Genomic DNA, 72,089 nt, shown 5'->3' on the forward strand with positions numbered 1-72,089 from the left:
TAATATCACAGGAGTTGCTTGGTAAGGTAGGGGTTGGCGTAACATTATACCAGCACCAGCACTAAGATCAGGGGCCAAACCCTACCACTGTCTGTACGGAATTTACACGTTCTCCCTATGACCCCATGAGCTTCCTCCAGATGCTCCAGATTCTTCCTGCATCTCCAAGTCGTGCAGTTTAGGGTTAGAAAGTTGTGTGCCTGCTATGTTGGTGTCGGAGCTTTCGGGCTGACTCCAGCACATCTCAGACTGCGTTGCTCATTAACACAAACAACTCATTCCACTGTCTGTTTCAATGAATATGTGACAAATAACGCCAATCTTTTTCTTTAATCTTCATTTTCTGTTTGAGGTCTAATGGCAGTCAAATATTCTTTGTTTCTTAATTTTCAGTTTACTTAATATGCCATCCATGTATAAAACAGATTGTCACTGGCAAGGATATATGCTTTGGATTTGTTTTGAATCCTGATCGATCTAAAACGTAGTTAGAAGTCAACCAAAACACCACGTTGAAGATTCAAGATTGTTTAATGTCATTTCCAGTGCACAAGTGTAAAGGAGAACAAGCTAGTTGTTACTCCAGATCCAATGCAGCACAAGAAAAAACACGGTAAGATCAAGAATACAATAATTTAAAAAAAAACACAATAAATATAAATACACAAGGTAGCTTATATATAGATAGGTTTATTATATGTCTATAAAGTGATGCTAGGCACAGGAGAGTCTGCACATAAGGTGGCTCTGACAGGAAATAATAAATTCATGGCAGTAGTTACTACTCCACGTACCCAAAGTGCACCAGGGGCTCAACCCAATGCAAGAGACATCTGGCCACATGCACATCATCACTATTGATCTCCTGCTGGTGATACGTTAAACAACACCCCCCCCACCCACCCTGACTCAGATCCTAAACCAACAAAGTTATCAGCAGGATGAGAATGCACTTCCTTTAAATTACTGACTCTGGGTGAAACTGATTGGTAGATACGGAGGGTTACAAAGGAAATGCAGTGACCTGCCCACACTTTCCCCGTCATCTTTTGATATATTGGGCCATCTGCATTGTTATCATTGGAGCAAGGCACGCAGTATTGTCTGACCCTGACCCTGACCCCCAACCAACTCTACTTCCTGTTACTGAAATAGAACACAACTCTCAGATTGTTTTGAAGCCACAAATAGTGACGCCTGGTGTTGGAAGGGACAATCAAGACGGCACCACCAGTACTATCTGGGAGGATTCCATTTCCTGATATTTTTGAAGGTCTGCAAGCTATTTTAACTCTAAATGAAATTCCACCTTTTTCCTCTAAAGATCAATTTGTTCACTGTGTATTTGTTAATGCTGGGTTTATCTCTCTTGCTCTCTCCTTTTACATCATAAGACCATAAAACATGGGAACAGAATTAGTCCATTCAGTCCATTGAGTCTCATCCACTATTTCATCATGGCTGATTGACTTCCCTCTCAACTCCATTTTCCTGCATTCTCCCCATAATCTTTGATGCTGTTACTAATATAGAAGCTACGAACCTCTACTTTAAGTATACCCAATGACTTGGCGTTCACAGCCATCTGTGTCTAGGAATTTCACAGGTTCACCACCTTCTGGTTAAAGAAACTCGTTCTCACTTCTGTTCTAAAGGATTGTCCTTCTACTCTGTGCCCCCTGGTTCTAGACTCCCCCACGATAGGAAACATGCTCTTTACATCCACTCTATCTAAGCCTTGTAATAATCAAAAAGTTTCATTGAGATCCCCTTTCATTTTTCTAAACTCCAGTGAGTACATCTTAAGCAGAACCTCATGCACCAGGGAGTCTTGCTTCTACTCCAGTTTTCTGTGTTCTAGGGTAGAAGATTTTAGACAGCTCTATGTTCACCCCTCAGTCTCCTATGTTTCGAGGAATAAAGTCCATCCCTAAGCTCTCCCAGTCTTAGGGCCTCGAGTCCTTACAGCAGAGTTTGATGGACCAGACAGGTAGGTTGTTTGGACTATTGTGCTCTCCTTCTATTCCTCCTACCATTTCTGCATCCTCCTATCTTAAACACTTTCCTTCCCAGATTCAGTTCCTCCACTTTAAGAAGTGATGAGCCAGGTATGACCCAAAATCATACTTTCTCAAGAAGACTTTGATACCACCCTCGAAGCATCTTTTATGGCCATCTCCATACCATCAGCAATGATATCACGAACTTGCTACATGAATGATTCAACATGCACATCAGAGCTGGCTGATTGTGAACAGTGCCTCGATTTTGGGAATATTGGTCTGGGAGATGGCCCTGACAGTGGTTCACACATCCTCCCAGTGGATTTGAAGGACTTTATGGAGAGTGGTCTATTGGTCGCTTCCAGTACTTTATGGGTTCAAACGTAGAACAGCCTGTCTCAACCTTTTTGCCCAGGAGGAACCCTTGAAATAATTTTCAGGTCTCAGGGAACCCCTGTGCTAAAAATGATTATATCTACAGCTCACGGTACATTAGTGTGATCGGTATGTTGTAAATATAATAATCCAAAAATAACTGTCAATGTTCTTTTGAGTAGAGAATGAATTTTTATCCCACCTTTCTTGAAATTAATCTCTTTCTTTCCCTTTCATAAATTTTAAAAACGCATAAGGCAAACATAATAAATTTCTGTTAAATAACTGGCTTAAGCCAAAATGGGATTTAATTTTTCTAAAGGTGGGCTCAGTAGATTTAATTTAAATAACGGTTGTAAATTGCTATTTACAACATGAAAATTTATTGACAATGTTGAATATTAAAATTACTAAAAGCCATAAGCCAAAGCAATATGAATAAAAAATAGCCGAAGACACAATTTTATACAAGACTGAAAAAAGTATTTTCTTACTAAGTGACGTGATCAGGCTCAAATATAGACCAAGCACGTGAAATCTGCGTCTGTTTTTTTGCTGCACAAATACTCAGTTCTGGGTTGACCTTCAGATAAGTGGCAGACCAGCAGCTGAGTTGCGGCGCATAAAAATCCGTTCTTTAGAATGAAAATTTCCCTCCAATTTTCTACTACTCCAGTAGAGTTTGTTTGCTCCCATTAGCCAGACAGCAGCGCATAAGGGGAAGTTGAGGAAGGTGACATAGGAGGGAGAGGTTGGCATCACAGCCCAAGTTGGACGAGTCCATTCAATACTCGGAAAACGCACTTCATGCTCCTGATCATCCTACCATCCTCCCTTCTGTGCGATACTGCGATCACCAATTATCAACGGCCTCCCGTATCTTGCATCGAAAACTGAGAATGGACTCAATCAGATAAGCATGGTCCTACTGTGCACTGTCATACTGGGCTGCGTGATCTCTAGCAAGATTGCTAATGGCTGCTCGCTCACTGCCCACCACTGCAAGTGCGAGCATTGCACGCTCTGCCAAGTTTAAAAAAAAACAATGATTTTTTTTAATCACGATCACTCGCGGAGCACCTAGCGACCTTTCACAAAACCATAGGGTTCTGTGGAACCCCAGTTGAGAAAACCTGACATAGAACATAGAACAGTATAGCATATCCCTGGCTCTTTGGCCCACGATGTTGTGCTGACCTTTTAACCAACTCCAAGATAAGTCTAACCCTTCCCTCCTATATTGCCCATATGCCTCCATTTTACTTACATCCATGTGCCTATCTAAGAGTCTCTTAAATGTCCCTCTTCCACCACCTCTGGTAGTGCATTACAGGCACCTACCACTCTGTGTAAGAAACCTACCTCTGACATCCCCCTAAACTTCTTCCCCTCACCTTAAAAAGCATGTCCTCTGGTATTTGCCATTACCACCCTGGGAAAAAGGCTCTGGCCTTCTTTCACCTTCTTCATTTCTATCATGTTGTCTCTCATTCTTGTTCACTCCAAACCAAAAAGCCCTACCTCACTCATCCTTCCCTCATAAGATATGCCCTCTCATCCAAGGTAGTCCACATCTCCAAAATATACAGTGGAGGAAGGACCTCTGTTACCCAGTTGACCACAACAGCGGTGTCAGGTTTGAGGTCCTTGTCTTTCTTTTCCTCTGATATCTGAAGGCTTTGCTGATACACTAGAAGCAGTCACTATTGATCACCATCCTCACTGGTTCCATTGACTTTTCTACTGCTAAAGAAAACAGCAACAATGAGTAAAAATTAGCCTTTGGTGAGAGGAGCATAAATCTGGCAGTTGGATCAGGAGTCATCAAATTTAAGAGAAAACAGATCACAATTTCCTGTTTTCTAGCAGCGGCCAATCAGTTTGAGAAGCTTGAGTTAGGGGTCTTTGAGGAAAAGGCCCCAGCCAATGAGAAGAGAGAAGGGAAGGAAAAGAAAGACCAGAGAGGTAAGAGGTGTCGATTAGAGGCCAGAGAGAAGATTAAAAGGCAGGACAAAGAGGAAGATAAGGAGAGGAGGCAGAGGGCAGATCAGAGAATGTAAATGTAGGAAAATAAGGGGTTTGACCTAAGGGTATACCAGAGGCTGAATTTGAGGAATCTTGGGACCTCAAGCTAAGGAGCCAAACTCAGGGGATTGAAGGGATAGCAGAGGATTAAAGAGAGTCCAAACTAGAGAGCAGATGGTAGGATTCTGCGAAAGGGTGGTGATTTGGGAGCTGACAAGAGTGAGAGAGTTAAACTGTATCCAGACGGTGAGCGGAGAAGCACCCTATCCTGGTTCCATTTTCAACAGTGGGATTCTCAAGACGAGAAAAGCTGAGCTGGCAGAACTAGACTTAAAATGGAGTCTGATTCTGAACACACAGCTTATTATAACATCTAAGTAGCCAACTCATCTCCTTGGAGCAGATCAGTTGACCAGCACCACAACCCACCTCCATTAATCATGGAAGTGGGGGTGGAGAATGTTGGTCAGAGCCAGGTTTCAGATTTTTAACATTGTTGCATCCCACCAACCCTAACCCACTCGCTTTTTGTGTGTGTTAAATCTCCTTGGAACGGGGATCTGATCGAAGGCTGGAATCATCAACAAAGGAGCTCAGAAGTTGGTAAAACGAACTGCCGGTTTGACCAGTCTCCACATGTTAGCAATAAAGTGAAAGGTCTGACTGCAGCTTGAATGTGCAATGAGGTATGTATGAGATGGAAACTCAAACATTCCATTAACCAACATTCCCAGCTCACTAAAGGCATAATCCAAGAAGCAAGAATATCTCCTGGGGCACACTGGTTCACAGAGTTTATATATTTATAAAAGAGGCTACCTAGAAATTCATCCCTAGAATGAAGCATTAAATGTGCCACATAATAGTGCTGGTAAATTTTATCATAACTATTGGCACTGTACTTAATGGAATTGAATTTCAAAGACAAAGAGCAATGTGATGATGCTACTATGTGGTTTATTTAGCAATACCCACCTAGAATAAATTTATTCTCTTTAAAATCCTCAGTTAATTTTCACATCTAGTAGAACTGTAATTAGTGCTCATTGCAATGTTGTGTTCTGGTGTTCCCCATCATCAGTTGCGTTTCCAAGTCCAATGTCACAAAATGGTAGGGAGGGAGATGAAGTGTTCCTGTTAACGGAAAGGGTGCTGTCTAACAAGAATAGGTCCTTTAATGTAACCAAACATTACAAAAAAAAAATTCCTTGTCCCACATCCAAATTTCCACTTTTCCTCTGACAACATATTTTGCTGATTATGCAAATAAAAATTCCATCCAGCTAACCGTCATGAATTCAAAGAACACTGTGCTTTCACACATGAAGCAATAATGTACAGAGATATTAATGTGAGTTCACATTTTAGAAGCAGTGACTTCTTGTGGCTGTAAAGAACATAATGACTGAAGGGCACAGTTTCTTTCTCTCCATAGTTGCTGCCTGACCTGCTGAGTTCCTTCAACACTTTGCGTGTATGTTAAGACTTAAAGATAAGGGCAGACACATATAATTGAAGGATGCACACTAGAACACAGAATATAGAACTCTACAGCACAGTACAGGCCCTTCGGCCACAATGTTGTTCCAACCTATTCCAAGTTCAACCTAACCTTTCCCTCATATGTAGCCCTCTATTTTTCTATCATCTATGTATCTATCTAAGAATTTCTTAAATGCCCCTAATTTATCTGTCTCTACCACCACCCCGGCAGCGCATTTCACACTCGCACCTCTCTGTGTAAAAAAAACTAACCGATATCTTACACTATACTTTCATCCAATCATCTTAAAATTATGCCCATATTAGCATTTTCGCCCTGGGTAAAAGTAGTTTCGCTGGCTATCCACTCAACCTATGCTGCTTATCATCATGTACATCTCTATCAATCACCTCTCATCCTCCTCCACCCCAGAAAGAAAAGTCCTAACTCGCTCAACCTCTCCTCATAATACAAACATTTGTACATGCTCCCTGGTCCCTGGTAAATCTCTGCTGCATGTTCTCTAAGTGTTTCAAATATTGGCATATATGAAGTAGCTCTCAGTTTCAGACTCGCAGGACACTGGAAGAGTAGTGCACAAAATAGTATTATCACCTGCGTTGGTTTCTCTGTCAGAAGGGAAAACCATGGGTGATGCACTGGGTGTGGATAAACTGAGCCCTCTAAGCTGGATAGTGCCTGCAGTCTACCAAGCAAGATGCTGGAGGAACTCAGTGGGTCGGGCAGCATCTCTGGAGAGATATCGATGATCAACATTTTAGGGTCAAGACCTTCCATCTGGACTGTAAGATAGCGGGGAGATAGACAGTATAAAGATGTGCTTAAGTTTTGATGCCTGGATTCCTGTCCAAGGAATACAGTGCCATTTGCTGTACCATTGCATAGCCTTGATGTCAGCTTGTCGAGGCACGAGTGTGCAGGCAGGGTCTGCCAGAGAAGGTGAAGCAGTGAATGGTGTGCTGTGCCTCAGCCAATCGCATCCCCTCGCCTTGCACCATTTCTCACCAGCAACATTAAGCCCATAAGACCATAAATAGCATAGAAGCAGAACTAGTCTATTCGGCCCATCAAGTCTCTCTATCATTTCATCATAGCTGATTTACCATCCCTCTCAATCCCGTGCTCCTGCCCTTACTAAGCAAGAACCAGTCAACCTCTGCTTTAAATATACCCAATGACTTGGCCTCCGTAGCCGATTGTGGAAATGAATTCCACAGATTCACCACCCTCCTACTAAAAGAATTCCTCCTCACCTCTGTTCAAAGAGACTTCCTTCTATTCTGATGCTGTGCCCCCCTGATCCTAGACACCTCCATTATTGGAAACATCCTCTCCATGTCAACTCCTTCAATATTCAATATTCGATAGGTTTCAATAAGATTCACCTTCATTCTTTTAAACTCCAGCGAGTACAGGCCCGGTGCTACTAACCGCTCCGCAAATGTTAACTTTTAGAAAGGTGCCCAAAACTGCTCACAAAACTCCAAGTGCATTCTGACCAAGGCCTCAGAAAGACTCAACCTTACATCCTTGCTTTTCAAGATTCAAGTTGGCTTAATGTTATCTCCAGTATGCAAGTGTAAAGGAGAATGAAATAATTCTTACACTAGTTCTGATGCAGCATGAAAACACAATAAGATAATACAATAATTAAAAAATACAAGAAATATAAATGTGTAAGGTAGTTTATATACATAGACTGATTGTATGTCCATAGACACAGAAGAGTCTGTACTTAGGGTGCCTCTGACTGGACTGGAAATGAAAACGTAATGGTGGTGGGTTAGTGAGTGGAGGTGTTGATCAGCCTTACTGCTTGGGGAAAAGTAACTGTTTTTAAGTCTAGTGGTCTTGGTGCAGATGCTACATAACCTCCTTCCAGATGGGAGTGGGACAAACAGCAGAGTCGGTTTGATCCTTCATGATGTTACTGGTCCTTTTCCAGCACCTTTTGAAACATAAATCCTTGGTGATGGAATAGGCTGCTGCCGGTGATGCATCGGGCTGCTTTGACTACCTGCTGTAGAGCCTTCCTGTCCACTGTGGTGCAGATCCCATACCCTGCAGTGATGCAGTATGTAGGGATGCTCTCTACTGCACATCTCTGGAAGGACATGAGTATAGATGTGCATAGTCCCGCTCCCTTCAGCCTCCTCAGAAATTAAGGGCATTGGTGAGCTTTCTTGATTGTGTAGGATGTATTCTGGGACCATCAGAATTGTGCAAGATGCACACTCCCAGGTGTTTGAAACTGCTGTGCCACCGATGTAAAGAGTGGTTTCAACTGAAATCAATAACCATCCTTTTTGCCTTGTTGACATTGTGGAAGAGGTTATTTGCCTGACACCAGGCCTCGAGCTCTTCCACCTCCTCTCTGTAAAGAAATGGATGACTGGCATTTCAGGGTCAAAGCCTTTCACCTGGACTGAAAGATAGTATAAAGAGGTGCTTTTGTTTTGGAGTCCTGTACAAGGAACATGGTTCAAAGTTCAAAGTAAATTTATTATTCAAGTCCATATATGTCACCATATACAACCCTGAGATTCATTTTCTTGTGGGCAACCATTCGCGTAGGTTTGCCGTTAACTTGTCAAGGCACAAGTGTGCAGGGATTGTCTGACAGAGAACGTGAAGCAGGCATTTTAACACTAAATGGGCTGTAGTTTAGGAGCACTGTGCTTCAGCCAATAACCTCTCCTCAGCTTGTTCCATCTCTCACCAGCAATATTAAAGGAACCATTAACTAATTTCAGGTTAGTTACTGGTTATAATGTGGCAAGAGCTTGGGGCTTTCCCTTGTGGTTTTAAGTTGCAAAACTCTGCAGGGAGTGGTTTGGCAGTTGTGAATGGATTCTTTGCTGAACTCACAGCCTCTGTACAAACCAGCTGCTGCCAGATGGGGGTACTTTCTCTTTGAAAACAGGGAGAATGCGCGGAGGATATTCCGAACGTGATAAGCTGCTGGGAAAGTGAATGCAAGTGTGAAGAGGAAGAGCTCTGCAAGAAACCCAAACTATCAAGGTGTTCGTCAATGCTCAAGGTGCTAACAGCTTCAAATTCCTGGATGTCAACATCTCTGAAGATCTATCCTGAGCCCAACATTTTGATGCATTTATGAAGAAGGCACATGAGGCCCTCCACTGGTTGAGGTTGACCATGGATGCTGCATCCAGACTACCCACGTGATACGAAAGGCAGGGCAGTACAACATGGAGAGCAATCTGTTACCCACGTAGCAGGCATGTACCTAATAAAGAGGCCAGTGAGTGTATGTCAAGACATGTGTTGCTTTGTGGCATCAGTGCAGGGTAATACATAAAATATGCTATATATTACAATGTATTAAAAATGCAAAAAGTGCAAAAAGAGAGCAATAATAGTGAGGTTTTGTTCCTGTGTTCATGGACCATTCATGGCAGAGAGGAAAAAGTTGTTCCTAAAGTATTGACTGTGTTTTCAGGCTCCTGTACCTCCTCCCTGATGGTAGGAATGAGAAATTTCAGTGTAGGCAGAATAGCTAAGATGGTGGAGTACTCCTCCTGTGAGATGTGGAATCTCTGGGTACCTTGAGTCTCCGTGATGACTAACTACATCTGCCAGAAGTCAGCTCCTGACTGACAAGATCAAGCAAACGGAGCAGGAGGTAATGTACTCGGGACCATCGGAATTCTGGAAACCTTATAGATGAAGCTTTTAATGAAGTGGTCGCACCCAGAATGCAGGTTTTAGATAGTAGATGGGTGACCACCAAGTGAAGTAAGAGGAGCCATTTCCCTCAACAGCAAGTATACCCCTTTGGATACAACTGGAAGGTGACGTCGTGGGGCACAGCAGCTGCAGCCACCCAGGTGCTAGGGATCAGGATGCATGGGAGTGACTACAGAATATTCTCAAGGGGGAGCTTGACACCAGTGACATAGCTAGAAAGGGAAAGAGGTCATGTACAGAAAGTATAGGAAGATACTATAAGATAATAGTACAGATGAATGTGTCACGGAGGAACTGGTGCAGGGGGCAATGTTATTGGATCATTGTTCTTGGGTCATTGGAAGCTCTTCTGGGGCAAGGGTAGCCTGCACGGGGGTTGCATCTATACTGGAGGGGAACCAATATCCCAGCCGAGAGGTTTGCTGGTGTTACTTGGGAGGATTTGAACCAGTTTGGCAGGAGGATGGGAACCAGAGCACCAAGTCAGAAAGTGGAAGGCTGGAGAGGAAGGTAGATGCTAGGGCCAGTAAAACAGGCAGGAGCTAAGTAATTGATATGATAGGATGGATCATTCAAAGCATGTGTACTTTAACGCTAGAAGAATTATAGGTAAAAGTGATCAACTTAGAACACGGATCTGTACATGGAACTATGATGTGGCCAATACAGAGACTCAGTTAAGAGAATCAACAGGACTGTTGCCACTCATGTGGTGGTACACTACTACAACAAATGAGGGGCTTCCTCACCCAACCCTGTCCCTCTCTGTCCAGTAGCGGAAGAACCCTAAAATAAGGTCCTTCCCCAGCACAGTAGCCACACCAAGCTTCAGTGCATCCCTCAGCACATCTCTCCAGCAGCCTGGGATGAGCGTTCCTCCACAGTCATCTCTTTGACCAAAAATGTGGAGTACCTCATGAACCTGCATCTCATCCTCATTGCTCATACTGCCTTAGGTTTATCCTGCATAATAGCGGTCATAAGTGTTTAGGTGATGTCCCTATCCCTGTTGAATAGAAATAGTGTGAAGTTTGCAGTCGTATTAAGTATGTGTAAAGGAGGTGATTCAAGGCTATTACTTTTTAATTAAGATAATACTTTATATAAAAATCTATTGAACCAAATTGTCTGATCTATTTCCCTCCTTGAAAACTGGCTGAAGTTCAAAAATTAATTTCCTTTCTGTGAAGATTTTGAATTGCCCTTAAGAAACAAAAATGTGAGTTTTTTTTTTCATTTTCATGGTTAACGTATGCACTGCACTTTTAGAAGTGATTAGAATCCCTGGCATTTATCCGAGTCTCTTCCACGCTTCCATTTTTACCAAGTGTTACAGCCCAGTATTCTGATCCATCCAGAATATTTTAAAGGATGTGTTTGCTTTTATATTCACACTTAGGCTGATGTAATACTAACTGAATTGCAAAAATAACATCATTCCTAATTGAATGTGTTGATTTAACTTTGTTACATCGAAACATACAGTGAAATGCATCACTTGTGTCAAATTAAATCAATGATGGTCGTGCTCGGCAGCCCGCAATTGTCGCCATACTTCCAGCAGCAACGTAGCATGCCTGCAATTTACTAAATCTAATCTGTACATCTTTGGTATGTGAGAGGAAACTGGAGCTCTGGGGAGAATATTCAAACTCCTTACAGACAGTGGCGGAATTGCACCCTGATCTTGCAGTTTACTTTGTAAAGCTTTGCCCTAACCACTACACTACTACGTTGCAAGTTGAGAGTTTTAACATAGAACATAGAATAGTACAGCACAGTACAGGCCCTTCGGCCCACAATGTTGTGCCGACCCTCAAACCCTGCCTCCTATATAAGCCCCCACCTTAAATTCCTCCATATACCTGTCTAGTAGTCTCTTAAATTTCACTAGTGTATCTGCCTCCACCACTGACTCAGGCAGCGCAATCCACGCACCAACCACTCTCTGAGTAAAAAACCTTCCTTTAATATCCCCCTTGAACTTCCCACCCCTTACCTTAAAGCCATGTCCTCTTGTATTGAGAAGTGGTGCCCTGGGGAAGAGACGCTGGCTATCCACTCTATCTATTCCTCTTATTATCTTGTACACCTCTATCATGTCTCCTCTCATCCTCCTTCTCTCCAAAGAGTAAAACCCTAGCTTGTCTTGCTTACTCAGTCTAAGACCGTAAGATATAGGAACAGAATGAGGCCATTTGGCCCATTGAATCTGCTCCACCATTTCATCATGGCTGATCCATTTCCCTCTCAGCCCCAAACTCCTGCCTTCTCCCTGAAACCCTTCATGCCCTGACTAATCAAGAATCTCTCAACGGCTGCCTGTGGCGACATATTCCACAGATTCACCACCCTCTGGTTAAAACAATTCCTCCTCACCTCCATTCTAAATGGACGTCCCTCTATTCTGAGGTTGTGTCCCTAACTGTACATCTTTGGAATGTGCTAGAAAACCGGAGAACCTGGAGAAAACCCATACTGAGGGCTATATGGAAGCTCGGTGTAACTGCTACAAATGTTTGGGGTGTGAGAAGAGACCAAGCGTGGAACCCTGGTGACTGAGCCCTGTGAATTGTATCACTAATGGAATGCTTGGGAATGAAAACTTGATGCTATGTTGACATAGTGTAAATATGGTAAGTGAGTGTACTGATTAGTTTCATGTTGTCAATGAAGAAAAAAAATTCCTGTATGAGAATCAGAATCAGAATTAATATCACTGCCTGTTCTTTTGTCTCTGCCACATCTGTTCCCAGGATAAGGCTTTGAGTTCTGGCTAAAGAAATTCCTCCTCAACTCCATTCTAAATGGACATCCCTCTATTCTGAGGCTGTGAATTCTGGTCTTAGGCTCCTCCATCATAGAAAGCAGCCTCTCCAAATATACTCTGTCGAGGCCTTTCAAAATTTGATGGGTTTCGATGAGATCCCCCCACGTTCTTCTGAATTCCAGTAAGTACAGGCCCAGAGCCATCAAATGCTCCTTGTATGATAAGCCTTTCAATCCTGGAATCAATTTTGTGAATTTCTTTTGAACCCTCTCCAATGTAAGCACATCTTTTCTCAGATAAGGGTCCCAAAACTGCTCACAATACTCCAAGTGAGGTTTCACTAGCTCCTTATAAAGCCTAAACACTTAAATTTTGCTTTTATATTCTAATCTTTTGAAATGAATGCTAACATTGCATTTGCCTTCCTCACCACTGACTCAACCTGAAAATTAAGCTTTGGGGAATCCTACACAAGGACTTCTTTCGCCTTTCGCCCTTCTGCTGACTATAGGCTGTGAACAGTAATATATTAGGGCCATAGCGTTACATGGTTATAGGACCTCGGCCCTTCAGCCCACCAAGGCTCCACTGCCCAATAATTAATCAGTTACTAGCCATTAACTCGGACTTGCAAGCCATCCATACAGATCATTTTGAGGCGGCTTATCCTGGGGTTGTCTGGGTGGGTGGGATGAGAAAGGGATTTGTTTTGCTATTGTTGTTTAGTTGGTTGTTGCCGTTCCTCCTTGAGTTGAACTTCGTAGGCATGCTATATTGGCACTGGAAAGTGTGGCAACACTTGTGGGCTGCCCCCAGCACATTCTTGGGTGTGCTGGTTGTTTACGCAAGTGGGAGCATTTCGACGTATATATGATAAGTAAGTCTGAATCTAACATAAGGGCAAGCAATAACAGAATGCAGGATAGAGTGTGGCAGTAACAGAGAAAGTGCAATGCAGGCAGACAGTAAAAGTACAAAGCCATGCATGACAAGGATGATTGTTTGATTATTTACACTAATCCTACACTACATATTATTCTCCCCCTATTTTCATCACCTATCCTCCAACACCACCCTCCACCCTACAATTCTAACACTCACCTACACATTCAGGCGTGTTTACAGTGGCCAGTTAGCCTCCCAACTATCACCTCTTTGAGATGTGGGAGGAAACCAGAGCACCCAGAGAAAACCCTAGCAGCCACGGGGAGAATATGCAAACACCACACAGATAGCACCGCGATCAGGACTCTGCCCTTTGGTCTGCCTGAAGCCTGTTGGTCTTCCATCACTGCAAGAGGAATGCTGCTGACTGACACTCTCCAGGCTGCAAGAGAACATGCTGAGGGATGCAGCCAACGCCAATGCTCCATAGGGAAGGTCCGCAGTCTAGGCTCCTTCTACTACCACACATGGAGGAGCGGAGCCGGGTGGGGAAGCCCCTCGAACAATGAAAAGAATGTATCGCCCCAGGGGACCACACAAGTGGCAATGGAGCTCTGTTTCTTTGTCTGTTTTATTTTATAAAAGAAAGGTTACTGTACTGAATGCAATGGCCACAAATGTAAAGACTGCTTTGCACCATTTCTCCTTTTGTATATATATTTTTGTCTATTTCTTGAAATAAAAAAGTAGCACTGAGCTATGAGGCAAAATCTTTACCAAACGTGCTACTGTGCTACCCTAGATATTCTCAATGCTACTTCTGATTTGTTAAATCAGCGCATCCAATTTATCTGTTTCAAAATTGTAATCAGAATCGGGGCTAATTTGCAGGAGTTTTGCATGCTTAACTAGGGCAGTAATGGTGATAGTTGATTTAGGTCAGTATCACAGATAAAGCATCATCAGTTGTGCTTGCAATCACTAAAGTGAACACAAAATACTCTGCAGATGCTGGGGTCAAAGCAACACCCACAACACGCTGGAGGAACTCAGCAGGTCGGGCAGCATCCATGGAAATGATCAGTCAATGTTTCGGGCTGGAACCCTTCGTCAGGACTGAAGAGGGAAGGGGCAGAGGCCCTATAAGAAGGGGGAGGGTGGGAAGGGGAAATGAACATTTAAATGAGGTCGCCCCTCAACAATCAAATTGTTCTGTAAATTGCCATGATTCTACATTTAATGCATTGTTGCCCAATTTCACAGCTTTTGAGAGAATTCACACTCCTACTAAGAGTTGTGGGTTGGTAGACTAAACTGGTCATTGCAAAATTGTCCATAGTATGCAATAAAGGAGTTAATTTCTGGTTTCTGGTTTATAAAGATTTAAGATAATGTACTAATATTGCTAAATTCTTTGCTTTCCCACCCTCCCCCACCTTCTTTATAGGGCCTCTGTCCCTTCCCTCTTCAGTCCTGACGAAGGGTTCCGGCTCGAAACATTGACTGATCGTTTCCACGGATTCTGCCCGAATCACTAAAGTAAGTTGGTGATTAAGGTGCAATCTATGAACTTTGTTTCTAGAAAAACGGCAGAGCCCTTGGTTGCAGTGGCCTCTCCAGGTCTAACAGGTGGTGCAATTGTTTGTCTTAAGCATTTTTGTCGTGATCACAAGGCCCCGTTGGACATTGGTAATACAAAATATTGCAAGGCCAGTTCACTACTTCAGTGGTAGGAACCAGGCCCTCTTGCTGCAGTGTTGCCTGTGGGAGGAAGAGCCCCTGAAACATGTTGGGGGGGGGGGAACAGTGGCGTTGAGGGCTGCCCAAAGGGTTTCAGGCCAAAACGTCGACTGCACTCTTTTCCAAAGATGCCGCCTGGCCTGAGTTCCTCCATCATCTTGAACAAGAGAAAATCTGCAGATGCTGGAAATCCGAGCGCTACACAGAAAATGCTGGAGGAACGCATCACTATGCTTTGCACCTTAGAACTGGGGGAGCATTGTTTCGTTTAGACTATAAGATATAGGAGCAGATTTAGGCCATTTGGCCCATTGAGTCTGCTCCACCATTTTGTCATGGCTGATCCATTTTCCCTCACAGCCCCCAATCTCCTGCCTTCTCCCTGTATCCCTTCATAACCTGACTAATCAAGAATCTGTCAACCTCTGCCTTAACTATACCCGACCTGGCCTCTGCAGCTACCTGTGGCAATAAATTCCACAGATCTACCACTCTCTGGCTAAAAGAAATTTCTCCTTATCTCTGTTCTAAAAGGATACCCCTCTGTTCTGAGAATATTCCGAGTCTTAGACTCACCCACAACTGGAAACTCAATCAAGGCCTTTCAACATTCAGTACGTTTAAATGAGGTCGCCCCTCAACAATCAAATTGTTCTGTAAATTGCCATGATTCTACATTTAATGCATTGTTGCCCAATTTCACAGTTTTTGAGAAAATTCATGCTCCTACACTTCAAAGACTTGTGGGTTGGCAGACTAAAATGGTTATCGCAAAATTGCCCATAGCATGCAATAAAGGAGTTAATTTCTGGTTTCTAAGAAATTTTATAAAGACTTAAGATAATGTACTAATATTGTTAAATTCTTTGCAAACTCAGTAATGCACATCAAGTCTCACTTCATGGTCAACAGGATCTAAAAGCCACCATCAAAATAATGTAACAGTTCTCACAAAAGCGTCCGCTATCTCAAAGGCAAGAACAGAAAGGGAGTTACAGATTCTGCACCAGCACTGCCTCAAAGCCGAGGGAGATGCTTCAGATTCCTTGCATTTATGGCTTATCCAAACATGTCCACCCTTGCTGTGTATAGAGGAGCAGCTAAAGATCAGACATCAACAGAATGCTAAGTGATCTCCTCGGTGGGGACAAACACCACCAGCATCATTTGAAGCCAAAGGCATACGGTTAGGGTTAGTGAATGCTATGTTGGCACTGGAAGCGAGGCCACACTTGCAGGCTGCCCCGCACAATCCTCGCTGATTTGATTTGATGCTAACGACACATTTCACTGAATGTTTGGCTGTTTCATTGCTCATACGACAAATACAGGTGTCCCCCACTTTTTGAACATTCACTTTACGAAACCTCACTGTTATGAAAGACCTACATTAGTACCCTGTTTTCGCTAACAGAAGGTGTTTTCACTGTTATGAAAAAAATGAGCGTGCGATAAAAAATCAGCGCATGATAAAAGGCAGCATGATCTCCCCCGGATTCGGAACGGCATTGTTTTAACACGTGCCTGTGAGCAGCCATTTGCAAGATGAGTGCTGAGGTATTGGAAAAGCCTGAAAGAGCTCGTAAGGGTGTTACACTTAGCGTAAAACTAGATAAAATTAAGCGTTTTAATCGTGGTGAACGAAGCAAGGACAACTTGAGTTTGGCTTGTGGAAGCTGACGAAGATGATGTTGAAGAGGTTTTGGCATCCCATGACCAAGAACTGATAGATGAAGAGCTGATGCAATTGGAAGAGGAAAGGATAACAATCGAAACCGAATGCAGTAGCGAAATGAACGTGAAGCAACTGCGTGAGATTTTCGCTGCAATGATAAAGTACAACTTTAATTTTGAAAGGGTACGTAGGTTTAGGGGATATTTGCAGGATGGTTTGAGTGCTTACAAAGAACTGTATGATAGAAAAATGCACAAGGCTCAGCAGTCAATCAAGCCTTCCACATCATACAGCAGACAACAAACCTTGACCTTCGACATCGAGGCGGGCAGTCATAGGAGAAGTTGAGCTGCCTGCTCTAATGGAAACAGACGACAATGAGATGACACCCCAGTGTCCCACCACCCCAACCCCCAGGCCACAGACAGATACCGATTTGCGGAGAATGCAGCGGTAGCCGGGAGCCACACAGCGCATCTTTAAGAAAAAAGCCGAAATAAGCATTCTATGTATCGGTCGGCGGCCTGGAGGGTGGGGGCTACTGCACCACCCAGCCTGCGATGACTCAGTCTAACACACCATCATCAGTGTGCTCGGCGCTGTCTTCCCGATTCCCATAAGTGATACTACACTGTAATACATTATTTCTACTTTATATAGGCTGTGTATTTTTACGTGTTATTTGATATGATTTGGCAGCTTCATAGCTTAAAGGTTACTGGAGAGAGTGTTTTGCCAACAGCGCTTGCGTGAGATTTTCTGCCGAGAGTGCTTGTGTGAGATTTTCACTTCGGTGAACAGTGCCAGCAATGATTGTGGAAAAGTATTTCTACTTTATATAGGCTGTGTATTTATCATATCATTCCTGCTTTTACTATATGTTACTGTTATTTTAGGTTTTATGTGTTATTTGGCATGATTTGGTAGGTTATTTTTGGGTCTGCGAACGCTCACAAAATTTTCCCATATAAATAAATGGTAATTGCTTCTTCGCTTTACGATATTTCGGCTTACGAACCGTTTCATAGGAACGTTCTACCTTCAGATGGCGGGGGAAACCTGTAAAGATAAATCTAACCTAATCGAATGATCCACTGCAAAGTATCTTTGAGCAGTAGTCCCCAACCACCGGGCCGCAAAGCGTGTGCTACCGGGCCACGAGGAAGTAATATGATTTGGCGATTATGAAACGATATGAGTCAGATATGATAAATACACAGCCTATATAAAGTAGAAATAATGTATGTACAGTGTAGTTTCACTTAACAGAATGGGGAAGATTAAGCCAAAACCGATTTGTAGAAAAAAAATCGGCACGTACACGCATGCGCACACAGGTGCTCGCGCAAGGCTTCATGGTCATGGTAATCTTTCTCGGTAAACACGTGTCCTGTATTTGACTGCTACTTTTGTCCCTTATTTGGGAGTGAGAAAGTTGGCAACCCGACTTGAACACCCACACCCCCACCCCTGTCAGCCAGTCTGCAAGAATATTGTCAATATTAAACCAGTCCGCAGTGCAAAAAGGGTTGGGGACCCCTGTCTTTGAGGGGTGCCTGCCCTGAAGAAGTTTAAATCTTCTCATCAACGTGAGTTCAGTGATACCCTCTCAAGGTTTGATCTGTTGATTAATTGTGGATTGGACTCTGTAGTTTATGTTATACATGCTTCTGGTTTCTGGTTACTTCTTTTTATAATTGCTATTTTGTGCAAATTTCACTGAGTTGGACTGGCTCTGCAGCCTGTAATCACAGAACGACACAATCCTAAGATGAACTGAACTGAACTAAATTGAACATTTCTACACTGTTTCAAATATTTGGCTTGGCGTTTCATATTCTGTGTTTTTCACTTGTTTTTGCCATTCGTTCTTATTTTTACTGGATGGGTGTTTGATGCTTTCCTTGATTGGATTCTGTAGTGCTTCTTTGTTTTGTGGCTGTCTGTGAAGAAGACAATTCTCAGGGTTGTATACTGCAGACATTGATAATAAATATACTTTGAATCTTGAATCTCTCTGCTCCCCTCTGTGATCTCTACTACCCTCGGACTGTTCAACCATGTGCTCACCCAGACCCGCTACCACAGCCACGGATCCTTCCTAGGAACTTGACTTCACTGCCATCTTGTTCCACATGGCTTCCAGCTCCATTTTTAGGTCTCTCAGTTTGGACCTACCAAGGATCCCAGGTTCCTTTATAAGGCACTGATGAGGACTCACCTTGAGTATTGTGAACAGTTTTGGGCCCCTCATCTTAGAAAAGATGTGCTGGCATTGGAGAGGGTCCAGAGGAGGTTGACAAGGATGATTCCAGGAATGAAAGGAACACTTGATGGCTCTGGGTCTGTACTCAATGAAATTCAGAAGGATGAGAGGGAATCTCATTGAATCCTTTCAAATGTTGAAAGGGCTAGACAGAGTAGATGTGGAAAGGATGTTTCCCATGGTGGAGGAGTCTAGGACAAGAGAGCACAGCATGAGGATAGAGGGGCGCCCTTTCAAAAGCAGAGATGTGGAGAAATTTCTTTAGGCAAAGGGTAGTGAATTTGTGGAATTTGTGGCCAGAGATTGATAGGTTCTTGATTGCATCAAATGTTACAGGGAGAAAGCTGGGAACTGGGGTTGAGGAGGAGAAAAAAAATGATCAGCCATGATTGAATGGCAGAGCAGATTCAATAGGCCAGATGGCCTAACTCTGCTCCTATATCTTATGATCTTATGGTCTTCCTATTACCTTCCCCTGTCCACTCTCCTATGGCCCACTCTCCTCTTCTATCAGACTCCTTCCTCTCCTGCCCTTGATCATAACTACCCACCTGGCTTCACCTGTGACCTCATAGCTTTCCTTCTTTCCCTACCACCACCTTATTATCCTTCCCCCTTCCTTTCCAGTCCTGAGGAGGGTCTCAGTCCAAAACATCGACTGTTTATTCATTTCCATAGATGCTTGCCTGAACCGCTGACTTACTGGAGAATCTTGTGGTGTGTTGTTTCGGATTTCCAGCATCTGCAGAATTTCTCATGTTTATAATCTAATTTAGTTTAATCTTACCTACCTGTATCATAGTGAGAATATATAATTTTATCCCAAGAATTCACTGTTCGACACCCCCCCCCCGCCCAAGGCCCTACCATTCACAGTACGTGTCCTGACCTCGTTTAACTTTCCTAAATACATCAACTCACATTTGTCTGGGTTAAATTTCATTGCCCATTTTGCCAATAAAGGTAATCTTTGATCTTTAGGTCGTTAACCTCATTATGTCTTCAGAGATGGTGAATGGTAAAACTATTCCATGGCAAAAGCTGAAAATGGAGAGAAAAATAATTTCACTTCTTCAGTTCCTCAAACACTTCTGTTTTGTTTCAAATTATCCCTCTTTTCCTAGTTATTATTTTTACTAAATCATACTGTAAGAGGGTGGAAGAGGACTCTGAGTTGGAGAGTCTCAGTAAATGGGCAGTGGGACTGTGAAGAATACAGAACTCAAGCAGTGTACACTCCTTAAGGCCACAAGAGCTTAAGATATGGGACATAGTAGCAGAATTAGGCCATTCAGCCTAATGTGTCTGCTCCGCAATTCCAATATGGCTGATTTACTATCCCTCTCATCCCTTTTCTCTTGCCTTCTCCCCATAACCTTGGGCACCATTACTAATCAAGAAACTATCAACTTCCACTTTAGATATACCCAGTGACTGGCCATGATGGAACGGCGGAGCTGAGTCAATGCGTCAAATGGTCTAATTCTGTTTCTAAGCTTTTGGGTCTTGTAGGACGCACTACTGTCTGTGGTCAATGCTACAGTCTATAGGAATATTTGAAAGCATTGCAGTGTTCTGAAATTAATGTGAATAAAATATACATTTTTAAAGAGTAAAAACTGGTAAGCTCTCAGAAACCAAAAAATATCCCAAAACCAATTAATTAAAAGGATGTACTTCCTTCCAAAGTTAAACCTTGATCTAGATGTTGAATGGCTATAAGTCTTATCACTGTGCCTTGACCATTGTAATTAAAATGTTTTTAGAATGTGTACCTTTGAAAATTGAGATGATGTTGCTTTCGAACCTTATGTCTCCTTTCTCTCAGTAAGACCAAAGAATTTCCCTCGCACCTGACAAGTAAAAAGGCATTAATTCTAAAAGGTTTTCAAAGAGTAAATGCTCAAGTGGGGAAGATAAATGAGCCACAGAAAAATCTAAATATTTGAAATTGTCAGCAAGGCATAGCTTGTGGGTCAGAAAATTCTTCACACGAGCATAATAGGTACTTTAGAAGCCTTCGAAATGCCAGTCGTCCAAGCTTAAAAGCTGTAAGTCAGGATTCATTTCATACAATGGATGTCTTAACAATTTAGCAGTTGAAAAATGGTCAGAAAAAAATGACCGAAAGAAAGAACAGATTTGCCACCACTCTGTTTTTGCTCTTGTGAGTTATGAGATATGTTTGTTCTGTTTCCTTTCTGAAGTAAAAACATATGATGCCACTTTAAGAATGTGCATGTAGGTATACAGGAACCCTTGTGCTCTCCACTTGACCTGAAAACTGCTTAATGTATTCAAACAATGCTCCTTCCAGCATCACGTATCCTGACATTTCACTCTTAGGTGCCTGGTTCAAACGAGACTTCTGACACTCACTTGAACTGTGGAAGTAGAAATAAAAAGCCTTTCCTGGCAACTGCGGTAGTGCCCAGATCTCTAAATCAGCATTGTTTGCAGGTTTTCCTTATGAAGACTGAAACACATCATCTATAATGACATTTAAAACGCAATACCCAGAGAAGGCTGCGCTGTAACAGTGCCGTCTTTCAAGATAGTTGTTCCACTGAGGTCCGGTCAGATGGTGATAGTGATCACATGGAGCTATTTGGAGACGATTCGAAAAGGTTTCCAGAACTTCTCCCACCTGAATCTGCTTTTCTCCACTTAAGCACTTCCAATGTAGAATGTCTTCAGTCATGAAGAAGTGTCTTGGCCCAAAAAAAAACCAACCGCTTATTCTTTTCCATAGCATAAGCTGCCTCCTCCAAAAGGACCACAACCTTGTCATAGGGTTTAGAGGCTTGCGTGCCTCAATGACCCGAAGAGCTGCGTTGGCTGGAGCCAGAGCATTATGCTTTGGCTCTTGGTAGGGTCACCCATGCCCAATAGGTCAAAGGGTAGAGGCCAGACCAACAGTGATCCACCAGTCCCCCAGTTTCGGGGGTTCAGCTCAGGGCTAACAACTGACTAGTAAAACAAAATTGTGTAAGTAGCAATGAAGAGCTCTTCTGCATCTGAGTGTGACGGTATTCCTGAGTCTCCAGCTGGGACTCTCATGACTGACAGTGGGAGGACACTACTGACATGATGAAGGAAGTCCTGAACACCGCTAGAGATAGAGAACCTTCATTTTTACCCTAAATGCCCGCGGTACAATGGGCAGTAAAGAAGTGTGTAGAGATGCTGCCTGGCATAGTTCTTCAGTCACCTCAGTACTGAACTCGTTCCGCCACCTATACTGAAGTGATTCCACTTTCAAGGAACTCCACAATTCAAATTCTCAGTGCAACACACACTAAATGTTAAGGGAACTCAGTAGGTCAGGCAGATCTGAAGAAGTGTATAAAAAGTCAACGGTTCGGGCTGAGACCCTTCATCAGGACTGGAAAGGAAGGGGGAAGATGTCAGAATAGGAAGGTGCGGGGGAGGGGAGGGAGTACAAGCTAGAAGGTAATAGGCAGAAGTCAGGGGTGATGAAGTAAAAAGCTGGAAGGTGATAGGTGGAAGAGGTAAAGGGCTAGACAAGAAAGAATCTGATAGGAGAGAAGAGCTGACTGTGGGAGAAAGGGACAGAGGAGGAGGTGATAGACAGGTGACGAGAAGAGGAAAGAGGGGAGCTAGAGTGGGGAACTGCAGAGGAGGGAGGGGTGAGAGGGAAAAAAAAAACACTAGAAGTCAGAGAAATCGATGTTCATGCCACCAGGCATTGGGTCACCTAGTCAGAATATGTGGAACCGCTCCCCCACTCCGAGAGTGGCCCCATCATAGCAGAAGAGGAGGTCTCGGTTCTCAGTACTATTTATTTATTAATTATTATTGTTAGTTGTAGTAGTAATAGTACTTATTTGTTTTGTACTTGCTCTGTTTGTCTTCTTCCCCACATTGGTTGTTTATCAAGCTTTGCTTGTGTATAATATTTTTCATTGATTCTATTGTATTTCTTTGCTTCACTGTGAATGCCTGGAAGAACAGAATGCCAGGTGACATATACTGTACATACCTTGATTATAAATTTACTTTAAACTTTGATCTTCTCGCTTTTGCTAGCTCTGGGCTCCGAGAAGTTCGGTCCTCAGTGTGTGTGCTGCCAAACGAAACAACATTTCTCCAGCCCAAGGTGCACAACACAGTACATATAACTCACATACAACACATAAAGTAATATTACCACAAATAACTTAATAAATAATACGATGCATGTACGACAGAAGTTAAAAAGTAAGCAGCATAGCGCTACTGAGGTTTCATTCGTGATGAGACCTGGGTGGTGGCAGGGATTCAGTCGTCACACAGTCTGAGGGAAGAAGCTATTTCCCATTGTAACAGTCCTTGTCCTAATGCTACGGTACCTCCTGCCGTATGGTAGGGGGACAGAGAGATTGTTGAACGGTTGGGAAGAATCATTGACAATGCTAAGGGTGCTGTGTACAAATAAGAGAAGAAAAATAGCTTTATTTGTCACACGTATGTCAAAACCGCAAAACATACCGTACATGGATATGCATTGTATGCATCAATGGCCAACACAGTCCAAGTTTGTGATGGGGCAATCCACAGCAGTCGCCATGCTTCTGGCACCAATGTAGCATGCCTACTCTTTATCTTGAAAAATGGAAAGGACGTGAGGATATTTTTGTACTCCAAAGGATGAGTGCGGTATTAGTCATTGCTAGCATGCAGTTTTTCATTGATCCTATTGTATCCCTTTATTCTAATATTATTATTTTGCAATTGAGAAGAGAGAAAAGAAAGAGAGAAGAGAGAGTAAGAGAGGAAAAAATGAGAGAGAGAGAGAGCGAAAGACAGCGAGGACAAAGTGAGAAAGAGAAGAAAGAAAGAGAGAAAGTGATAAAGAGAATGACAGAGGGAGAGAGAAAGAGATTGAAGAAAGAAAAAAGAAATAATTTATTCTATAATAATCAGATTTATTCCAATGTGTCAGTCATATTCTCAGCAATGTGCATATTGTTCTTCTCAGACAATCAGCTGGAGAAAGTTGATTTGTATTTTTAAATAAAGTCTCTGCTCTGATCAAAAGAGAAAGTGAACTGTTCTGTTACTTTTCCAAACAGCTGATGCCCTGAAAGTTATTGCTATTTCGTTATGTGCCTCTACATTCCTTCAGCCTTTGCTCCTACTTTCCACCACTTTGCTCATCCATAGCTTCCAGTCAACATTTCACTATCTGCGGTGAACCACACAGAGGATCAAGCAAATCGTTTTTCTTCCCCAAGTTTCCCACACTCTCATAGACAGCATGGCTGAGATTAGGAACTCAACACGCAGCAAAATACTTTAAAAAAACCATGTGATATCATTGTGTGCCACACGCTTGCATCAAAGACTCTGGCAAATTTCTACAGATTTACTGTGAAGAGCATTCTAACTGGTAGTATCTGAGGATGGAGGATCAGAAAAAAGCTGCAGGAAGTTGCAAACTTAGTGAACTTCTTCATGGGCACTAACCACTCTAGCATCAATGACATCTTCAAAAGGAAATGCCTCAAAAAGGCGGCATCCATCATTAAGAACCCCCATCACCCAGGACCTGCCCTTTTCTCATTGTTACCATCAAGGAGGAGGTACTGGAGTGTGAAGACACACACTCAACATTTTAGGAACAGCTTATTCCCCTCTGCCATCCGATTTCTGAGTGGCCAATGAACCCGTGCACACTACCGCACTATTTTTTCCCTTGGCGGATGGAGCACCTCTGCTCCATCTGCCAAGAGTAGAATTTCACCATGGCCAACCATCTTAATTCCTATCCCCATTCCCATTTCAACATAGTGGTTCATGATCTCCTCTTTTGCCACGATGAGGCTTCTCTCAGAGTGGAGGAACAACACCTCATATTCCATCTGGGTAGCCTCCAACTTGATGGCAAGAACATTGATTTCCAACCCCTTCCCTCTTCTTCTATTCTCAACTCTGGCCTCTTACCTCTTCTCCTCACCTGCCTATCACCTCCTGCTGGTGCCCCTCCTTTTTTCCTTTCTCCCATGGTCCACTCTTCTCTCCTATCAGACTTCTTCCTCAACAGCCCTTTACCTTTCCCAGCCACTTGGTTTCACCTATCACCTTCTAGCTATCCTCCTTCCCCTCCCCTCATCATTTTATTCTGGGTTCTTCCCCCTTCCTTTCCAGTCCTGAAGAAGGATCTCAGCCCGAAATGTCAACTGTTTATTAATTTCTGTAGATGCTGCCTGAGCTGCTGAGTTCCTCCAGCATTTTGTGTGTTACTTTCAGCATCTGAAGATCTCTTGTGTTTATTCTTTGCCTCTCTTTTTGCACTAGTTATTTAATTTACATACATACTCTATATATTCCTTATTGTAATTTATACATTTTTTTATTGTTTGCATTCTATTGCTGCCACAACAAATTTCACGACGCATACCAATGATATTAAACCTGATTCTGATTAATTAAGCACCAGTATTTAAACACATGTTGAAGTTAAATTCTAGCAATCAATAATCAAAGCCATTCTCTTCATTTACTGACATAGTTTATTCCATGCCATTTTCTGTATCATTCTAGATAACTTTAACAGGATTACTTTCAAGATATCCAGAATGTTTCTCAATATTTGTGTTTCTTTAATTACATTTATAGCTCTCAAAGTAAAACGACATAATTCTCTTCATTAAGTATTCATGACAGGGTAGCTATCAGGTTGTTAACAAGGAATGAAGGATAAGTCATTCAGACCCTGGCATCTATTTTACTGCTCAATTAGATTAAGGCTGATCTGAAACAAAAGCAGAAAATATTCAGCGGCTCAGGCAACATTTGGGGATAGGGAAGCAGTCGAGATATCTACTCTGGAAACCAAGTATTTCCAGCATTTTTTGGTTTTTTGTTTCAGATTTCCAGCATCTGAATCTGAAGTTTACAGAACAAGAATCAGAATTATATGTATATTAAATTAAATATGTAGTGCATAAAGAAAGCAAAAATAATGAGGTGGTGTTCATGGGTTCATTGTCTGTTCAGAAAACTGATGGCAGAGGGGAAGAAGCTGGTCCTGAAAAGTTGAGTGTGGGTCTTCATTTATTAGTTTTCAAAGCTGATCTGTAGTCCCTGCGAAGGGTCTCAGCCAGAAACGTCGACTGCACTCTTTTCCATAGGTGCTGCCTGGCCTGCTGAGTTCCTCCAAGTGATGCTCGGATCTCCAGCGCCTGCAGATTCTCTCTTGTCGGCAGTTCTTCCTTTTGCTTCAGCAACAGTTCACTCTTGCATTCAGTGCACAACATGATCATATCCATCCCACGCTCAGAAAATCCATTCATATACTGTCAGTGAGTGGTATTTCACAAGTGCTACAAACTTGCAGCTGCTATTGCATTGCATATTTAAGACAAGCTATCAAAGAAGAGCTATCCTTTGATATCTCAGACTCAAGTGTTCCAGTTATCTTGGCCTATTAGAGTTGCTGGATTCTGACTTCCAATATGTTGTGCTTGCCTTCGATGCCCAGGATGGAAAAGGCCACAGAAAGTGGTGGATGCAGCCCAGACCATCTCAGGTATCTCCAGCATTGAGCACATTTACATGGAGCACTGTCGCAAGAGAGCGGCGTCCATCATCAAAGATGTCAAGAAAAGATGTGCTGCGTTCTTCCTGCTAGGTACGTAAACCTTGGGTCCCTCTCCACCATGTTCAGGAACAGTTATTACCCTACAACTATCATGCTCCTAAATCAGTGTGGATAACTTCACCCACGTCAACTCTGAACTGATTCTGTGACTTACTCGAAAGGACCTTTTACATCCCATGTTCGAAGTATTATTTTCATTTGCACATTTTGTCTTCTTTTGCACATTGGCTGTTTGTCAGTCTTTGTCTGTTTATGTCTATCCTGTTGTAAAATTCTACTGTGTTTCTTTTTATCCTGTAAATACCTGCATGAAAAGTAATCTCAAGGTAGTACTGTATTTGGTAATGTATACAGTATGTAGTTTGATAATAAATTTACTTTCACTTCAACTTTTAATATATATATAAAGCTAATGTGCTTTAGAGTCTTGTACAGTACTGAGTTTGCCGACGTGGAATGGAGAGCAAGTTTTCCAATCTGATGGGAGCATAGGATGTTGGGAATGGAGAGGGTGGAGCATGGCAGTAGGGGTGTGGGACAGATGGCAGAGAAGGAATGTCAGGGCAGAGCTTGGTGTGGGTGCAGACATACCCAGCCCTCAGACACGAGGCAAGGTCATTTGATATCCAAACAATCGGTTTATTGATCATTACAGAATGTCGCTCTGGTGCTTCCCGCTCCATCCCCTTCCCCTTCCCCTTTTCCCAACCATGATTCCCCTCTCCCTACCCCTTCCCACTCTCAGTCCACAACAGAGACCCATATCAGAATCGGGTTTATCATCACTCACATACGTCATGGAATTGGTTTTATTTTGTGGTAGCAGTACGGTACAATACATAAAATTGCTACAGTACCGTGCAACTGTCATAGGCTCTCTAAGATTTTTGCACAGCCCTGCAGGAGCAGAATTAGGCCATTCGGTCCATCATGAATGACCCTCCCCCCCATCACCCAGGACATGCTCTCTTCTCATTCTAACCATCAAGGAGGAGGTATAGGAACCTGAAGACATGCATTCAACTTTTCAGAAACAGCTTCTATCTCTCCGCCATCAGATTTCTGAATGTACAGTGAACCCATGAACACGACCTCACTATTTTTTTTCTTTTTTTGGTCTCTTTTCACGCTACTTATTTAATTTAATTTTCATATATATATATCTATTGCACTTTAAATTTTTTTGTTATTGTGTATTGCAATGTACTGTTGCCGCAAAACTACTAATTTCATGACACATGCCGATGATATTAAACCTGATTCTGATTCTGAGCCTGCTCTGCCATTTCATCATGGCTGATTTATTTTCTCTCTCAACCCCACTCTCCTGCCTTCTCGTAATCTTTTACTCATCAAGAACCTATCAGCCTCTGGTTTAAATGTGCCCTTGGCCTCACAGCTGTCTGTGGCAATCAATTCCATAGATTCACCACCCTCTGACGAAAGAATTTCCTCCTCATCTCTGTTCTAAAGGGGCAGTTTGCTGTTCTCGGTGTCGGATGTGGGAGGCCCTGGAGACTCCAAGCCTCCCGGACATCTACATCTGCGCCAAGTGCATCGAGATGCAGCTCCTAAGGGACCGCGTTACGGAACTGGAGCTGCAGCTCGATGACCTTTGTCTGGAGAGTGAGGAGGTGATAGAGAGGAGTTGCAGGCAGGTGGTCACGTTGGGGCCACGGGAGGCAGACAAGTGGGTCACCGTTAGGAGGGGGAAGGGGAAAAGTCAGGTAATAGGGAGTACCCCGGTGGCTGTGCCCCTTAACAACAGGTACTCCTGTTTGAGTACTGTTGGGGGGGACAGCTTACCCGGGGGAAGCGACAGTGGCCGTGCCTCCGGCACAGGGTCTGGCCCTGTAGCTCAGAAGGGTAGGGCAAGGAAGAGGAGGGCAGTTGTGATAGGGGACTCAATAGTAAGGGGGTCAGATAGGCGATTCTGTGGACGCAGTCCAGAGACCCAGATGGTAGTTTGCCTCCCTGGTGCCAGGGTCCGGGATATTTCTGATCGTGTCCAAGATATCCTGAAGTGGGAGGGTGAGGAGCCAGAGGTTGTGGTACATATAGGTACCAATGATATAGGTAGGAAAAGGGATGAGGTCCTGAAAGGAGAATATAGGGAGCTAGGAAGGGAGTTGAGAAAAAGGACCGCAAAGGTAGTAATCTCGGGATTACTGCCTGTGCCACGCGACAGTGAGAGTAGGAATGCGATGAGGTGGAGGATAAATGCGTACCTGAGGGATTGGAGCAGGGGGCAGGGATTCAAGTTTTTGGATCATTGGGACCTCTTTTGGCGCAGGCGTGACCTGTACAAAAAGGACGGGTTAAACTTGAATCCTAGGGGGACCAATATCCTGGCAGGGAGATTAGCGGGGGCTACTTAGGTGACTTTAAACTAGAATGGTTGGGAGGTGGGAATCAAATTAAAGAGGCTAGGCGTAAGGAGGTTAGTTCACAACAGGGGGATGGGAACCAGTGCAGAGAGACAGAGGGGTGTAAAGTGAGGGTAGAAGCAAAAAGTACAAAGGAGAAAAGTAAAAGTGGCAGGCCGACAAATCCAGGGCAAGCATTAAAAAGGGCCACTTTTCAACATAATTGTATAAGGGCTAAGGGAGTTGTAAAAGAGCGCCTGAAGGCTTTGTGTGTCAATGCAAGGAGCATTCGTAATAAAGTGGATGAATAGAAAGTGCAGATTGTTATTAATGATTATGATATAGTTGGGATCACAGAGACATGGCTCCAGGGTGACCAGGGATGGGAGCTCAACGTTCAGGGATATTCAATATTCAGGAGGGATAGACATGAAGGAAGGGGAGGTGGGGTGGCGTTGCTGGTTAAAGAAGAGGTTAACGCAATAGAAAGGAAGGACATAAGCCGGGAAGATGTGGAATCGATATGGGTAGAGCTGCGTAACACTAAGGGGCAGAAGACGCTGGTGGGAGTTGTGTACAGGCCACCTAACAGTAGTAGTGAGGTCGGAGATGGTATTAAACAGGAAATTAGAAATGTGTGCAATAAGGGAACAGCAGTTATAATGGGTGACTTCAATCTACATGTAGATTGGGTGAACCAAATTGGTAAAGGTGCTGAGGAAGAGGATTTCTTGGAACGTATGTGGGATGGTTTTTTGAACCAACATGTCGAGGAACCAACTAGAGAGCAGGCTATTCTGGACTGGGTTTTGAGCAATGAGGAAGGGTTAATTAGCAATCTTGTCGTGAGAGGCCCCTTGGGTAAGAGTGACCATAATATGGTGGAATTCTTCATTAAGATGGAGAGTGACATAGTTAATTCAGAAACAAAGGTTCTGAACTTAAAGAGGGGTAACTTTGAAGGTATGAGACGTGAATTAGCTAAGATAGACTGGCAAATGACACTTAAAGGATATGCAATGGCAAGCATTTAAAGGTTGCATGGATGAACTACAGCAATTGTTCATCCCAGTATGGCAAAAGAATAAATCAAGGAAGGTAGTGCACCCATGGCTGCAAGAGAAATTAGGGCTAGTATCAATTCCAAAGAAGAAGCATACAAATTAGCCAGAGAAAGTGGCTCACCTGAGGACTGGGAGAAATTCAGAGTTCAGCAGAGGAGGACTAAGGGCTTAATTAGGAAGGGGAAAAAAGATTATGAGAGAAAACTGGCAGGGAACATAAAAACTGACTGTAAAAGCTTTTATAGATATGTAAAAAGGAAAAGACTGGTAAAGACAAATGTAGGTCCCCTGCGGACAGAAACAGGTGAATTGATTATGGGGAGCAAGGACATGGCAGACCAATTGAATAATTACTTTGGTTCTGTCTTCACTAAGGAGGACATAAATAATCTTCCAGAAATAGTAGGGGACAGAGGGTCCAGTGAGATGGAGGAACTGAGCGAAATACATGTTAGTAGGGAAGTGGTGTTAGGTAAATTGAAGGGATTGAAGGCAGATAAATCCCCAGGGCCAGATGGTCTGCATCCTAGAGTGCTTAAGGAAGTAGCCCAAGAAATAGTGGATGCATTAGTGATAATTTTTCAAAACTCGTTAGATTCTGGACTAGTTCCTGAGGATTGGAGGGTGGCTAATGTAACTCCACTTTTTAAAAAAGGAGGGAGAGAGAAACCGGGGAATTATAGACCAGTTAGCCTAACGTCGGTGGTGGGGAAACTGCTGGAGTCAGTTATCAAGGATGTGATAACAGCACATTTGGAAAGTGGTGAAATGATCGGACAAAGTCAGCATGGATTTGTGAAAGGAAAATCATGTCTGACGAATCTCATAGAATTTTTTGAGGATGTAACTAGTAAAGTGGATAGGGGAGAACCAGTGGATGTGGTATATTTGGATTTTCAAAAGACTTTTGACAAGGTCCCACACAGGAGATTAGTGTGCAAACTTAAAGCACACGGTATTGGGGGTAAGGTATTGGTGTGGGTGGAGAATTGGTTAGCAGACAGGAAGCAAAGAGTGGGAATAAACGGGACCTTTTCAGAATGGCAGGCAGTGACTAGTGGGGTACCGCAAGGCTCAGTGCTGGGACCCCAGTTGTTTATAATATATATTAATGACTTGGATGAGGGAATTAAATGCAGCATCTCCAAGTTGGCAGATGACACGAAGCTGGGTGGTAGTGTTAGCTGTGAGGAGGATGCTAAGAGGATGCAGGGTGACTTGGATAGGTTGGGTGAGTGGGAAAATTCATGGCAGACGCAATTTAATGTGGATAAATGTGAAGTTATCCACTTTGGTGGCAAAAATAGGAAAACAGATTATTATCTGAATGGTGGCCGATTAGGAAAAGGGGAGGTGCAACGAGACCTGGGTGTCATTATACACCAGTCATTGAAAGTGGGCATGCAGGTACAGCAGGCGGTGAAAAAGGCGAATGGTATGCTGGCATTTATAGCGAGAGAATTCGAGTATAGGAGCAGGGAGGTACCACTGCAGTTGTACAAGGCCTTGGTGAGACCACACCTGGAGTATTGTGTGCAGTTTTGGTCCCCTAATCTGAGGAAAGACATCCTTGCCATAGAGGGAGTACAAAGAAGGTTCACCAGATTGATTCCTGGGATGGCAGGACTTTCATATGAAGAAAGACTGGATGAACTGGGCTTGTACTCTTTGGAATTTAGAAGATTGAGGGGGGATCTTATTGAAACGTATAAGATCCTAAAGGGATTGGACAGGGTAGATGCAGGAAGATTGTTCCCGATGTTGGGGAAGTCCAGAGCGAGGGGCCACAGTTTGAGGATAGAGGGGAAGCCTTTTAGGACCGAGATTAGGAAAAACTTCTTCACACAGAGAGTGGTGAATCTGTGGAATTCTCTGCCACAGGAAACAGTTGAGGCCAGTTCATTGGCTATATTTAAGAGGGAGTTAGATATGGCCCTTGTGGCTACGGGGGTCAGGGGGTATGGAGGGAAGGCTGGGGCGGGGTTCTGAGTTGGATGATCAGCCATGATCATAATAAATGGCGGTGCAGGCTCGAAGGGCCGAATGGCCTACTCCTGCACCTATTTTCTATGTTTCTGTGTTTCTATGTCCTTCTATTCTGAGGTTGTGCCCTCTGGTCCTAGACTCTCACTGTACAGGAAACATCCCCTTCACATCCACTCAATCTAGGTCTTTCAATATCCGATAGTTTTCAATGAGAATCCTCCCTCATTCTTCTAAACCCGCCCCTCAGTGTTCTACAGTAGAAGGAATGCAAGCTTTTGTTATTAATCCTCTGTTCCTTTTGCTTTGATGTTCATTCATGGGATATAGATATCATTGGAAGTACCAGTATTTATTGACCATTCTTTATCTAAATTAGAATGGGAGTTATGAATTAATGACATTGCTTAGTCTGGAGTTATACTGTATAAGAGTGCATACAGATGGTAGTTTTCTTTCCCTGAAAGACATTAGTCAAATAGATGAGTATTTTCATCCAACAATCCAGTATTTGCATAGTCACCATGACTGATGCTAAATTTTGTAGTGTTATTCACCAAGCCTGGAAGTTAGATTGCAAATGTTTTGTCATCTGTGCGCAATTGAGTGTTCTTTCTGCAGAGCGCTCACATTTATATTGGTCTAACTTATTGTTCTGACTGGTTGTCCAACTCGCTGGCTGCTAGTCTCTGCTGGGTCGCAGCCAACCAGATAGCTGAGTGATCTCTGACCGAGTGGAGACTAGCGGCCAGTGTGACAGCCACCCAATCAGAACAATGAGTCAGACCAATATAAACACAAGCACTCTGCAGAAACCACACTCAACTGCGTGCTGATGGTGTCACCTCGACTGGTGACAAAATGTTTGCGAACTAACCTCCAGGCTCGATGAACAACCTTACAAGCAAGCAGCCAACCTGAGCTACCAATCTTCCCTTGCATTTCAAACTAGCTTTCATTCCCAACAATTAATGGCCCAGTTGTAGTGACAGGATTCAAACTCATGTCTCTCAATCAATGGCCAATGTCTCCGGATGTTGATTCTGTAACTTGTGCTTTTTATTTTATTTATTTCTATTCACAGATAGAGCACAGAACAGGCCCTTCCGGCTCAAATAGCCTCATCGCCTAGCAACCCACTTCTTTAACACAGGACAACTTACAATGACCAATTAACCTACTAACTGGTACATCCTTGGAATGTCAGACCCACGCGGTACGGGCGGGAGGAGAGAGAGCAGCGCATCGCGCGCGCGCAGCCTCTGGTGGAAAATGATATCGTATCTGTTAAATAAGGGCCGTGGATAATTCTGATTTGATGGAGATAGACATGAAAGCACAGAAGAACATCTGGAGAAATTTCTGAAACGCCAGTTTGCTGCTGTTGTCACTGTGTGATCGGGAATCTTCGGAGGGAAGGCCTCAAAATCCCCGACTTTGCCTGCTGTTGGCGACTGAGATTGAGGTTGAATCGTTCGGATAGAGATGGTGCTCGGTACTTGGTGTTGGAGAGCTGATTGGAGGCTCGAAGTTTTCGGATGACTCGGAGTCGGATTGTGGTCGGGCATGGCAGGGAGAGTTTTTCTTCCTTCTCCCGTCTGCGTGAGATGTGGGACATTTGAGAGACTTTGAACTTTTTACTGTGCTCATGGACTTCTTCATCAAGTTATGGTATTGTTGCACTGTTGTAACTATATGTTATAATTATGTGGTTTTGTTAGTTTTTTCAGTCTTGGTTTTTTCAGTTTTTTCAGTCTTGTGTTTTGTGATATCACACCGGAGGAAATATTGTATCACTTCTTAATGCATGCATTACTAAATAACAATAAAGGAGGACTGCGTGTCTTTATAATCTAACTGGTACATCCTTGGAATGTCAGACCCAAGCGGTACAGAGGGGAGAACATACAAACTCCTTACAGACATCACCGGAGTTGAACTCTGAACTCTGGAGTGCCCTGGCTGTAATAGTGTCGTCCTGACCGCTACGCTACCATGGCACCCAAAGCTTCTACCAACATCACATGAATAAAATGGTCCCTAAGCAACAAGTGGTAACATCTTTGCCCATTGTTCCAACTGATTTCTAAACCCAAAGATGCTTATTTATATCATCGCTATTCAGACTTGTTTTTTTGTTTTGAAATTCCTTAGTGTTTACAGGCAGCAAAAACAAAGAGTGATGTCACACATATATTTGGGAACTAAAGGTAAGTACTTCACGGAAAATTAGCAGCTGCTTATTTGTGAGGGGAAAATAACATTATTCAACATGTCCTTGATCTTAGGGCAACTGATGAAATATTCTAATATTATATAAATGAACTCACTTTTGCCGGCTAGCATGCTGGACAATGTGCTGGTTTACTGGAAATATGACTTATTTTCAGTGCACTTTCAATAGACTGTTTCTATATCAAGGTTCCCTTCTTTGTTTGCGCAATTCTTTGCTTGGCCCATTTCCTAGCAGTCACAAATGTATGCAATAAATCCCCTATAGAGCCCAGAGTTTTCCATGCTCTTTCATATCTGATTTATGGATTTTGTTGGAATATGTTCCGAATGGAAAAGCAAAGCTGTTTCATTTGCATGGCTCAGTATTGTTTGTGCATTTCTTGCTCAGGCTAGTGATGTGATATTCCTCGGAAAAATACAGAAACACCTCTGCTTAACCATTCTGATCCTAGCAGCAGAGCCGTCCAGGTAGCACACTGGTCTTACAGTTCCAGTGAACTAGGTTTGATTCTAACATCAGCGTTGTCATCTTCCATGCAACATACACAAGATGCTGTAAAAACTCAGCACGTCAAGCAGTATCTATGGAAATGAATAAACAGTTGACGTTTCAGGTTAGGACCCTTCTTCAGGACAGAAATGGAAGGGAGAAGATGCTATAGGTTCTCCCATGACTACTGTTACGTAATCAGCAACAATGAATATTAATCGAGACAGGTTTTATGAAAACAACCAAACATTTATTAACGCAAACAACAAGAATTCTGCAGATGCTGGAAATTCAAGCAACACACATAAAAGTTGCTGGTGAACACAGCAGGCCAGGCAGCATCTCTAGGAAGAGGTACAGTCGACGTTTCCGGCCGAGACCCTTCGTCAGGACTAACTGAAGGAAGAGTGAGTAAGGGATTTGAAAGTTGGAGGGGGAGGGGGAAATCCAAAATGATAGGAGAAGACAGGAGGGGGAGGGATGGAGCCAAGAGCTGGACAGGTGATAGGCAAAAGGGATACGAGAGGATCATGGGACAGGAGGTCCGGGAAGAAAGACAAGTGGGGGGGACCCAGAGGATGGGCAAGGGGTATATTCAGAGGGACAGAGGGAGAAAAAGGAGAGTGAGAGAAAGAATGTGTGTATAAAAATAAGTAACAGATGGGGTACGAGGGGGAGGTGGGGCATTAGCGGAAGTTAGAGAAGTCGATGTTCATGCCATCAGGTTGGAGGCTACCCAGACGGAATATAAGGTGTTGTTCCTCCAACCTGAGTGTGGCTTCATCTTTACAGTAGAGGAGGCCATGGATAGACATGTCAGAATGGGAATGGAATGTGGAATTAAAATGTGTGGCCACTGGGAGATCCTGCTAACGTTCCAAGGAAGGATATAAAACATTTATTAAACACATATAAATGATAAGGAGAAAAAAAAACAAAGGAAAACTTTAACCGGAGGTTAACAGGTACACAGCCATTTATCAACTCCATTCGACTCTGGTTCTTAAAGCGTTAAATGCGGAAACAGTTCTTAAAGCAATACAGTCAGATATAGTTCTTAAAGCGATAACTTCAAAAGTCCAACAGTTTTACGCATTCAATTGGGAGAGACTTCTCTGGAGAAGGATTTCTTCACAGACACACCTTTACTGCTGGTTCTGTCCACAGGATTCACAATGCCGAAAATAAACAGTTTAAATCAACTGACCTTAAATTCCTTTAGAGAGAGAGAGCCTTGTTGCATGAACTCATTGCGCTATTGCAAGAGTTATCTCAATGCAGATTCTCTTCAACGAAGACTCAATAAGGTCGATCCTTTATTAAACTGCCAAATGATGCCGACTTCTCTCGATCCTTCACTTCGACGAATTCTTCACTCTCCCTTCAAAACTGTCGGAATTGAGTAAATTGGCACTTCCAGCCACAAATTTCCAGTCCAAATGCAATAACTTGTAAGAGAACGCACCTTCTGTTTTAAAAATGAAACTGTGTCACAAAAACAAACACGCAACAGAAACGGAGGCACAACACGTTCTACCTGGAAATCTACAAACTCAAAAACTCACTGCGTCACCTGAGTTGACCCTTATGTAGTCACGGGGCACATGTCATCACGTGACCTCACATCAGCAGGAAAATCACATCAGGTGACCTCCAAAAGACCATTACATCATTCTCACAAAAAAAACAGATCTCCTTGAGCATGTAACAGTACCTATGTTTCTCCTGGGTACTCCAATTGTGTCCCACATTCCAAAGGATAGTTCATGGTTAGTTGTCTATGAAAATTACCCTTACTGGAGGGGAATAAGACCATAAGACATAGGAGCAGAATTAGGCTATTTGGCCCATTGAGTCTGCTCTGCTATTTCATCATGGCTGATCCAATTTTCCTGTCAGCCTCAGTCTCCTGCCATCTCTCTGTATCCCTTCATGCTCTAATAATCAAGAATCTATCAACCTCTACCTTAAATGTACATACAGACTTGGCCTCCACAGCTGCCTGTGGCAAAGAATTCTACAGATTCATCACTCTCTGGCTAAAGAAATTCCTTCTCATCTCCATTCTAAAAGGATGCTCCTCAATTCTGAGGCTATGTTCTCTGGTCTTAGACTCTCCCACCACAGGAAACATCCTCTCTACATCCACTCTATCAAGGCATTCAGCATTTGATAGGTTTCAATGAGGTCACCCCTCATTCTTCTGAATTCAAGTGAATAAAGGCCCAGAGCCATCAAATGCTCTTCAGATGACAAGCTATTCAATCCTGGAATCAGTTTTGTGAACCTCATTGGAACCCGTTCCCATTCAATCACATCCTTTCTAAGATAAGGGGCCCAAAGCTGCTCTCTATACTCCAAGTGAGGCCTCGCTAGTGCTTTATAAGGTCTCAATATTACATCCTTGCTTTTATATTCTCATCTCTTGAAATGAATATTAACATTAAATTTGCCTTCATCACCACAGACTCAACCTGCAAATTAACCTTTATGGAACCCCACACAAAAAATTCCAAGACCCTGATGCTCTCATGCTGCCAGATTGAAGATTACCCAGGCAGAGTATGAGCTGCTATCATGTTTCTTGGTGTCTTGAGATGTTCAAAAGCCTTTGCCTTCCTCTCTGACAAAGGACTATGGAGGAAGATGAGGAAGATAGCGGTGCGACACAGCTGGCAGCGGCCACTCCGGTGGTGAGGTCTGTTATCTGGCAAGTAGGGTGCCATGCACAATCCTGATTTGATGGAGACGGACATGAGAGCATGGAGGAACATCTGGTGAAACTTCTGAAATGCCTGCTTCGCTGCTGCTGCTGCTACTGCGTGGTCCAGAATCTCTGGAGGAGAAGGCCCCGAATCCTCGGCTTTGCTTGTTGCTCGGGTTGAAGCGCTTGGCAGAGGATGGTGCTCGGAGAGGCTGTGTCGAGGGGCTGGTCGAAGGCTCGAAGTTTTCGGACCGACTCAGAGTCTGCTGCGGTTGGGTGCTTCCGATGGTGCTACATCGGCGAGTTGGCGGCGCTTGGAGGTTCATGGCGGGGAGAGTTTCTCCCTTCTGCCACCTGCATGGGACTTTGAGAGTTTATCAGGACTTTGAGACTTTTTTTTTACCGTGCCCATGGTCTGCTCTTTATCAAATTATGGTATTGCTTTGCACTGTTATAACTATATGTTATGATTACGTGGCTTTGTCAGTTTTAGTCTTGGTTTGTCCTGTGTTTTCTTGTGATATCATTCTGGAGGAACGTTGTATCATTTTTTAATGCATGCATTTCTAAATGACAATAAATTAAAACTGAACTGAACTGATATCCTTCTCAAATCTGGCTCCCCTCAGAACTAATCACCGACCTACTCATACCCTGCCATGTTGCAGATCCTTTGATTAAGAACATACTCAGCTCTTGACCACTGGATCACCTACAAAGCCAACCTCATGCGAGCTGTTGTTAAACATGTCAGCTCCATCTACCAATACTTTTTCCATCGGTTTTGCTGTGACACTGCCCTCAACTCTAACAGGCAAGACAAGGCAAATGGGAAACAGCTCAACCTTTGCTGGCTTCACCCCAGAATGACATTCAGTACGATCTCAGTCAACGAGGTGCGCACTGACAACACCTGCATGTTTGAAGCTTAGGCTCCTCATCTCCGTCAATGTATGAGGGAATGGGTCTTACACTAAACATCTACTAAGCAAAGATCCTCAACAAAGTGCGGCCACTGCATCATGCCCTCATTAATAAAGACCCATGCTAAGATTTTAAACACGGGCAATTTTTCATATCGCAGCCAACATTCTACAAAGGCAGACACCACCATCTCCTTCAGTGTACAAGTGTGGGCTTTAGGCATTTGAACAAAAGAGTTGTTGAAAATCAAGAACATAGAATGTGAATAATACAGCACAGTACAGGCTCTTCGGCTCATGACGTTGTGCTGACCTTTTAACCTACTCTAAGAGCAATCCATATCTCTCCCCTTCTTTTCATCCATGTGCCTATCTGAAAGTCTCTTAAATGTCCCCAAAATTGCTGCCTCTACCACCACTTCTGGCAGTATAATCCATGTACCCGTCACTCTCTGTGTAAAAAACTTATCCCTTACATCCCCCTATACTCTGCTCCAATCACCTTGAAATTATACCCCCATGTATCAAGACCTCGGACCTGGCACAAAGCTAGTGTTCTATCAATCAGCAAAGATATTTTTTTTATTTCTTAGAGATTTAACTCAGTTACAGGCCCTTCTGGACTAACGAGCCCATGCAGCTCAATTACACCCATGTGGCTAATTAACCTACTTAACCCATACATCTTTGAAATGTGGGAGGAAACCTGAGCACCCGTAGGAAATCCCCATGGTCACAGGGTGAACACACAAACTCCTTACAGCCACCGCCAGGAACTGAAACCCAATTGTGATCATTGTGCTGTAAAGCGTTAGACTATCCACTCCTGCCTGTATGTACTTTAAACATGTGTTACCTACAGAAGACACCTCAGAGCTCTGGAAAGGTACCACCAACATTATCCTTCAAATACTCTCGCAAATTAAATTAACTAATAGTCAAATGACATTTCCTAAATAAAGGCTTTACATTCAATTGTCTCCAACAGGCAGGGCACTTCATTTACACCAGACTCTCTATTCCAAGTTCCATCATTGCAAGGGGTTACTAGCTGGACAGGAGGAATGATTCAAGGATGTTCTCAGGGTGTAAGCTCCCCACGGACCAGCCCTTGATTCTTTAAAGTGGAGAAGAAACATTCAGAAGAACATTGAGTTCAGGAGAGCACAGAAGCCCAGAGTAAACAATGGAAAGAATGTACCATCTCCCACCTGCCCTATAACCATTCGCAGCCCTGGCCACCTCAGAACCCACAGTACTGCAATGGAAGCAAGTCATGCTTGACCGTCCAAAGAATGAGCGGGAGAGAGAGAAGTGGGCACAGATCCAAAGCTCCAAATTTTGCTTTGGGAACTCACCAATTGTTGCATGCAATGGTCCTGAACTGGAATTGCATGCTACTGTCTTCACACAAACCTAACATCAAAGCAATATGGTTTTGTTATGGTTAACATCTGCTCAGAGTAGACTCACAAGCAACTGGTCATGATAACCGTGACACGTGACATGTCTTGCGGCAATATTCAGATTTTGCCAAAGCTACTGATTCCTTCTCTGGATTACAGTGTTTTGTTGTGTAAAAATAAACTTACTGACTCTCATACCTACTTCTGGACTTTACAATACATCTCGCTATAGATATTAGTTACAATACACACCAATTAAGGAATTACTGGCAATCAAATCCAACAGCACAGTCCTGTTCCGTCATTTTTAACAAAGACTTTGCAGGAAATGAATTGATATTAAAAGACTGCAAGTATAAATCATTGTTATAGAACCTTTTGAAGTTGAACTAAATATTGTTCAAGCAAACCTCTGTGCTGTCTGAGAACAGATTTAGCAGCTCTTTGATCAGCTGCTGTGGCAAACAGGGTGAGGGAGACAAATTGATACAGTAAGCTATTAAGCGTTGCCAACATGTGGGAAAAGAAATCAGTTTATTTGAAATGTGTCCATCCTTTATTCTCCTTCCATTTTCATTGTTGTGCTGGTACCACTTGAGCAAGTTTACAAGCAGCATGTTTATGGGAAGCAGAAATGTGAGTCAGCATGCAGCAGGCTACAGTAAGTCAATGGGAATAAAACAAGATGAATACTATATTTTCAAATTTAAAGCCGACTCGTGGTGTAGTGGCATCAGCAGTGGACCTCGAGGCAAATGGTCCGGAGTTCGAATCTGGCCACTTTCCATCCATGCTGGGTTGAGCATCAAGTTAGCAACTCGGCCTCATAAAAAATAGTCAAGTGCCATGGAAAAAGCAAAAAGCTGCCCTATGTGCCACAAGGCGTGAAAAGGAACAACAAACAATTTTCAAATTTGGTTGCACACCTTTGTTGCAGTAGTTAACAATAGTATTCCTTTGCCACTCAGTTAGCAACTCCCACATATTCTTCCCATATTATACAAGCAGGGTTGTCAATAAAGTTTTGGTCAATGTCCTGCATATTGGCATCTTGGTATGCTCTGCACTATCCCTCAATATCAAACATAACAGCCATCAGGCAATGGGACTGGCATGCCAGCAAGGACAAGATAAGGCTTTAGATTAGATTAGATTCTTCAGGGTTACAGCAACAGGAAAGAATGATTATGAAATGCTGGCCATCCTTTGAACGTGACAGTATGGTAGCGTAGTAGTTAGTGTGATGCTCTCACAGCGCCGACTATAAGATCGGGGTTTGAAGCCTGTTGCTGTCTGTAAGGAGTTTGTATGTTCTCCCTGTGACTGTGTGGATTTCCTTTGGGTGATCCAGATTCCCATGTTCCAAAGACGTACAGTTAGGTTTAGTGTGTTTGGGCGCTGGAAGTGTGGTGAAACTTGCGGGCTGTCCAACATCATCCTTACCAATTTGATTTGATGTAAACAACACATTTTACTGTATGTTTCAACATACATGTGATAAAAATGGTATTCTTTATCTTTAATCTTTGATGTAAACACCACAAATGGGTGGTAAATTGACACGCTGGCTGACAAATTGGTCAACAACCTTTCTTGCAGGTGATATGACCACCAGGAGTTACACAGTCTTCCAGCTGTCTCTTCTATGTTGAAGCTGGCTTCATTGCCTGAACCAAGATGAAATCAGGAAGGGTGCAAGCTTTTGCCCCAACGTATCGACAATTCCTTTCCCCACAGCTGCTGCTTCACCTGATGAGTTCCTCTTGTTTGTTTGCCTAATGAAATAACCTAGCCACTATGGACACCTGGTAGAATGCAGTGCACTAGGAATCATATCCACAATCTCCAAGTTCATTTGGGATATCCAGCTATTATTGATTTATTGGGTCTTCTGATTGAATAATGAAGCAAAATTTCTTTATTTAGAATGGTATATTGTGGGGGAAAAGAAAGAGGAGAGGTTAAGTGTATCATTTTTTAAGGAGTAAGGGATCACAATGGAATCTGAGAACAACTTCACTCGCCACAATACTGAACTGATCACTGAACACAACCTACAGACTCACTTCCAAGGATTCTGCAACTCATGTTCTCAGTACTATCTACTTATTTATTACTATTATTTTTTTTTTGTGTTTGCACAGTGTCTTCTTTTGCACATTGGTTATTTGTCAGTAATTTTGTTTGTGTGTAGTTTTTCACTGACTCTATTCTATTTCTTTGTTCCTCTGTGAGTGCCTGCAAGAAAATGAATCTCAGAGTACTATTTGGTGACATATAGACACCTTGACAATAAATTTACATTCTTCGAATGTTGAACTTTGAGAGTTCAGATACACAAATATTTGAAGGTGGAAAGAGAACTTCAAAGCTTTTTAGAAACACATTTGGAATTTTTGAATTTAGGATTAAGGGATGGAGAGAAATCTATCTTTGGTTCCCAGTGCTGAAGAGCTGTAAAAGCTCTGGGCATCAGAGATATCACCTCCACATAACAGTTGTCATTAAAGTCAAGAGACCAAATGTAACAGGGAGAGTACAAACAATAGCCAACACAATGGCCACCAAAGGCAAGCTTCTCACAGAGCACAAAAGTAAGGTCCTTTCATGAAATCATTATAAATCACTGGTTGAACCTGAACTGAGAAGTTTAGTGCTCATAGGCCTTGGAAAGGAAGTCAAGCTCTCAGAGAAGATGCAGGGGTTTATGTGGCACTAAGTGTGTGGTAACCTGAGAATGCTCTCATTAAGGGGTTAAAAATAAGCAGCACAGTAACGTAGCAGTTAACGGCACCAGCAATAACCAATCATGGTTCAAGTCCCACCACTGCCTGTAAGGAGTTTGTACGTTCTTCCATTGACCTCTGGATGCTCTAGTTCCATGTTCCAAAGGTGAACAGTCATGATTAGTGAGTTGTGTGTATGCTATATAGATGCCAGAAGTTTGACAGCACTTGCGAGCAGCCGAGTTCAATCCTCACTGATTTGAGTTGACACAAACGACACATTTCACTGTATGTTTCAGTGTTTCAATATCCACGTAACAAATAAAGCTAATCTCTAATGATGAACTTGTGGCAGAGTAAGTACGAAGAGTTTCAGTTTAATTCCAGAAATAGAAATAGAAATATTGCTTTTGCAAGGACTTAGCTTTAAAATAATTTGGAAGATAAAAAATGAGGTGGATCATTCTGGGAATGTAGAAGCAATAATTTCAAAAAAAAGAGAAAAGAGAAATGTGAAAGGCTCCGGGTGTATTGTTCTAATGCATTAGTTCTTTCCAGTATCTAGAACAACTATAATGGGCCAGATAGAGTCATTCTAGGCTGCACTTCTTGAGAAGGAAATGCAACTGACAATCCATCCATTGAAATTTCATCTTCCTTTTCCCTCTCCAACTTTTAGACTATAAGACATAGCAGCGGAATTAGGCTAGGCAACCCATCTAGTCTGCTCCACCATTCCATCATGGTAGATTTATTATCCCTCTCAACCTTGTTCTCCTGCCTTCTCTCTGTAACCTTTGACACCCTTACTAATCAAGAACCCAGCAGCCTCCACTTTAAATATACCTAATAACTTGGCCTCCACCGCAACCTGTAGAAATGAATTCCACAGATTCAACACCCTCTGCTAAAGAAATGCTTCCTCTTCTCTGTTCTAAAGGGATCCTTCTATTGTGAGGCTGTACCCTCTGGTCCTAGACTCCCCAACTATAGGAAACATCCTCTCCACATGCGCTCTATCTAGGCCTTTCAATATTTGATAGGTTTCAATAAGATCCCCACTCATTCCTCTAAACCACGATGAGTTCAGGCCCAGGGCCACCAGACCGTCCTCATATGTTAACCCTTTCATTAATGGAATCATTCTCATGACCCCCCCGACCTCTGACCAGCACGTATTTACTTAGATGAGGGGCTCCAATCTGCTTGCACTGCTCCAAGGGCAGTCTGACAATGCCTTCTAAAGCCTCAGCATTGCATTTTTGTTTTTATATTCTAGTCATCTTGAAATGAATGGAGACATTGCACTTGCTTTCCTTACTTCCAACTCAACCTGCAAATTAATCTTCAGGAAATCCTGCACAAGGTTTTACAAAAAGTTCTCAATGAATAAATTCCCCATATAAAATTCCACTGAAGAAAGTACCAAGCAGAATTGCAAGAACTCTTGCAGATTTTTAGAAGTTCACTTAATACACTAGTCTAATTATTATGCTATGCCAGACTCTTACGTTTTTCTTTCATCTTGACTATGTACTGTAGACAGAAGCTTCACTTCATAAGAAATTTGGTCTGCTTATGACAATTGGTATTCAGCCATAGTGCAAGACCAAATTTTGAGAAAGACAGGAAAATGCTTTCAGGCAAGGAATGGCAACATTGGGAATAGACCTGTGCGACAACAAAGGAAACAAATTCCTTGCATTTGTTCCAGTTAACTGCATGAGCCTATGTGTGAATGAGTAGATATCAAGACTCCATTAACTCTAAGCAGATGGTTGGCACAACCATATCTATATGATGGCACACTTATCAACAAGCTTACTAGCAAAATAATGGAAAATTTTAAAGTGCTGAAAACTTTTATTGTAAAAATTATTTAGCAATTCAGAAAGGATGAGATACTTTATATATTGAAATTCACTATGTGAAGCAGGGAGATTTTTATATTTCAAGAAATTATTATAGAACATAGAATAGTACAGCACAGTACAGGCCCTTCGGCCCACAATGTTGTGCCGACCCTCAAACCCTGCCTCCCATATAAGCCCCCACCTTAAATTCCTCCATATACCTGTCTAGTAGTCTCTTAAACTTCACTAGTGTATCTGCCTCCACCACTGACTCAGGCAGTGCATTCCACGCACCAACCACTCTCTGAGTAAAAAACCTTCCTCTAATATCCCCCTTGAACTTCCCACCCCTTACCTTAAAGCCATGTCCTCTTGTATTGAGCAGTAGTGCCCTGGGGAAGAGGCGCTGGCTATCCACTCTGTCTATTCCTCTTATTATCTTACATTTTCACAAAAATGTCCATTAACTAAACACAGGAAGTTGGATGAGCCTAAGTTCCTTTTTTTAAATTTTTGTGCATTTTCCGGAGAATAAAGTAATCAAATCTGTGACATTTCACTCCTTCAAATATTACATTGTACTTGGAGATTTTAAAAGTATAAATCAAAAAATCTATCTTCAGAATCTTCTACCAAATCATGATACAGTAATCGATGCACATTGCAGTTTTGTCTGAAGTGTGTTGCCATCAGTCATTTTCAAAAGAAGAATTGAATACCAGCAGAGGCAGAGTGCTCCACAGCACGGGAACACAAAATTTGGCTCAACTTTTCCCTTCCAACCAAGATGCCCATTTAATTTAGTCCCATTATCCTGGGTTTGGTCCATATCCATCGAAACCAGGGGCTCCCAACCTTTTTATGTCATGGACCAATACCATTAGGCAAGGGGTCAATAGACCCCAGGTTGGGAACGCCTGATCTAAACTTTTCCTATCCATGTACCTGTCCAAATGTCTTTTCTATGTTGTTGTTGTACCTGCTTCTGCTGGCAGCTCACTCCATGCACACACTACCCTGTCCATAAAGAGCACAGAACATAGGACAGTACGGGCCCTTCAGCCCATAATGTTGTACCAACTTATATAAACCTCCACCATGATCTGTATAAACCCTTCCCTCTACACAGCCCATGGCCCTCCATTTTACTTTTCATCATGTGCCTATTTAAGAGTCTTGTAAGTGCTCCTAATTAATCTGCCTCTGCCACCACTCTCAGCAGTGTATTCGAGGAACTTACCACTCTCTGTGTAAAAAACCTGCCTCTGACTTCTCTGATAAATCTTCCTCCACTCACCTTGAAAGGATGTCCTCTGGTATTGGGGTTTGTTGCCCTGGGAATAAATCACTAGCTGTCCATTCTATCTATCTCTCTTATAATCATATACACCTCTATCAAGTCTTCTCTCATCCTCCTTCAATCCAATGAGAAAAGTCCTTGCTTGCTCAACCTTTCCACATAAGATGTATTCGCTAATCCAGACAGCATGTGGTAAATCTCCTCTGCACCCTCTCTAAAGCTTCCACATTCTTCCTATTATGAAAAACTGAACACAATACTCAAAGTGTGGTCTAACCAGGGTTTTATAGAGCTACAACATTGCCTCTCAGCTCTTGAGTTCAGTTTCCCAACGAATGAAGGCCACCCGATCAATTTGTGCAGCAACTTCGAGAGATTCATGGATTCGGACTTCCCTCCATTCCTCCACGTTGCTAAGAATCCGACCATTAAGCTTATACTCTGCCTTCAGATTCAGATTCAGGTTCATTTATTTATCACATGTATATTGAAACATACAGTAAAATATGCTGTTTCCATTAACAACCAACACAACCTAAGGGTCTACTGAGAGCAGACCACAAGTTTGATCTTCCAAAGTGTATCACTTCACATTTTTCCAGATCAAATTCTATCTTTGTCAGAAGTTTCCCCTCAGGTTCCTTTTTAAATCTTTCCCCTCTTGCCACAAACATATGCCTTTAGTTTTGATTCACCTTGCCTGGGAAAAGGACTGGGTGTTTATGCCCGTCATGATTTCAAACTCCTCTGTAAGGCCACGTAGGCTACTTAATATCACATTTAGCCATGCAGTAGATAACAAATTCCTATCTTTAGTTTTCATTTTATGTGTTTTTCCTTTTTCCTTCATTCTTTTAATGCAGAGTTTTTATTTCTCTTTCAGTACCCAACTTCACTCTATTCCTTTCATATTCCTCCTTCTCAAACTTTTAATCTCAGTCTCTAGGAAGACCTTCCCTTGTTCTGAGTATCACTTTACACTTCTAACAGCTTTGCAGGATGAAACCTCAACTATCTGGAGGTTGAGGAAACTGGCTGTGATAACAGACAGCTCCAGACAACTTGCTGGAGGAACTCAGTGTGTCCAGCACATCTGTGGAGGTAAGGAACTGTTAAAGTTTCAGTCAAAGCTCTCCATTATGCGTGCTCCAGCGAAACCTGGCTCACAATAAAATTGATGAAGGGTCTCGGCCCAAAATGTCATCTCTTTATTCCTCTCCATAGATGCTACCTGACCTGCCAAGTTGCTCCAGCTTTGTGTGCATTACTGACAATAAAATGTCATTGATTGGAACTGCTAAAACATATTATGGGATGATCTTAATAAACGGTGCAGTTCTAATCAATTAATATAATGTCATCTCAAAGACTGTAACTATCAACACGTTCTTACATATCTGTCAAAATGCTGGATCGTTAATCAATTGGACCCAACTGAAAGCACAACTAAACTATTTCCTTTAGGCTATCTTTACGGTGGAATGAAACATTAAAACAAAATCAGTATAGCTGCCCTGCCTTAATAAACATGAAAGTGCACAAGGAGACTGTCAGTTTATATTAGAACGTTGAACCTGGCTCAGATCCTTTGCCAGATCCAATCATGGAACCTTTATGTTCCTCAACAAGGCTTGCAGCTGGATGAGATATTAAACACTCCTAGAAATGTTAACTTTTCACTCCCTTAAAAGTGGTTCTCTTTGACAGTTTGTATTATCTGTTATCATTTCTCCAAGGATTTAAGAAATGTTATGGGGGAACACAGCAATATGAGTTTTAAGATCACCTTTGACATTAGTTTCACAGAAAGACTGCGTATAAGGAGTTGAACCCATTTTTCCCAAAGATATTTAGGATTCCTTTCCAATGAAGTGGGTAATAATGGAGGGTACCCCTATGGATCTCTGAGTCCCCGAAACAGGATCTTAACCTAAAGCATGCAGTAACAGAGAGGATGTAAACCTCCCTGTATTGAACCCGGGTCACTGATGCTGTATTAGCATAACATTAACTGCTATGCTACCTTGCCATCCTTCATCAGGTCAAATCAGGCAAGTCTTCAAACTTTTCAAATGTTTAATTAAAATAGTGCCTGTGCTCCAAGCAACACACGTAAAAGTTGCTGGTGAACGCAGCAGGCCAGGCAGCATCTCTAGGAAGAGGTGCAGACGACGTTTCAGGCCGAGACCCTTCGTTAGGACCTGTGCTCCAAACTCTTTTTACAATTTTCCATGTGTCTTCTCATGCCTTAATCTGGAATAAAAAAAAATACTAGAACATCACAAAATTAAGCATTTGAATTTTGGATTTGCATCAGCTTGCCTTTTTGTACAATAGTTCCCACTCACCAGATTTTATTTTTAAGCAGTTAGCAGTGTTTTATGGGAGAATGCCACATTATAGTTAACCTTTGTCTATGGCATTTTACTGGCCACTCTTTTTTCTGCCCCTATAATTAACTTAAATTTGTTTCCACTCTCTTGGCTCTCACGGACCAGTGGGAATGTTCTAGATAGATAGATAGATAGATACTTTATTGATCCCAAAGGAAATTACAATGTCACAGTAGCATTACAAGTGCACAGAAATAAATATTAGCAGAAAAAAGAATAAAAAATAAATTAACCACCAACAGTTTAAGAAGAGGGGGTCACTTCCCTGGCTATAGGTTGACTCATTATAGAGCCTAACGGCCGAGGGTAAGAATGCTTTGGAGCAGCACAAGAAGAGGACTTGGCAAATCTATGTACATCCTTCAATGGATATTTTTTAAAGTAAACAACCCATTTTTCAATGGAGCTTGATGAAGTAGGAGTAAACTGAAAGATCATACTGAGTTGGTCTTTGAAATAATGGCGATTCATTAAAAACTGGTGCGTATCAGCAGACCAGTCAAAGCCAATCTACCCAAGCATGAATTGGTACGGTTATACTCAGCTGACGATATTACCAGTAAAACTCCATTTAGATAACAGAATGGTGTCTAAAGGAAGATTTAATTAAGTCACAGACTTGACCTTGATTACAGAATAGGATGATTGTCCACATGTCTAACAGTAAATCAAATCATCTACTACAAAAATGGATGCACACTATAGCATAATTAACAAAGTTTCTGAAACCTGGGAGTTATCACTGCTGCATTCTTTGTCTCTACTTTTGTCTGCAGTTCCCTGTTGCCACATTAGCACAAACCACATCTCTATTTACTAGTTATTCATTCGTTAATTATGTGCAATGTTCCCTCTAAGGTGTGCATTTTTGCTATTAGTGCACAAAGGTATTTAAACCACACACAAACGGTTGTCACTCTTTTCCTCATTGGCATGTTAAGTATATTTTACATTCGTACATAATCACATTTCTTTTTCTGGTTCCTGATGGGGACGGTGTTGACAACATGGAGTCTGTGATGATTTCTCAGCAGATTTTAGAACTGGCTTATTTATACTATTTTTATTGAAGAAATTATTCAGGGCATTATTCCACAGTGCAAGATTTTTGTGCATACTGGTCATTACAAATTAGAGCGAACATTGGTTATGTGCTGTGTTGTATGGCACAGCCAGTCATGGTCTTTCCATGACCATGATTGTTCTTGGCAAATTTTTCTACAGAAATGGTTTGCCATTGCCTTCTTCTAGGCAGAGACTTTACAAGACAGGTAACCCCAGCCATTATCAATAATCTTCAGAGATTGTCTGCCTGGCATCAGACGTCACATAACCAGGACTTGTGATATGCACTAACTGCTCATATGTCCTCCATATCCCTCCCATCCATGTACCTATCTAAATTTCTCTTAATTGTCAAAATCGAACCACATCCACCACTTTCTGTGGCAGCTTGTTCCACACCTCACCAAACTATGAGTGAAGAATTTCCCCTCATAACATTTCACCTTAACTCATGACCTCTAGCTAGTCACACCCAACCCCAGTGAAAAAATCCTGCTTGCATGTAACCTGTCTATACCCTTCATAATTTTCTATACCTCTATTAAATCTCCCCTCAGTCTTCTACACCGTAGGAAATAAAGTCCTAACCTATTCAAGCTGTCCTTATAACTCAGGTCCTCAAGTTCTGGCAACATCCTTGTAAATTTTCTCTACAATCTTTTAATCTTACTGACATCTTTCCTGTTGGTAGGTGACCAGACTGCACACAATACTCCAAATTAGGCCTCACCAATGTCTTGTTCAACTTCAACATGATATCCCATTTCCTAAACTCTGTACTTTGATTTATGAAGGCCAAAGTGCCAAAAGCTTTTGTATGAACCAATCTACCTGTGACACCACTTTCAAGAAAATATGGATGTATTCCCAGATCCCTCTGGTCTGCCGTACTCTTCATTGCCCTACCGCTCATCATGTAAGTCCTACTCTGGTTTGTCCTCCCAAAATGCAACACCTCACACTTATGCATTTAATGTCTGCATTAAATTTCATCTGCCATTTATCAGCCCATTTTCCCAGCTGGTCCAGATCCCACTGCAAGATTTCTTACCCTTCCACGCTGCCCACAATGTCCCCAAACTTGGTGTCATCCACATAGTTGCTGATCCAGTTTACTACATCAGTTTACTACCATCCAGGTCAATGACATAGATGACAAACAACAACAGACCCAGCAGCAATTCCTGTGGCATAGCACTAGTCACAGGCTTCCAGTCAGAGTGGCAACCACCTACCACTATGTTCAGGCTTGTCCCACAAAACCAGTGTCTAATACAGTTTACTACCTCATCCCAGATGCCAAACGACTGAAACTCTTGACCAACCTCCCATGTGAGAACTTGTCAAAGGCCTTGCTAAAGTCCACGTAGACAACATCCACTGTTTTGCCTTCATCAACTTTCCTGCTAACTTCCTTAAAAAACTCTGTAAGATTGGTTAGACACGACCTACCATGTACAAAGCTACGCCGACTATCCCTAATCAGCTCCTGACTATCAGTGAATTCCAGTTAAGTGAGCCAGTGGATAATTGGGGCTGCCACTTATTTGAGACAACTCTTAAAGAACAAAAACAAATCAAGAAAATAGTCAGGACTCTCTTCACTTATTTGGGACACTATGCCACTTAATTAGGGCAGCAGAATGTTGCTGAACATTTCCTAACTAGTGTCAGTTGCATGTATATTGTGTGGCCATAGACACTACACCATTCATAGCGTGAACAGTTTTTAAATAACGTCAGTTGCATATTTGCATTCAAAAAGCAATGATTTTTGTCACTGACAGTTGGCAAGTAATAAACAGTAAGACAATTCAATACTGTTTTGCTCACTGCGATTTCAAATATTCAGGCTTGGAGATGCCAGAAACAGCCAGGAGTGAAAATGAAACAATTCCACTACTTGAAAAATTTAGGAACTACAAAGAATTTGAAGATATCGACAATCATCTTGCAAGTTACAATTAAAATGAAGATTTGGAGGATACAATCATCCAAAGCACTGTTTGAAGGCAGTCCATTACCTGTACTAGGTGTCTGCGCTGATTTTGTTCATTTACAGTCAATCAAAAGAATGTGTCAGCATGCACTGAATGATTTCTTCCTCCAGCGATAACGATTAGGAGTTAATACAGGGGTTTTATAGTACCATAGTAGTTTTGGTAGTGTTCTAATTTATTTCATATTTTGTTTAAATATGTAATTTGTTACTCAGTTAAATAGTAGTTCATCTTCTTTACATCTTTTTAATTATTTCCATGAAACTTCAGCTAATTGGAAAATGTGTTTAATTGAGCCAAAATGTACTGGCCCAGATTTGACCCAAATAACCAGAATCCACAGTATTTGTATATCTGGCCCCTTAGAATAATTTCCAATAACTTGCCCACTACTGATATCAGGCTCATCATCCTTTAATTTCCCATCTTAATTTTAGAGCTTTTCTAAAACAATGGAACAACATTAACTACTCAGGCACCTCACCCATGGCAAAGAATGTTTTAAGTATCTCAGCTAGAGCCCCTTCTATTTCAGCACAACCCTCCCACAGGGTTCAGGGAACACTTTGTCAGGCCCTGGGGATTTATCCACATTAGTTTTCCTCAAGACAAAAAATACCCCCTCCTCTGTAATCTCTATACAGCCCATGACCTCAGTGCTGCTTTCTCTCACTTCTGTTGACATGTTGTCCATCTCCAGATGCAAAAAGTCCTTTTAAGATCTGCTCCAGTTCTTTCAGTTCCATGCATCAATGACCACTCCAATCTTCAAGAGAACCAATTTTGTCCCTTGCCATCCATTTGGTCTTAATATATCTGTGGAAGCCCTTGGGATTCTCCTTCTCCATGTCTGCTAGAGCCACCTCTTGTCTTTGTTCAGCCTTCCTAATATCTTTCTTTCATCCCTTCTCTTTAGGTGCAGACATTCACAGCAGAATAAAGAAATACAACATAATCAATTAAAACTACACACAAAGACTGACAAACAAGCAGCGTGGTCAATGTACAAAAGAAGACAAACAATGCAGTTACAAAAAGTAAATAGATAAACAAACAAACAATAAATAAATCAATAAATAAATGATACTGTAAACGTGAGCTGTAGAGACTTTGAAAATGAGTCATCAGTTATGGAATCAGTACAATGTTGAGGCGAGTGAAGTTATCCATGCTGCTTCAGGGTAAAAACTGCTTCTGAACCTGATGGTGTGAGATTTCAGTCTCCTGTACCTCCTTTCAAATGGCTGCTGTGTATTCCTGCATTATAAAGTAACAAAGTTTCTGAAGTACTTGTTCAGAATTGAAGCACTTTGTGGTGTTTCAGTTGTTATGGCAGATGCTGGAGGTGTTTCATTCCTTTGACTTACTGTATCATATCCCATCCACTGCCTGACACAACATTGAGGAAACAATCTCCAACCTTTTCAAAGGTTCAATTATAATAATGCCTGTGCCTCCTCTTCTTTACCTAATTTTCAATTTGAATTCAATGAATGCATGTGATACGTTGAGGAAGACAGAAATAGGCATGTAGTTTACAGTAAGGAAATTATGTAGTCAGAATAATTTGATGTTGAGTCTATTGTAAAGTGGAGGTCAAACTGCAGTTAATTAAGTGGCTGATACTATTCTTTTTTTTGAGGTATGTGGATAAAAATCATAAGAAAGCAAACTCAATGACTTAATCCCTGAAGCTCTTCGTTGTTTGTCAAAATATGCATGGTTGTGTCTCTAAGTCAAAGCCAAAGTTGAGTTTATTGTCATATCTACAAGTACGTGCATGCCCCAGTGCAATGAAAGAAGTCCTTTGGAACATCTTATTCCAAATTCAATATTGCAAGTCAAATCTATGCGATTATTGCAACTCTCCAATTTGCATTCCTTTTCATATCATTTCTCTGAATCTTCATTATCGACGTTACACAAAATGTTTAGCTACTCCTGTCTGAGAAACTACGTAAAACAGTTTATCTGCCATGCAAGTTATTTAATTGCATTATGTGGAATGGCAACTAAATTTATCATGCCCTTGAGTTAATAACATTAAGAATTTCATCTCCTTTGAAGGAGTTTCAGATCCCTGATGATACAAAGTAAGTGTCCAGCACTAAATAGTCAGGTGATAGAGAAGGGACACACTCAGACCGAGATGTTTCTATTTTAATGCAAGGAGTATTATGAACAAAATGGATGAGCTTAGAGCGTGGATCAGTACTTGGAGCTGTGATGTTGTGGCCATTACAGAGTCTTGGATGGCTCAGGGACAGGAATAGTTACTTCAAGTGCCAGCCTTTAGACGTTTCAGAAAGGATAGGGAGGGAGGCAAAAGAGGTGGGGGCGTGGCACTGTTGATCAGAGATAGTGTCACAGCTGCAGAGAAAGAGGAAATCATGGAGGGATTGTCAACGGAGTCTCTGTGGGTGAAAGTTAGGAACAGGAAAAGGTCAATAATTCTACAGGGTTTTTCTTTATAGACCACCCAATAGTAACAGGGACATCGAGGAGCAGATAAGTTGTAATAATAACAGGGTTGCCGAGGTGGGAGATTTTAAATTTCCCAATTATCGATTGGCATCTTGCTAGAATAAGGGGTTGAGATGGAGTGGAGTTCGTTAGTTGCGTTCAGGAAGGTCTCTTGACATAATATGTAGTTAAGCCTACAAGAGGAGAGGCTGTTTTGAAGAACAAGAGAATAAAATGTGAGAGAATAGGACCAATCAAGTGTGACAGTGGAAACATGTGTATGGAAAAGGCGGAGATAGCAGAGGTACTTAAGGAATACTTTGCTTCAGTATTTACTATGGAGAAGGATTTGGTGATTATGGGGATGACTTACAGCAGACTGAAAAGCTTGAGCATGTAGATATTAAGAAAGAGGATATACTGGAGCTTTTGGAAAGCATCAAGTTGGATAAGTCACTGGGACCAGACAAGATGTACCCCAGGCTACTGTGGGAGGCGAGGAAGAAGATTGCTGAGACTCTGGTGATGATCTTTGCATTATCAATGGGCATGGGAGAGGTTCCAGAGGATTGTAGGGTTGCAGATTTTTTCTCCTTTATTCAAGAAAGGGAGTAGAGATAGTGAAGGAAATTATAGAGCAGTGAGTCTTACTTCAGTGGTTGGTAAGTTGATGGACAAGATCCTGAGAGGCAGGATTTATGAACATTTGGAGAGGCATAATATTAGGAATAGTCAGCATGGCTTTGTCAAAGGCAGGTCATGACTTACAAGCCTGATTGAATTTCTTGAGGCTGTGACTAAACACATTGATGAAGGTAGAGCTGTAGATGTAGTGTATACGGATTTCAGCGAGGCGTTTGATAAGGTACCCCATGCAAGGCTTATTGAGAAAGTAAGGAGGCATGGGATCCAAAGGGACATTGCTTTGTGGATCCAGAAATGGCTTGCCCACAGAAAGCAAAGAGTGGTTGTAGACAGGTCATTTTCTGCATGGAGGTCTGTGACCAGTGGTGTGCCTCAGGGATCTGTTTTGGGACCCTTATTCTTTGTGATTTTTATAAATGACCTGGATGAGGAAGTGAAGGGATGGGTTAGTAAATTTGCTGATGACACAAAGGTTGGGGGTATTGTGGATAGTGTGGAGAGCTGTCAGATGTTGCAATGGGACATTGATAGGATGCAAAACTGGGCTGAGAAGTGGAAGATGAGTGTGAAGTGGTTCATTTTGGAAGGTCAAGTATGATAGCAGTTTATAATATTAATGGTAAGACACTTGGCAGTGTGGAGGATCAGCGGGATATTGGGGTCCGAGACCCCAGGACACCCAAAGCTTCTGTGGAGGTTGACTCTGTGGTTAAGAAGGCATACTGTGCATTGGCCTTCATCAACTGTGGGATTGAGTTTAGTAGCTGAGAGGTAATGTTGCAGCTATATAGGATCGTGGTCAGACCCCACTTGGAGTACTGTGCTCAGTTCTGGTCGCTTCACTACAGGAAGAATGTGGAAACCATAGAAAGGGTGCAGAGGAGATTTACAAGGATGTTGCCTGGATAGGGGAGCATGCCTTATGAAAACAGGTTGAGTGAACTCAGCCTTTTCTCCTCGGAGCGACGGAGGATGAGAGGTGACCTGATAAAGGTGTACAAGATGATGAGAGGCATTGATCGTGTGGATAGTCAGAGGCTTTTTCTCAGGGCTGAAATGGCTAGCGTGAGAAGGCACAGTTTTAAGGTGCTTGGAAGTAGGTACAGAGGAGATGTCGGGGTAAGTTTTTTTACGCAGAGTGGTGACCGCGTGGAATAGGCTGCCGGTGGCGGTAGTGGAGGTGGATACGATTGGGTCTTTTAAGAGATTCCTGGATAGGTACATGGAGTTTAGAAAAATAGAGGGCCATGGATAACCCTCAGTAATTTCTAAGGTAAGGACATGTTCAGCACAGCTTTGTGGGCCGAAGGGCCTGTATTGTGCTGTAGGTCTTCTATGTTTTCTATGTTTCTAGATCACCACAATAATGACAGGTGAAGTACTCACAATGCTTGTGGACACCATAACTGCATAATGAGCACGGCATTTTTCTGTTAGTGCTAACCATCCAGCACTATTAGATTAGATTATGAGGACACTCAGTCCTCATTTATTGTCATTTAGAAATACATGCATTAAATAATGATAGAACATTCCTCCAGAATGATATCGCAAGAAAACACAGGACAAACCAAGACTAAAACTGACAAAACCACATAATTATGACGTATGGTTACAGCAGTGCAAAGCAATACTATAATTTGATAAAGATCAGACCATGGGCACGGTAAAAAAAAGTCTCAAAGTCCCAATAGACTCATCATCTCACGCAGGCAGCAGAAGGGAGAAACCCTCTCTGCCTTGAACCTCCAAGCACTGCCAACTTGCCGATGCAACACGATTGGAAGCACTCGCCCGCAACAGACTTTGAGACCGTCCGAAAACTTAGAGCCTCCAACCAGCCCCTCCGACACAGCCTCTTCAAGCACCATCCTCTGCCAAGCGCTTCGACCCCACCCCAGCCGCCAAGCAACAAGCAAAGCCAAGACCTTGGGGCCTTCTCCTCCAGAGATTCTGGACCACACAGTAGCAGCAGCAGTGAAGGAGGCATTTCAGAAGTTTCACCAGATGTTCCTCCATGCTCTCATGTCCGTATAAAGATGGAGATCTTGGAAAGTGACAAGATGACACGTCAGTTCATAAGATATAGGAGCAGAAGTAGCCCATTCAGTCCATCAAGTCTGCTCCGCTATTCAATCATGAGCTGATCCAATTTTCCCACTCCCCTGCCTTCTCCCCATACCCTTTGATGCCCTGGCTAATCAAGAACCTATCTATCTCTGCCTTAAACATATCCAATGACTTGGCCTCCACAGCCACTCATGGCAACAAATTCCACAGATTTACCACCCTCTGACTGAAGTAATTTCTCTGCATCTCTGTTATAAATGGATGTCCTTCAATTCTGAAGTCATGCCCTCTTGTCCTAGACTCCTCTATCATGGGAAATAACTTTGCCATATCTAATCCGTTCAGGCCTTTTAACACTCGGAATGTTTCTATGAGATCCCCCCTCATTCTCCTGAACTCCGGGGAATACAGCCCAAGAGCTGCCTAACATTCCTCATATGGCAACCCTTCCATTCCTGGAATCATTCTCAGGAATCTTCTCTGAACCCTTCCAATGTCAGTCTATCCTTTCTAGAATAAGGAGCCCAAAACTGCACACAATACTCCAAGTGTGGTCTCACGAGTGCCTTATAGAGCCTCAACATCACATCCTTGCTCTTAAATTCTGTACCTTTAGAAATGAATGCCAACATTGCATTTGCCTTCTTCACCACTGACTCAACCTAGAGGTTAACCTTTAGGGTATCTTGCACAAGGACTCCCAAGTCCCTCTACATCTCTGCATTTTGAATTCTCTTCCCATCTAAATAATAGTCTGCCCGTTTATTTCTTCCACCAAAGTGCATGACCATACACTTTCCAACATTGTATTTTATTTGCCACTTCTTTGCCCATTCCCCTAAACTATCTAAGTCTCTCTGCAGGCTCTCTGTTTACTCAAAACTACCTGCTCCTCCAACTATCTTGGTATCATCCACAAATTTAGTCACAAATCCATTAATACCGTAGTCCAAATCATTGACATATATCGTAAAAAGCAGCGATCCCAACATCAACCCCTGAGGAACTCCATTGGTAACTGGAAGCCAGCCAGAATAGGATCCCTTTATTCCCACTCTCTGTTTTTTGCCAATCAGCCAATGCTCCACCCATGCTAGTAGCTTCCCTGTGATCCCATGGGCTCTTATCGTGCTAAGCAGCCTCATGTGCAGCACCTTGTCAAAGGCCGTCTGAAAACCCAAGTACACCACATCTAATGCATCTCCTTTGTCTACCCTGCTTGTAATTTCCTCAAAAAAACTGCAGTAGGTTAAATCAGGCAGGATTTTTCTTTCATGAAACCATTCCGGCTTTGTCCTATCTTGTCATGTGCCTCCAGGTACTCCATAGTCTCATTCTTAACAATTGATTCCAACAACTTCTCAACCACTGATGTCAGGCTTACAGGTCTATAGTTTCCTTTCTGCTGCCTCCCACTCTTCTTAAATAGAGGAGTAATATTTGCAATTTTCCATTCATCCGGTACAATGCCAGAATCTAACGATTCCTGAAAGATCATTGTTAATGCCTCTGCAATCTCTCCAGCTACTTCCTTCAGAACCCAAGGGTGAATTCCATCAGGTTCAGGAGATTTATCCACCCTCAGACCATTAAGCTTCCTGAGCACCTTCTCAGTCGTAATTTACACTGCACAAACTGCACCTCCCTGACACTCTTGAATGTCCGGTATACTGCAGATGTCTTCCACTGTGAAGAGCGATGCAAAATCAGAATCAGGTTTATTATGACCAGCATTTGATGTGAAATTTATTAACTTAGCAGCAGCAGTTCAATGTAATACATAATCTAGCAGAGAGAAAAAAAAACAAATAAAATAAATAATAATAATAAATATACAAGTAAATCAATTACATATATTGAATAAATTTAAAAAACATGAAAAAACAGAAATACTGTATATTAAAAAAAAAGTGAAGTAGTGTCCAAAGCTTCAACGTCCATTTAGGAATCAGATGTCAGAGGGGAAGAAGCTGTTCCTGAATTGCTGAGTGTGTGCCTTCAGGCTTCTGCAACTCCTACTTGATGGCAGCAGTGAGAAAAGGGCATGCCCTGGGTGCTGGAGGTTCTTAATAATGGACACTGCCCTTCTGAGACACCGCTCCTTGAAGATGTCCCAGGTACTTTGTAGGCTAGTGTCCAAGATGGAGCATTCAGTTCCTCTGCCATCTCTGTGTCTCTCATTGCAATATCTCCAGCATCATTTTCTATTGATCCTATATCTCCCCAACTCTCTTTTACACCTTATAAACTTAAAAAAGCTTTTAATATCTCCTTTGATTTCAAAAGGCACTTATTTTTCTTTTCAAATCAAATCCCACATGTTTAAATTAAAGAACCAAGTTTAAAATAAGGTCTGCTAGCTATGACGTGTTATGAGTGTTCCTATGACTGTCCAGGAATTGATATTAATGCATTTTTAATGCATTAGGATTTGATCAACATACTTGTTAAATTATGGACTGAATAGAAGTAGATTCAGTGGTGTAATGGTCAAACTCTACAGTGCGAGTTGCAAACTTGAATTAAATAGGTTTTTGGGTGTATGGGGTGGTGGGGTGGAGATACATCTTTATCAAAGTAAGTGTAAGGCACCCAGGTCCCTCTGCTAGCCTTCAGGTCACCCTTGGGCAAAGTATAGCACTTGCTTATCCCCCCGTCCAGACTCGCGGGAAGCCATGAGAGGAGGTGGTGGATGGTTATATCGGCAACTGGTTCATATCACAAATCCTAGTTGTGCGACCACTGACATCAAGCAGGAAATCTCTGAAGAGTACTTTACTTTATACTTTATTGTCGCCAAACAATTAATACTAGAGCGTACAATCATCGCAGTGATATTTGATTCTGCTCTTCGTGCTCCCTGGAGTACAAATCGATAGTAAATATTAAAAATTTAAATTATAAATCATAAATAGAAAATAGAAAAGGGAAAGTAAGGTAGTGCAAAAAAAACCGAGAGGCAGGTCCGTATATTTGGAGGGTACGGCCCAGATCCGGGTCAGGATCCATCAAGCAGTCTTATCACAGTTGGAAAGAAGCTGTTCCCAAATCTGCCTGTATGAGTCTTCAAGCTCCTGAGCATTCTCCCAGAGGGAAGAGGGACGAAAAGTGTGTTGGCTGGGTGGGTCGTGTCCTTGATTATCCTGGCAGCATTGCTCCGACAGCGTGCGGTGTAAAGTGAGTCCAAGAATGGAAGATTGGTTTGTGTGATGTGCTGGGCTGTGTTCATGATCTTCTGTATTGGAAAAGGCTGAGTTCACCCGTCTTGTAAAGACATTGCCCAAAAGAAGGCAATAGCAAACCATTTCTGCAGAAAAAATTTGCCAAGAACAATCATGGTCATAAGACTATGATTGCCAATGTCTTACGACATGGCACATAATGATGATGCCGTTGTGTACATCAGCACCAAAAGAAATAACAAATCTGTCAATCTCCTGCCAAGTAAATGCAGTTAGCTGCAGATCAACGGCATGATTGTAAAAATCTCAGCATCATTGTCAATGCCTACCATGAAGCCCCCTTGTCTTACCACCCTCTAAAGTTTCCACTCTCCTTCAATACAGGTCTTTAGCACAACTCCCATTCACATGGCTCTACTTAACTCCAGTTATCAAGACTTCAAGCTCTCCCAATAGATTTCTGGCACTCCACCTCATTCTCCCTTCCCTCACTAAAACCTACCACAGTGTTCCTGATATCACTACCTGTAGCTTATACTTATTTTCGATAAATACTCTCCTGAGGGTCATCTTTGTACATGTCACATCATAGAATTGAAGAAGATGTGGACCAGGATTAGCCTATTCAGCCCTTTGGGTCTTCTCTATCTTTCAATGTAATTATGATGGATATCACAGTTCCATATATCCCACAACCCCACATTCCCCCATTACTTTTGAAGTGTGTAGAAATCATTCTGTTTGTTTCTTAATTTATTCATCAACTAGGCATCTGCATTGATGTTTTATATTTATTGACATACAGTGTGAAATAGGCCTTTCCAGGCTTCGGGTCATGCCAATCAGCAAGCCCTGATTTAATCCTAGCCTAAGCACAGGGCAATATACAATGACCAGTTAACCTACTAACTTGCACCAACTTGGACTGTGAGAGAAAACTGGAGCACCAGAATAAAACCCCTGCATTCCAGCAGGAGGAAGTACAGGCTCCTTGCAGATAATATTGGAACGGAATTCCAAACTCTGACACCCTGAGCTGTAATAGTTTCACACTAACCGCTATGCAACCGTGGTGCTGTTTTTTTCCTGTGGACGAAAGTTCCACAGGTTCACCACTATTTCAGTGAAGAGGTTTTTGTTCATCTCCATTCTAAATGTCTTACCCCTTCTACAGAGACTGTAACACTTAGTTCTAAACTCCTTAGTCCAGAGAAACATTCTCTCAGCTAACCAAGCCCTCTCGGGATTTTATATAGCAATCTCCCGGTTTAATTCAAGCTGAATTTACAATTTATAAAGCCCAATTAACCTATCAGTCAGTGTGTCTTTGGATTGTGGGAGGAAACTGGAGCACCCAGAGAAAACCTATGCGATCAAAGGGAGAACGTACAAACTCCTTAAAGACAGCAGCGGAAATTGAACCCAGGTCACTGGTTGTTTCTCACTCGAAGGATATTGATACTGGTGAAGAGGCAGTGATTTTCATCTTATTTATAAAGTACTTGGATAAGCTCTTGAAGTGCAATAAAACACAAGGCTACTCTAAAAGATAAAACATGGAAATATTCTTTCTAACTAGTTTTTATTTTGGGAAGCATGGACAGGATGGGCCAAATGGCCTTCTTCTATGCTGTAATTTCTATTATTCTCCATTCTTTCATTCAGAAAGTTTGAATTTCTAGCAATTCACTCTGGTAAAAGTATGCTCTCTGAGCACTGTGGTAGATCTTGGCAAAACAGCATTTAAGTTAACCTTGAAATAAATAATAAATATGTGTTATTGTCTCCCTCCTTTAAATAAAATGGCTTTTCAGCACCACGTGCCCTGGGAATACAGTGATCTACTCTGGTCTGTTCTTTCTAACTCTGAGACCACACTTATTCTACAGAATAATTACTTCATGTAACTGAGCTCGAATGAAGACTAGGTCTTCAGTGAAGAGACAGAGATTAAAGCCTAGAAAATGGATGCAGTTGCACATAATACCCATATGCAAATCATACATGAAGACACTTTTACCTGGAATAGATTACATGAGGCTTTTACAGTGAAATCAGTGTAAGTAATTGTGAACTACCTGGTCACCTAGAAAAAATATCAATACAATTGAAGGAGTGCAGAGAAAATTTACAAGGGTACTACTGGGACTTGAGGACCTGTGTTATAACAAAAGGTTGAATAGGTTAGGACTTTCTTCTCTGGTGCGCAGGAAAATCAGGGGAGATTTGATAGAGGTATACAAAATTATGAGGGGTATAATTAGGGTAAATTCAAGTAGGCCTCTCCCTGTGAGAATGGGTGCGATCAGAATTAGAGGTTGTGGGTTCGGAGTGAAAAGTGAAATGTTTATGGGAAACATCTTCATTCAGAGGGTGCTGAGATTTTGGAACGAGCTGCCAACAGAAGTGATGGATGCAGGTTTATTGAGACATGCCCCCTTCTCATTACTGTCATTAAGGAGGAGGTACAGGACCCCAAAGACCAACACTCAGTGTTTCAGGAACACCTTCTTCGCTTCCCCCATCAGATTTCTGAATGGACAATCAATTCACGTACGCTAGGTATGTTGCTATTTCTTTTGTGTGCTATTAACTCACTTGTTTATTGGAGACTTTCTTTTGACATCATTTATATTAGTGGTCGCCAACCAGTCGATCTTTAAGACTTTCCCAGGAGATCCCGAAAAAAATGAAAAATATATACACAAGTACTGTTGTAATGTGAGCATTGGTTGGTTGGTTGTTCGTCCATCGTTGACGTCGATGAGGACCTCGGCACCATTATGATGGTGTCAAGACTAGCGCGTGATTTGGATTTAAGTGAGGGAGAGTTGCGCAGCGTCAGCCTCACTCTCTCTTCCCAATTCCCATCTGGATCCAGTGGCAAGACAGAGTCTAGACGGCTGGAGATGGGACTAGGCGCAGTGGATGACCAGGACGTCTTCTGTGTCTTGTCCTGCTCTACACGTTCCACGACGCTTGCAGAGACCGCCTTCGTGACTGTTGGACCTTCCATTGGTCTCATCCGCTCAATCCGCCAGAGTCTGTCTTCACATGCTGGGATAGACAACTCCCTATCTCACTGAGGGTTTGAGACCCGTCGGCTACCCTCACCTGGTTTAGCCGGCTTGTCGAAGCCGTTGCCCGGGGTGTGGCTGCTGTCGCATACAAACAGCTACGGGGAGTCACAGGTGAGAGCTGAGTGCCAGGTGGGGACCAAAGGTGGAATAACCGCCCTGAAAAGGACGCGACATGTTCCCCCACCAGAGGTGCTACCCCTCCCTGACACCCCATACACCCCAATGTGAGCATTACAAAAATAAGTAATACTAATTAGGATAATGGTAATATAGCAATACTTCCGCTACTGAAAGCTGTTTTTAAAGAGAGATTGTTTCCAGGTTGCAGGGTTTTAGTTCCGTTATTTCTGCCCAGTGCGCATGTGTGTAGCTCCCCCGTCACGCACCGCGGTAGAAAAGACTGGAAGTAAACCCCCGCAACCCGGAAATGCTATCATAATGGTATTACTTATTTTTATAATGCTCACATTACAACACCTTTAATCTATGTTTCATTATTTAATTTTATCTCAACACAAAAAATAAATGAATAAAAATTGACTGTTGCACTCAGTGTGATGACTGGGGCTGAATACTTTCTGCTAGTTCCCTGAAATTTGGCTCATAAATACAGACAGCCAGTTTGAGACAATCTGTGAGGTGTCTGTCAGTAAGACAGCTCCTGTACCTAGATTTCATAATTTTCATCTGTTGCAGCACAGTGCCCTCGCAAACCTCCTGACAGACTGAATATTTGAATGGACATTTTCCTTTGTTAGATAGAATGTTGAATCTGCCACATTTTTCAGGTGTTTTGTATTGGTAAACTGTTACTGAGACACTAGTATAAGTTTCAGAGGTACGCAAGACAATGACGCCATTGCTTTTTGTTTCCCAGTTCTTTTACAATTGGGGAATGTTGGAATTTAAAGGGGGAGAAGTGTTGTAATGTGAGCATTATAAAGATAAGTTAATACCTGTTTGGATAATGGTAATATAGCAATACTCCCGCTAAGGAAAGCTGTTTGTAAACAGAAGTTGTTTCCGGGGTTGCGGGATTTTAATTCTGGTCCTTTCTGCGCATGTGTGTGTAAGCCCCTCTGCCGCATTGGTTTTGCCTTCCCAGATAAAGTTGTTGCTTTGGACATGAAGTTGTCGAGTGGTCCTTTTTCAAAGTAGAAGTTACTACAAAAGGTATGAAGTATTGTAATATTCTTAAAGAAAGACAGCTATGGCCTGTTTGATATGCTGGTTACAGTGTTTTCTTGGTTGAATTAATTTGAAAGTTTGACAAAAGCATTTTATGTAATTCAAATACAATTAGCCCAAATAGAAGGCCTCAAGTTGGAAGTACAATCTGAGTTGTTTTTTCTCTAAACGATTCAGTGGGTAGATCTTGCCTTTCACTAAGGCCGAGGTAGGGGATCTTGGGCTTAAAATGGTTGGCGACCACTAATCTATATAATATACTCAGTGCACTTATTGACCATTTTTTCTTGTTCAGGACAAATCATTATTTTGCTATAACAGGAGAGTTATTTCTTTCAGTTGGATAATGAGATAAATAAGGAAGTGGTTTTTATCTTTGAAATATATTTCTCCACATCCAAGCTTTTTTAAACTAGATTATCTCTTACCCCTTGTTGTCGCTCCAGATCTGTAGCCTGTTGTGTCTACGTCTCAACCCTGTTCTATTTTCGGAAAGAACATGGTATTATGCTTATGTGTGTAGAAACCATACAGGTAAGATGTTAAATGTTAGTGTAAAAAGGCAGTAAGCCAACATCCAACATCAAAACCGCAGTGTTAGGAAACAGCGTCATTCTGATCAGCATTAGAGTGCACTGCGTTTCAGTGCAATTGATACAGGAAGCCAGTAGCTGTGCAAAGAAAAGGCACCTTCTCAACAAAATTCATCCTTTGTGGAAAGCTTACAGCTACTTGGCTTAAAAGTGGATTTCTAAAAAAACTGACAGGAGAAAAATGAGTTTGTCCTTTAAAAACTTGAATTTGACATAAACTTTTATGAGCATTTAAACAGCAAATGTGCTTCAGGTTCAGATTCAGATTATTTATTTATCAAATATACATCAGAACATACAGTGAAATGTGTCATTTGTGTTAACAACCAACACAACCTAAATATGTGCTAGGGGCAGCCCGCAAGTGTTGCTACACTCACTTCTGTCCCCTGACCCTCGCGAATGTCTGTCATACTTCTAGTGTCTTCCACAGTGAAGACCAACACAAAATAATTATTAAGTTTGTCTGCCATTTATTTGTCCCCTATTACCGCCTCGCTAGCATCATTTTCCAATGGTCCAATGGCCACCCTTGCCTCTCCTTTACTCTTTATATATCAGAAAAAACCTTTGACATTATATGACAGTGGTGATAATTCCAACGCACCTCCTCAAGCAACGAAGAGGTCCATGCCTGTGTACAGCAGCATTTACTGACCCTTCCAATAAATCATTGTGCAACAAGAAGTCTAACCACCTAGTTTTGAAATTCAGTTATGTTACACTGCCATTAACCTCCGTATCAACATCCTGGTGACACCATAGACCAAAATACAATGGGACCTGCTGCATAGTACATTAATTGGTCATTGCAAATTAACTCATGATTAGGATTAACTCATGATTGTTGGGCACATGGTCAAGTGGTTAAGGTGTTCGTCTAGTTATGCTAGTTCGAGCCTCAGCTGTGGCAGCGTGTTTGTGCCTTTGAGCAAGGCACTTAATCACACATTGCTCTAGTCTGTGCGAGGAACCACGCCCCACGCAGACTTCCAATCTGCGCCTTGTAAGGCATGAAAATGTCTGACGCAGGCCTCTCATGGTCTGAGTCGACGTTCCCCTAGGCTAGGGTTAAAACAGGGATTGCTGGCAGCATGGTTCTTCTGCTATTCTGCGCTGTATCTCTCTCTATATATAGTTAGATATACAAAATGCTGGAGGAACTCAGCAAGTCAGACAACATCTATGGGGGAAATAAGCTTTCAAGGCTCTTGGTGTGAAACATTGCTTATTCCTCTAAATAGGTGTTGCCTGACTTGCTGAGTTCCTCCAGCATTTTGTGTGTGTTGCTCAAGAACTACCTGAATGAGAGCAACTCCAATAACACAATTTTGGCTCAGCCAAGCACTCAGTTTCATGTTCCGTCTGAGTAGCCTCCAAACTGATAGCATTAACATCAATTTCTCCAATTTCTGATCATTTATCTCTGCCCTTCCTGTTTTCTTTTTCCCTCTCACCCCTCTAGTTACCCTCTTACTCCATCTCCTCACCTGCCCATCATCTCCCTATGATTCCCTTCCAGCTTTCTGTTATTCCATGGTCCACTATCGCCCCCTATCAGATTCCTTCTTCATCAGCCCTTTACCTCTTCCACCTCTCAGCTGCTTACTTCAAACCCCATCTCCCACCCACCCACTTTCCTTCTCACCTGGTCTCACCCATCACCTGCCAACTTTCACTCCTTCCTCTCCTCCCACCTTCTTGTTCTGACTTCTGACCCCTCCCTCTCTAGTCCTGATGAAGGATCTCTGCCTGAAATGTCAACTGTTTATTTCCCTTCATAGATCCTGCCTGACCTGCCAAGTTCCTCCAGCATTCTGCATGTTGCTCAAGATTCACTGTCGGCCATCCATTATTTCAAATTTTCATTTCTTGCTTCGTTATTGCATGGTGGGTGCAATGAGTACCATCTGCACTTGCTCTCCAAGACAATTCTCAGGGTGCCATCCAAAACCAAGACCTCTACCAACAAAAAGGACAATAGGATCTATTAGAACTCCACCAGCTGCAGGTTCATGTCCAACTCACACTGTACTCCCACTTAGTAATGTATCACCATTTCCTCATTCTGACTGGGTGAAAATTCTTGTACCGTACTCTCTCCCTGACAAAATTATAGGACTATCTTTACAGGAGGGACTGCAGTTGTTCACAAATACCATTTGCCACTACTTTTTGAAGATAACAATAAATAAGCAGGAGGAAATCTGCGGATGCTGGAAATCCAAAGCAACATACACAAAATGCTGGAGGAACTCAGCAGGCCAGGCAGCATCTATGGTATTGAATAAACAGTTGATGTTTCAAGCTGATACCCTTCTTCAGGACTGAGAGGGGAAGGGAAAAATGCCAGAATTAAAAGGTAAGGGGAGGGAAAGGAGGCTAGTTGAAGCCAGTTGGGTGGGAAAGGTTATCCTTTATGATCATAATAAATGGCGGTGCAGGCTCGAAGGGCCGAATGGCCTACTCCTGCACCTATTTTCTATGTTTCTATGTTTCTTTCCAGTCCTGATGAACAGCCTCAGCCTGAAATGTCACCTGATTATTTCACTCCACAGATGCAGCCTGACTTGCTGACCAACATTTGAGTATTAGCAGACACTTGGGTTGGGGAGGGTTCAGGGGAAGTTTGCAAGAAAGATCCCAGAAAACACAGGGTTAACATCTGAGGAGTGTTTGATGGTTCTGGGCCTGTACTTGCTGGAGTTTAAAAGAATGAGGAGGGTATCTTGTAGAAACCTACCAAATATAAAAAGTAACAGAGACAAAATGCTAGAGGAACTCAGCAGGTCAAGAGGCATCTATGGAAACGAATAAACAGTTGAAACATTTCAAGCCAAGACTCTTCGCTTGTTTCCATCTCATCATGAGAGTCTGTTTTTCCTCCGTACCTGGGTTCAGTTGTTGCCAACTAAGTGCTCAACGTTATAGCCAATATAGCAGCCCTTACTAACCTATACGTCCTTGGAACATGGGATGAAACTGGAGTAGCTGAAGGAAACCCACGCCTTACAGAGAGAGCATACAGACTCCTTCCAAAAAGGTAAGGGTAACTGAATGCCAGTCACAGGTGCTATAAAGTGTTACACTAGCCACTACATTACCATGCTGCCTCTTATGATTGTGTTTACGTACCAGTTCCAGGACAGGTCATTCAACTGATTAATGCTCGGGAATTTAACGTTGCTGTAGGAGTTGCAGAAGGAGTCTAGGCCTTGAGTCCTTTCTTTCCCTAGCAATGTATGTACTCCAAGTCACCCATTCCCCAAAGCCCCTCATCTTCTCCTGCCTTCAGACCTACTCAACTTGCAGAATCTCTGGCCCAGCTTTCAGGTTCAGTCTGACAATTCACATCAGCACAATATCCCGCAACCAACCTATCAAATTTAGTTTTGGCCAGGGTTCCAGAACTGGTCGTCTTGACGGCAGTGGAGGGGGTGATGTGTTTATATTCTTACATCCAGCGATGGTAGTAGCGAGAAGAGAGCATGGCCTGGATGATGGAGATCCTTGGTAATGAGGCAGCACTCCTTAAAAATATGCTCAGTGATGGGGTTGATTCTTGGCGAATCTGTGCAAACGTCTTAGAAAGTAGAGGCCAAAGCGCAGTGCTGGAAGTCACAGATTACACTCCACACAACCTCCTTTCTACACCTTCATCTAATCTTGTGAGTATACCTTATTCCTTCTTCCCCCTTGCAATTATCTGGCTGCCTCTCATTTCCAGTCAGAAGCACGCTGCAGTTAATGGTGGAACTTCAAGCGTATCAACAACAGAGTGGAAAGGTCAGTCACTTCACAGTTCTCTAGGTGCTGCTTGGCAAATACTTCTGATTATGATTCATGTCAAAGCTATTGCTTTTGTTACGCATATATTTAAGGAATGGCCCTAAAATAAGTGCAGGGAGGGGTGGAGATAAGCCAGTAATAGGTCACTCCACCCAGAAAATCACCTCAGGTCTATACTAGTTTATAACTCTGACTCAGAGCAGATTTCTGAAGCAGCCGACTTAACACTTAAGCCTTGAATATTTGTAAACTAATCATAAAGGCTCACTGTCACGTTGCTCAGGGCTAGCAAAGGATGTGCAATAAATGCCAGCCTCATGTGCCTGCCAAGGAAAAAGTGAAAAATAAACAGTAGTCGTTATGATGACTTGATAATGGATTGAAGGATGCCAGTTACCATAAAACTGTAAGTCGCAGGAGCGGAGTTAGGCTATGTGGCCCATCAAGTCTTCTCCACCATTCAGTCATGGCTGATTCATATTCCCCCCTCAACTCCATTCTACTACCTTCTCCCTGTAACCTTTGTCACCCCGACTAATCAAAAACCTATCAATCTCCGCTTTAAATTTGCCCAATGATTTGGCATCCACAGCTGTGTCTGAGGCAATGAATTCCACAAATTCACCACCCACAGGCTAAGAAACTCCTCCTTCTCTCTGTTCTAAAGAGAAGCCATCCTATTCTGAGGCTGTGCCCTCTGGTCCTAGGATCTCCCAACTATTGGAAACATCCTTTCCAGAACCACTCTATCTAGGCCCTTCTGTATTCATTAGGTTTCAGTGGGACTCCCGTCATTGCCATTTGTCAGAACTATAAAGGGTAACTGAGAGAGTGGACAAGGTGCTTAAAATGTTCACAGCCAAATTAAAACATCTGTGTTGTAGCGTGACCTATCACACCTTGACATACAGATGTTTGTCTGAAGAATAACATAGATCAGTAGAGCATAGTTCAGACCCCTCAGCCTGTGATGTGCTGAACTTTTACCCTCCTCCAAGATCAATTTAAAACTTCCCTTTTTTTTTCATCCATGTGCCTATCTAAGAGACTCTTCAGTGTCCCTAATATATCTGCCTCCACCACCATATCTGGCAGTGTGCTCCACTCTGACATCTCCCCTATACTTTCCTCCAATCACCTTGAAATTATACCTCTCATATTGGTATCAAAATGGTTGTTGTGACGCATCTAGCGTGGTAGTGTAGTGGGCAGTGCTTGCCACTTCCACTTTCAGCTTTCACCACTGGCGTGTGAAAAGGAAAGCTGAATGTTTAAGTCTCTCCCTGCCAGTACATAGATTCTCCAACGGCAAACCTCATGTAGTGCCTCATCGCTGGTGATTCAAGGAAACTGAACTCCTTTCGGACTCCAGCTGAACTACAGAGGACGGGGAGGAGGCCTGGCCTCTTTACACATAGTACACAGGCCCACTGGTGTGCGGACACGCCCTGGTGCTCGTGAACCAGATCCCCAGCTATTGGTAAATAGCCCCACTGCCTTGAGGGCAACCTCAGGAGAGACAGAGGCTACGGGAGTAAACCCAGACAGCAAATCTGGAGTGGAGCCCCAAAGGCGGCTGGACATCACTGAATATCCTTCCGACATCTCCTACAGCCAAGCTGGTGCCAGACATATTGCTTCTTAAACTTTCCTTTGGAATACACCGGTGAGGCTGGGAGAGGGATCTTGATGACTGAGCATCTCAGGATTTCTTTCGCCTGGGTTTGTGATGATCATCATCACCCATTCTCCTTCAAGATAGATGGATGCCAGCCAGCTATATTAACCATTTTCACCCTGGGAAAAAGACGCTGGCTGCCCATTCTATCAATGAATCTTATGTCTTATAAAAGAGAAAAGCTCCAGCTTGCTCTAATTTTCCTCATAAGATAAAGATCTCTAATCCAAGCAGAATCCTGGTAAATCTCCTCTGCACCTTCTCTAAAGCTTCTGTTGTGTATTACCACGTGATATGTGTGCACCTGGCTTAAAGAAAAGACGAAGTTACACCTGTATTCCCGAACTCTCGTGTCTTTCTTTGAATTAGTTTAATGTTTTGAAGTTACAAAACATAACAGCTTCGCCATCCTTTCTATAATGAGGTGACCAGAAGAACTGAACTCAATATTCCAAGTATGGTCTAACCAGAGTTTATAGAGCTACAGAAATATAAACTGAGAAATATTAAATATTAGTAGAGTTTTTTCATTCAAAACGTATTTTTTTTTAACAGTAATCAACAGTAGAATGGTATATTTTTAACCAGGAGAAATGTGGAGAAGCTTCTTGCAGAGGGTGAGGAATGCCAAGAATTCTCTACCTCAGAAGTTGTGGAGATCATCAGAAGATCTAGAGTCATAGAAAAGTACAGCACAGAAACATGTCATTCAGCCCATCTAGTCGACGCTGAAACCATTCAAAATGCCTACTCCCATTGACCTGCACCGGGACCATAGCCCTCCATACCCCTACCATCCATGTACATATCCAAACTTCTCTTAAATGTTGAAATCAAGATTGAGTGCACCACTTGTGCTGGCAGCTCATTCCACATTCTCATGAAGAATTCCTCCCACCCCATGTTCCCCCTAAACTTCTCACCTTTCACCCTTAACCCATGACCTCTGGTTATCATCCCACCCAACCTCAGTGGAAAAAGCCTGCTTGCATTTATGTATACCCCTATCTATACCCCTTTTAAAATGGAAGTTGATAATTTTTTGAAAGTTGATGGAATTGAGGGCTACGGGGGTTTAGCATGGAAAAACAATTGAGGCCTGGGCCAGATTAGCCATGATCATAATGAATGGCAAGGCAGGCTTAAGGGCCCAGGTGATCTACTCCTGCTCCTAGTTTCTTGTGATCTTGGGTTCTTGCGCTAAAGTTCCAGAGGCATACAAGTGTGAATCTCATTGTGGCACCTGGGGAAGATAAGTATGGGCTTGATGGGTTGAATTAACTTATTTTTTGTACTGCAACAATTCTGTAATTCATTGAAAATTAGCAGCATGCTCATAAATTACTAATAAACTGAGTAGCAAATGCCAGAGGTTACTGGAGCCAAAATATTATGGATATTAACAATTTCAAAGAAGTGTTGTTTGAAATTACATTCAATCAATAAATCAGGTCAATGGAGAAGATTGCCTACTGTTTACTTGAAAGTAAGTTGGGAATTCTCCAGCCACTGTGATCAGTGTTCATCTCTCGTTAGGAGATTGGAGGTGGAGAGGGTCAGTAACTTTAAATTCCTTGGCGCTATTATTTCAGGGGGTCCATCCTGGGATCAACACATAAGTGCCGTTACTAAGAAAGTAATGCAGCCTCTCTATTTTCTGAGATGTTTGTGCAGAATCGACATGTCATCTAAAACTTTGACAAACTACTGTAGATGCACAATGGAAAGTATCCTGCCAGGTTGCATCACAGCGTGGTACGGAAACACCAACGCTGAAGAGTGGAAAAGCCTACAAAAAGTAGTATATACAGCCCAGTCCATCACAGGAAAAGCCCTCCCCACCATTGAGCACATCTACAAGGAGCACTGCAACAGAAAAGCAGCATCTATCACCATGGGCCTCCACCATCCAGGCCATGCTCTCTTCTCATCAGGCAGCTGGTACAGGAGCATTAGGTCCCACACCACCAGGCTGAGGAACCATCAAGCTCCTGAAAGAGGATAGATAACTTCTCTCACAACAGCTCTAAACTGATACCACAACTTATGGACTCATTTTCAAGTACTCTATAACTCATATTGTTGGATGTATTTGTTTGTTTATTTATTTACTTATTTTTATTGCATTTATACATTTTGCCTTCTTTAGCATTATTGGTTGTTTGTCGGTCTTTGTGTATAGTTTTTCACTGATTCTGTTGTACTTCTCTGTTCTACTGTGAATGTCTGCAACAAAATGAATCTCAGGGTAGTATATGGTAACATTTACGTATTTTGATTTTGAAAAATACTTCGAGCTTTGAACTTAGAACTTTGACTCATCCTAAACAGAATAA

This window comes from Mobula hypostoma, chromosome 11 (genome assembly GCF_963921235.1).
Source record: "Mobula hypostoma chromosome 11, sMobHyp1.1, whole genome shotgun sequence".
NCBI lineage: Eukaryota > Metazoa > Chordata > Chondrichthyes > Myliobatiformes > Myliobatidae > Mobula > Mobula hypostoma.